The sequence below is a fragment of the Phyllostomus hastatus genome, unplaced genomic scaffold (assembly GCF_019186645.2).
Source record: "Phyllostomus hastatus isolate PE091 unplaced genomic scaffold, TTU_PhHast_1.1 phas_scaffold_501, whole genome shotgun sequence".
In the NCBI taxonomy this organism is placed as follows: Eukaryota; Metazoa; Chordata; class Mammalia; order Chiroptera; family Phyllostomidae; genus Phyllostomus; species Phyllostomus hastatus.
Genome location: NW_025334033.1, coordinates 27,049,092 through 27,120,272, shown reverse-complemented (window position 1 = coordinate 27,120,272; position 71,181 = coordinate 27,049,092). Strand labels below are relative to the sequence as shown.

The following is a 71,181-nucleotide window of genomic DNA, read 5'->3' as shown; positions in this document are numbered from 1 at the left end:
GCGCACCAGCGCTGATGGTCTGAACCCCAGCAATTTATGAGCAGTGAAAAGATAAGGGGAGGTGACTCTGGGGTAACACAGTGCCTGCTTCAGACAGACTTGGTCCTGCAAACCCAGGAAGAGAACATTTGCATTTGTCTAAACCTAAATAATTGTTTTAAGTAGAAATGCAAAAAAAAAAATTAAAGTATGATTTTATTCATATGATTTCTAGTTACGTATAACTATCCTATAGCAAGGGTCACTTTCTCACCAAAAGCAGAATGTATCTAGTGATTTTGTAAAACCACTAGAGCCAGGTGATGAGATGAGTAGGAGGAAAAAGAGCCTCCCTTTAGAGTAGGGGTCAAAAAACGTTCCTGCAAAAGGCCAGACAGTCAGTATCTTAGACTTTTGTCACAGCTTTTCAGCTCTGTCCTTGTGACACAAAAGCAGCCACGGACATCACATTAGTGAGTGGATATAGCTGTGTTCCAATAAAACTTTATTTATATACACTGAAATTTGAATTTCCCATCATTTTAACATATCATGGACTATTATTCTTCTTTTCAGTTTTTTTCCTGCAACCATTAAACAATTTAAAAACCATTCTTAGCTCTCAGGTTGTACAAAAACAGGTGGTGGGCTAATTTGGCCGATAGGCAATGCTTTCTTTGGTTTAGAAAATTTCCAAGGCATAAACACAATGAAGGCAAAGCTCTGTTCCTGGTTAATGTAATCCTTTCCCTACGGCTCTGGTACTTTAAAATAAGACAAGTGGGTAAGGAAAACGAAAGTCAAGGGAATGCATTATTAACACAGGAATTTCAAGAAGAATAAGGGAAAATATTTTGAAGAAGGTCCCCAATTGCCACCTTGTAAACAACTATTGACTTTACCTTCAGGGGGAATAAGTTCACCCCTATCCAATTCAGCAGACTTTTACTGACCTCTATACCTATATATTCTAGGAACACACCAAGTGCAAAGATGATGAAAATAGCCCCTGCCCTCTCTCGGTGAGGGGGGGGGGGTACTGCCATTAAATAATGAAGGATCCTTCCCATTTAGTAGTAGGAGTCAATCATTCGTTGACCAAACACTTTTGAGCACTTACTACAGGGTAGGTCCCGGGTTAGGTGCCAGATGTCCCTAGATAAATACATTCTGAAGAGTTAAGTGGTTTCCTTTCTCATTCTCACTTTGTCATCTCATCTTGAGGGGAAAACAGAGGCACAAAGGGTCAAGATGGAACATCAAAGAGGAAACCAACACCTTAGCAGGGCTGGGACTGGGGTGAGGTGAGTGAGGCCCCTAGGGTACAAAGGTTAAGCAGGCATTCAGATACAAGTACCTGCGTGACCTTGAGAATGAACACCTTAAATTTTGTAATTAGTGCTTTCCTTGCCTCCCCCTTGTTCTGGCTGGTGTCTTAGTTCCTCCTTAGTCCTGCTGTGGTCCTGGAGGGGCGGCTAGAGTGGGCATTTGTGGGTTTGGGGTACCTTCCTAAGTGTCCTTCTTAAGATGTCCTTACTTCCTGGTGAGGAATTACTTCTTTCTCACTGTCTAGTCTTATGAAACTCTCTGGGGCCTCATGCTCCCAGGAACTAGCCTGGTGTGGGCATCATATGCTCCCTCTCTGGACTGCGACTCCTGAACTGGATGAGCTGGTTTCTGCTTCTTCCCACCACCCACGTGACAGCCCCAGTCTCCCTGAGCGGTGCCAGCATCACACACCACATCAGCCCTCCACCCGGAGCCTTGCTGCTCCAAGTGAGGCGGGAGACCAGCAGGCCGGCAAGGATGGGAGCTGGGGAGAAACGCAGAACTGCACCCGGCCCCCGACCATGGTCAGAATTTGCATTTCAACAAGAATCCAGGTGCTTGCTGTGCTCACTTAAGTGTGGGAAGTTAAAATCTACACCCTTTACCTGCCGTCCCACCACTGTATCTCCATCACCACTGCCCTTGAGCTTCACAACCACAGGGTCCCGGGAGAGTGACCGTTCCTGGAAATTCGTGACTTGCTGAAACCCAAGGAAACTCAGGGCTGGCTCTGCCCTTCCCGGGTGGGCCTTGCTTCCTGGGGACACCTCAGCCCACGGCTCCTCAGGCACATTCCACCTGGTCACTAGCTGACGGCTGAAGCTAAAATAGAGGAAAAATTTAGGCACTGAATTTAGAAAACAATCACAGCACCACCCTTCGAAAAAGTCTCTGCAGAGAAGCCCCTCCTCTTTAAAAGTTTGGGGCCCTGGAAGCAGGAGACTTAGGAGTCTACTTACTCCAAAGGGTAAAGTTTCCCTACAAAGTCCCTCAAGCTATGATGAGATGGTGGTGGCTCTTTTTTTTTTTTTTTTTTTAAGAGAAGGGACCTGCTTTGTCTTCCTTTGAGAAAGAGCCAGGAGTGAAGAAAGGGTATTAACAACACTAATATACACTGACAGCCTGCCATATGCCAGGCCTTGGACATGTTTTACCTTTTACTCTTTAACACAACCATAAAGGACAGGCTTTTGCAGAGAAGGAACCTGAGATTCAGAGAGGCCACATAACTTGCCTCATATTCCCCAAATGTTAGCTAGGGAGCACTGGGGATTGAACCCAGGTTTTATCAGTACTGCAGACTCACAAAAACACATGAAACAGAACACATAGGATGTAACTGGTGGTGTGGATGCAGATGAATGTGTGTTGTTGAAAGCTGGGGTGAGGTCCTCAGGAGCATCTGGGGCACGGGGCGAGAGGCTTACAGAGGAGCCCAGCACATGGTGGTGGTGGGCCATGGCACTGATGGGACAGGCAGTCTACTCAAGACACACTTCACATGTTTGTAACGTCAAATAAAATTTAAAAATTCACCATAAAATAAGTGGAAGTAGACCAAGGATATTCAGATTTTTCCAATGATGACTTCCTCAATACTTTTTTGGGGAAATATAAAATATTAAATTCTACTATTTTTTTCTGATTCTTTTGGGGGTTCTGCTTTTGCTGGTGCACTCAGTACACAGCCCTGTAGGACCCGTCTTAGTGCCGGCCGTGAGGCTGAGGGACGCCCACCCGGCTGTGTGTGGGGGGATGCTGGGGCCCTCTTCCTGGAAGTCCAGTGGGGTGCAGCATGGCCAGGAGGTGGGGAGGCGGAAAACTCCAGTGAGTCACTGCTCCGAGGATTTCTGGAGTGCCTGCTATCCCCATTCCTGGGCTCTGAGTCAAGAATGTAACTGAAGCCTCAGGACAATAGAGTGTGAAAGGAAAGATGTTCCCTGGTGTCAGATACCCTGACCGCCAGACCCGAAAGCACACAGCAGGTGCTTGGCTTTTGTTCTTGGTGTTGGCTGGGTCCCTGTGCCTGGCCCCACACCCCAGACCTCTCCAGACAAAAGCCTCAGCTGCAAAGCTGGGCTCCTGCCTTATCCAGGCCCTGCTCTGGCTGACAGTGGCCTGCTTCCTCCTGCCGACCCCTTGCCCAAGGTTCCAAGGCAGGAGCACATCCCCAAAGAAGAAACCATGAAACAGGACCTCAGGTGCTAAGGATTTCACAGGAAGAAGACGAGGATATTGTTATTGTCTGAAGAAAACTTCAAGTGCCCCAGGTAACTTTCCTGTGTCTGGGAATAGGATCAACAACCAGGTGAGCTGGGTTTTCAGAATGTCATCGAGAAGTCCCCAGGAAACCAAACCCGGAGGTCAACCCCCATCATGCCCTGGTGGGGACACAGGACCTGAGCACTCTCAACCAGATGCCACGAGGAGGCAGCTCCCAGACAGCTGGTGATGGCAGGTCATTCCCTCTGTCATTCGGAGTCTGCTCAGGTCCCGCCCCACTGGCCTCCTGGTGGTTTCAGGAGGAAGATCCCACTGGGCTATCTGGCCCTGAACCATCCCGATGAAACGAACATCAGAGGCAGCTTTGAAGGAGCAAAGAGAGCACCCCGTGGCAGCCTCACAAGTGAGTATGGGAGTGACAAAGGGCAGCCTTTCCTTTGAAGCCTGGGGAGGAGTGGTCTAAGGGCCGATGTCAAGGACAGGGGACTCGGGTGTGTTCAAACCATAACACACCAGACGCAGCTGTCCACCACTGAGAGTTTGCTGTGTCCAGCGCTCTGCTGACAGCTTTACATGCAGCAGCATCATGCGCTGAATGCAGCTCCTGTTTTTCATCACCCCCATGTTGCTGACAGAGTAAGGAAGGTAAGTAGCTTACTCAAAGTCAGGCGGCCAGTGAGTGGCAGAGGTGTCTTTCAAATTCTGGTCTTATTGCAAAGCCTGGGATTCTAACCACTATCTTAGACTGCGAGCAGTTTAAGCTTCTTGTATCTTTACTTCCTTCTCTCACTGTTCATTTCCACTAATTAAGGGTCTTCCCAGAACTGAGGCAAGAAGGGCCCTGGGCAGTGCCTCTGAGCCCACACACCCATTATTCACTTTTACCTGCTCTGAGTCAAGACATGAGGTACAGGAGAGAGTGGGGCGGCCACTGTGAAAGTATCTCTTCAAGTTCAAGTCTGTGTGTTTTGTTGGTGGGAAGAAGGGGGGAGGCAGAGCAACAGAGATAACATATGCTAGATTTCTTAAAGGCCTCTATTCCAACTAGTTCGCGGGAAGTATTTTGTTCCTTTTTTTAAAGAACCCAAAGCCTGGAAATCAAATGGGCTGTCTGCGCAGGCTGTAGCAGGTATCACTACATACTCGAAGAGCTTAGCACTGTCCAGGGCAGGGCAGAAGTAGGTTTACAGTTGTGGGTAAGTGAAACACAGGGTTCATTTTTGCATTGTTATTTATTAATTATTATATTATTTTCCATACGAACAACTGTAAACTTACTTTTGCCTCACTCAGTATTGAGGGCATGCCTACACTTAAAAGGAAAAGCTACTTTTTTTGAAAGTGTATGTTTTCATTTCCTACAAGTCAGAACATATTCAAATTACAAAGAATTCACATCAGTTCTAGTTATGAAAGCAACAAACCAGAAATAATCTAAATGGTCAAAACTAGGAGGATAGATTGTGGCACAGTAACCAGATGGAGCATCATATAATGATATCGTGAGGACTAACTTAGCAACACGGGAAGGGGCTTATGCAAAAGTTTTCAAATAAAAAAACAAGTTTCAACAAAAAACTCTGCATGCAGGCAAAGTACATAGAAAATATTTTAAGTGGTGGTGAGATTATGAGTGACCTTTTACTTTGCAGATTTTTTCTATTGTGTTTGTAATGTTTTGTGACAAAACAATTCAAAATGCATACAATTATATGGTGGCTTGTACCTTATGTGTATATTTTGGCCTATTTACCTTGAAACTCTATACCAAATGTGGCAAAGAGCTTTTCATTTTAAACCACAAACTGCTGCATGAAATGTACATCTTCCTTTAAAATACAACACGTATCTATTGCTCTTATACAAATTGGAATTAATCCTTCAAGTCAGTCTTTTTCATCCAGATTTCACTATACCATGTTCATCAGTAATACTTTCCCTTTCTTGGGTGGGAACCAGAACTAGAAAAGCAGAACTTGCAACCCCCAGCAGTTCCTATCTCATGGCAGTGAAACCTAAATCTCTCTGGCACAGCACCTTACTTTCTGTCTTTCCTGGAAGGCTGGAAAACACAGGGCTCCGAGCTCACTGGGAAGGCTGAAGTCTGGCAAACCCAGCAGATTAGGCCGCTGTCTTCTCTAAGGACCACAAGAGCGAGCACTGGGAAGACTTCCCTGGAAGAAGGGTTGGTGGTAACTCTCATTCCTTCCAGACCTCCCCAATGGAGAAGGAAGCAGACTTTATAGTCTCTAAGGGTCTATGCAACTATTTCTTTATACTCTTTGTTCTGAAGGTTGAGAGATGCTCTAGGACAAAAGCAAAAGAAGACCAAAAATTAAAAAAAAAAATTAAATGGCATAAAACAAGGGGTGGATGGGGGGTAAGAAGGGAGAATTTTTAAGTTAACCCCATGAGAAGAAACCTACAATAAAGAACAAAAAGCCTGGTGACTAGGGTAAACAGAAAAACCAAATTAGCAGAGACCTTGTTTCTAAGGTTGGACAGGTAAGGGTGAGTTGTGAACTGCCCGTGGCTGGGGACATTTCCACTGATGCTGGGTGGTTAATAAATTTTCAGGAAGGAGGTGCAGCGTCTGTTTTCAGTGTGTTCCTGTTACTCTCCATTTGCCCTGCCATCGTATCCTGTTATTTGTTATATGTGTGCATTCTTCCTCTAGATCACAGACTCCTTAGGGGCACTACTGTATGCTTTCTCTATATTGTCCTATATCCACCTATGTCTTCATTTCCATATATTCCCCAGTGACTAGAAGACAATATGAAAGTCCCCCCCGTGTATAAGAGGAAGTGAGCAGAACAAGAGGTTAGAGAAGCAATTTTCAACCGGCATGCCACAAACATTGGTCTGCCGCAAAAATGTTTAAAAACATGCAATACCTGATTATTTAGTCAGGGGCACTGACCTCTTTTCCCTTAGACTGTCAAATAAAAAAATGACAACAGCCAACACAACAATACCCATCCGGTGTGGATGCCCTGTCTTGAACCATAAATGTATAGATCATATAATAGAGTTGCATCTTATTGGTCATGTGACATAATGAAGTTGCATTAGATTGGCTAATTACTTTTTTTAAAAAAAGATTTACTTTTAGAGAGAGGGGAAGGGAGAGAGGGGAAAAAACATAGATATGCAAGAGAAACATGGATTGGTTGCATGCCTCCAGCTGGGGACCTGGCCTGCAACCCAGGTCCGTAACGGGAACTGAACTGACTACCTTTTGGTTTGTAGGCCAGCGCTCAATCCACTGAGCCACACCAGCTGGGGCTGACTAGTTAATGCTTGATACCAGAAATCCTTATATACAAGTATAGGCACCTGAGTTTTTAAAAAGTCACTTTGGAGCAAAAAGTGTAGGTGATTACTATTATTGTTATTTTTGGTAAGTCAGTAAAAATATACCTTTTTTTTTTTTTTTTTTTTTGCTGTGCAGCAAAATTCTAGTAATTAGTTTACATGTGCCATGAGAGGAAAAAGGTTGAAAATTGCTGGGCTAGAGTAATAAAAAATACAGCCAGAAGGGAAGGAGAGAGCGTAAGACAGAAACAGTAGACATTCCAGATACGGACTTTCAAGTACAGGATTAGTGACTGAAGAGATGTGAGTTGTTTTTCTAGGATTTGAGAGTAGAAACACTTCACTGAGGCACATTTACATTATACTTGGTACATTTCTATTCCTGGGCAAACTATTCTACCTTGTTTCTTTTTAATTTCTTGGGCATGTGCTAAGGCGGACGATCCTGGAGTGTTCTAGAAAGGAGTACTCTCTGAGAATACAGCAGGAAGACAAATCATGGAATGGCAATCTTCAAGCTGAGCAATCCAGTAATTAATCATGAATCCAGTAATTAACCCAGCCAGGGCTGGGTTCTGAGACACAGATATGCCAGCCGTCCCTATGAAGCCACCTTAAAAACAAGGACAAAAAACCCCAGTGCCTGGGTGCCAGTTGACATTTCTAACAGGCTGGTCGCTGGGCTTTTGGTGACAATGCTGAACCGTTGGGGTCAGGTGATGGTGTTGAAGGGATTCAGAAGAGGCCTCCCCAGGATGTGCCAACTTGGCATGTAAATTACTTTGAACTGAAGGTAATCGAGACCCTGTGGGCTCATGAAAAGTTTGTACCTCTCCCTTAAAGAATTTAAACTTGGGCCTTGCCCATAATAAGAGTGATTTCCAGAAATCACTTTTTCTGACCTGTTTCCAGAGCAGGGCCAACATTTAGTTACTGAACATCCACTTTTCTTGCTGTCTGCAAACCACCCTTTTCTCTTCTGAAGCTCTGAAGCAGCTTACAGCATCCTCAGTCATACGTACTTCATTTTAACCTTCTATCCCTGAATCGCTCACGTATGCGAGGTTCCCCATATGAATGAACATATGCAATTACATTTGGTTATTTTCACTTGTTAATCTGTCTCATGCAGACCAGCTGAAAGAAACTTCAAGGGCAGGGGAAAATTTCTTCCTCCCCTAGAGTCCTTAGACCACAGCATGATTCAAGTAGTTACTTGGCAATTTGTTTTATTGTGACACATGGCTTTCACAGAAGTGGGCCTGGGGTGGGATGGGGGCTGGCGGGGGATGTGGTCAGTGTATCAGGCTCTCTTACTTCACTGCACGTACCTGGGAGTTTAATATCCGATTTATGAGTGTAGGCAGCGAGTTCCACTGGAAAGAGTTCCAAATCCTGAGTGTCTCCTGAATTGAAAACAGATCAGGATTCCCCACCCTTTCATCCCCATCCCCACGCGGAAGCAGCCCGGAGGAGCTGACTCTTCCACGACTCCGGCCCAGCCAGGCCCCTCAGGATACAGAATGAAGAATCGTCTATCCCTTGGTCTCTCTCTCTCTCTCTCTCTCTCTCTCTCTCTCTCTCTCTCTCACACACACACACACACACACACACACACACACACACACACACACACGGCTTTTTACCATCCATCACTAGCTTTCCTCTGGAGACAGCAGATTCAGAGGTGGTCCAGCCAGGTGGTTCCTTAAGAACCAGGGAGGGCTGCAGTGCCCTCATTTGCATCTACACAAGGCCAGTGAGCAGGATGCTGCATTCTGTCTCCTTTCACTCAGCAACACGTCCGAATGCAGTTCACGGATGGAGCAACAGAAACTAATTTTCAAGGGTCAGTGTTCTGCTTAAAAATGAAATTCGACTCTATTACTTTGAGACATTCTTCACCTCCTGTGTACAGGTGATTAATGACTCTGTTGTTACTACTTCAGCATGTGTCTGGGCCATTTGTCCTATGAACAAATGTATTTTGACTCTTTTATATGCGGGGTGCCCTTGCAATGCAATGAGTGGCATCTGGGGGAATGGTACTGGGGATTTTCATCTTAAAAGGTAAAGAGTTACTTTCAGTTTCCCCAGGGACCCAATGCAGGGGGGGAAAAGGCTCAGGGCTGAGCAGAGAGGGAATGGAGGAAGAGTAAGGGGGTGCACTCTGCACACCTCACCTTTGTTTCTTTCTCTGCCCTTCAAAGAAGCGCACAGGCATGTGAAGAGGCAAAACATCTGTCTCCTCTAAGGACAAAGAAATTGCTATTCAAACGGTAAAGTTAACCCGGGGACACACAGAGTGGTGGAGCAGGATTCAAAGCTGGCCCCTCTGCTTCCCAAGCCTTGCCCTGGCTGCCTGCCCCACAGGAGCTGAAGTCCATGGGGTTGATCCAGCTAGCTGAATGACCTTGAGCAAGCCACCAGACATCTCTAGGCCCTGATGAGTATGAGCCTTCTTCTCGCTCTGAATCAGCATTTCAGTTAGGGCATCGGCCCTGGCAGGCCCTGATAAGGCCTTGACTCGGCTCTTTGTTCTCCATGGCCTTGGTAACATGGAAAAAAACTCACAGGCAGCAGGGACCAGTTCCACCCTATGGGTCGATACCCATTTGTCAAAAATTTGGCCAAAGTTGCATTCATGTTAGTGAAAGCTCAGCACAGCTTCATTAACTGTCTGACACAGAAAATTTATGACATCTGTTGGAGATTCGTGGCCCTGAAAACCTTGAATGTCAGAAGGTGTGTATAATGCAAGGAGCACTTCTTGCACTGCCTGACAGTTCTTTCTAAACCCATCTCCAGTTCCGGAAATGATGGCTCCCTGAGCACCCCAGGATTTTTTTTTTAGTAGAGAATTCATATTTCTTTTTTGGACTGCAGATTGAAAAAAATCACATTTACAAATCATGTTGACAAGTAGAAAAAAATGGTTAACACACAAATATTTGTTTAAGGAAAAAAGACATTCCCTGCCCGCCCTGGAAAAGAAAAAAAGAAAAAAATCAGGCCTAGGTTGTTCAGACTCTGGAGGGTACACACTAGCACACACTACCGGTCTCTCTAGGAACAGCAAGTAGGGGAGCTGTTCCCTTCCATGTCAGCCTCGAAGAGCTCAGAATGTGTGCACAGAGCACTTGTCTTTCACCTTAGTGACGGAGTGTAGAACTCTCGTCACAAATGTACATGGAAAACACTTACATTCTTTTTCTTAGCCTTTCTCCACAGAGTCCCACCGTGCTTTATGATGAACAGAGCAACTTTTCCAGCTGTTCATTCTGCATTCTGGGTCTGCGGAGTTTCGGCAATGGAATTCAGAGTATGAATCTTGAATTCCTTCTCTGTACTTCACGGTTTCCTAACTGGCGATCTGATCGGCCTCCAGCCTCAGAGCCCTAATCTCTCTCCCCGGGCTCGCAGAACTTTGTGTCCCGTTATCACACAGGGTCAGACCCGAGGTGCGTGTCCTGTGGAGCTGGGGTGCTCTCCCTCTTCTATATATCAGGAAGATCAGGTAGTAATTCTTTGAAATGGCGTGATGTTTCCTTGGTTTCTCCTGATCCTGGGGACCCAAGGAGAAACATTAGGACCCAAGGAGGGACGTTAAGCCGCCCACTTGGGATCACTGTCAGCTACATCTTTCGTTTCCTCCTTTCCCAGCAACACCTACTGCGTCACCTGTTTCTACCTAGGTAGCAGTTGCTTTGCTTCTGCTAAAAAAACATCTGAAACGAGGAGAGCGAACATCCAAGCAGGGCTTTGCTGCCACACAGGGCTGAGCGGGGAACTCAGCCCACTATTTGCGAGCTATGGAGCTGAGAGCAGGCTCACTCTGCCTCCCTGAGCCCACTAGTGAAAACGGGACAGGCATGACACCGAACTAACACTGTCAGGTGCCTACCACGGGTTCTGGCATGTGGTATCTGAGCACGGCATTCATAACCATTCTCCACTGGGCCACAGTTGGTGTCGTCCCAGCTTCACCAAGAACACTGAACACCCTCTGGGGCGGTCTCTGGCGGACACCAGCAGTTCACGGCAGACCCTCGGGGCAGTGCTATGTGCTGTATTAGAGGTCGTATGTTCAAATTCCACAGCAATCACCCAAAAGCTAGGTACTAATCTCCCCCTCTCACAGATGAAGAATCTCAGGTTCAAGGATCTGACAGGCTAGGCAGCCAGGAAAGAGGAGGCCAGGCCTGACCCCCGAAGTGAAAGAGCCCTGGGTTTAGGGAAGGCCCCGGGACTAGGCAGGCAAAGAGCATCTGTCCGATGAGGACGGGCAGGGGTGAGACCGGGGCAGTGAAGACGTGGGAAGGCTGAGACCCAGGGCGTTTATTTGCCCCACATCCTTTCTGTGGGGAGAAACTACTTGATCCAAGGGCCTGGAAGAACAATTCCAGAGACATTTGATACTTTTCAGTGAAAATATTACCCATGCATCCAAATGGAGTTTTCCTTTATTTCTATTCTACCATGCTTGCCTTTCATAAGGATCTGTTTCCTCCCGCAAGCTCCACCCCCCCCCCACCCCCCGCAGCACAAATTTGGCCAACTGACACTGTTTGGAACCTTTTTCTGCTTGCTTCAAGTCCTCAAGAGCAGCCTATGATATTTTCAGTTTCCTAGTCTGAGAAAACGAGCATGTATTGGAATTCAGAACTCACTGTTAGAAAGCAGGAAATCACACAGCCCCCGTCAGCAGTACCTCCATGCAGACGCACACCGCTGGGGGACAGCTGCAGGTCTGGGGCCTTGGCCCACAATTTGCTGACGTGTGCGTGCCACTGCCCAAGACTCAGAAAACCACACAATTACTGCTGAAGGCTCCATGTCTGCCAGACATATGCCAGTAATGGGGAGAAAGGCTTTTGGGAAGCGTCTTTTCAGTGGGTGGTAACTTGCACAGATTAAAGGGGATGCTGCAGCCTTGGAGGCTTCTGGGGAGACAACACATGAGACCCAGTCTTCCCCTGAACTCGGAGATACTGTTTTAAGAAACCATTCACGAGGGAAGGTAGATTAATCACACGATCTAAAATTCACAAAGTAAAAACATACAAACGACAGAACCACTGACTTTAGAAAATGTCCTACAGTGTGCATTTTATTCCATACAATTATACAATGTTTATATATACAGGAGTTCCCCCCTTATCCGCGGTTTCACGGTCCTCGGTTTCAGTTAACTGCAGTCAACCATGGTTGGAAACATGAAAAATTTCAGAAATAAACAATTCCTAAGTTTTAAATTGCGCATCGTTCTGAGTAGCGTGACAAAATCTCGAGTTGTCCCATTCCATTCCGTCCTGCCCAGGACACGAATCATCCCTTTGTCTAGCCTCTCCACACTTAGTAGCCCTCTTGGTTATCAGACCCACTGTCTTAGTGCTTGTGTTCAAGTAACCCTTATTTTTACTTAACAATGGCCCCAAAGTGCAGGAGTCATGATGCTGGCAATTCCGATCTCCCCAGGAGAAGCTGGACAGCGCTCCCTTTGAGTGGAAAGGTGTGTATGTACAGGAGAAAACACATAGTGTCTAAGGTTCAGTATCATCTGTGGTTTCAGGCACAAACTGGGGGTCTTGTGATGTATCCCCTGTGGATAAAGGGCGCTACTGTAGCTATAACTCTTAAATGTTTTTTATAAATTTAGTGTAGTGACTAAATTTTCACTGTAACATGGAGACATGAAAGGAGTGGAAACCCACACTGAATGCTTTCCTGTGAGTTGAAATGAGCTCCAGGGGTGCCAACTGGAAGGAAGTAGAAGTCTTAAATGAGCAGTGTGGCTTACATACCCTTGGCTTTAGTGAATTCAGACACATAGAATCCATAGTCTCGTCTCATAGTAAAACTCAAGAGAAAGTAAGTTAGTGTTGGACAGATCTCTAAATTATACAATATTGAACAGAAGACCACAGTGGGACCTTTTGTTTCAAGTAGCACCAATCCACACCTGATTGTTTCCAACAGTAATCTTATCTTCCTGTTGAATATATTGTTGGCACTTTGAGTGGAAATCTTTCTGCTTTGGTGAGGATTCCTGGATTGACTAAGCGTACTGTGTTGCTAAACTTTCTACAAAGTGTGGCAATGTCACCCTGGGGAAATGGCACAAGTAAATCATCGTCGCTCTGACATGGGCTTGCGTGTGTGTGTGTTTGTGTGTGTGTGTGTGTGTTTCCCCCTCCCCAATGTCGAGGGCATTTTGCAGAGGTTTCTGTGACAGTGGTAAAGGTAAATAAAAATGCATTTAAGGGGTTTCATGGTAAGCATGGTGTTGAAAAACAAAATAAAACAAAAAACAACAAAAACATGAAAGAATGTGGTCGCAGCTAAGGAGGTTTTCACATGTTGTTTAACTCCAGTAAAGTCTGATCCAGCATCTGATGCATACTAAGGTTTTCTTCTTTGGCATGAGCCACTTTCTCTGTGGTGGGATTAGAAAATCAAGTCATGAATAGCTGCGCTTTGGACACAATGACGGTTTGTACATTTAGGCAGGCAACATCAATCACAAACACAGGATGAGACGATTAGGACTAGGCATGCTTGTGAGGCATTACTCATTTCCAGACAAGGACCTACAGAGAAGGAAGCCGTCTTGGGCCCGAAGGAACCACAGGCACAGCAGGTTCTCACAGGGCAGCAGGGTGAACCCTCACCAACACCCCACTCTGAGGATAAAAGGCAGGTGGGTTGGGTGAAGGTTCACTGGTCGTGCGCTGTGGGAACAGGGAGAGGCGCTGGCAGCGCTGGAGTTAATGACAGCAGACACTTCGGGGTTACAGGCAGTTAACGGCCTGGGAATTGTGCAGTAACACAATCTCACAGAAAACAGAGATGCCGTAAGTAGGTTTTCTGACAACTTTTGAAATAATTTATTTCTGTTGCTTATTAAAAAAATTATCAACATGTTTCATGCATACTTTAGTAGGACATTCTCTTACTATTCTTACAGCGGTCTATTCATTATCAGCATGACATTCTCACCAGACTCTTATAACACTGTCAGACTGGATAAAAGCATACCTTCCAGACAATCAGGGACTTCTGACATGAGTTCCTGTTTTCAAAAGCAGTTTTGCCCAAGCATAGGTACATTTAATCACTACATTTCAAACACTATACCAGATATTAAGAAGGTAGGAATAGGAATATATAATAGGAATATATATATTATATATTACACCCTATATATAACATATATATATATAAGTTATACACATACACACCCCTCTGCTTTGGCTTTCTAACTTAAAGTAGGACTCAATTCTCTGTAGGAAATAGAAAACATTTTTTTGAGGTCTTCTTTATGTACCAGTTCAAACAAGAGGACCTACTGTTGCAAAGAGGAGTGCTATATTGTTATAAATATTTATTCATATACATAATGATTATATTTTACCATAAAAGTTATTTGGAGATTAGAGAGAACTGAATTATTCCAGATAGAAAAGAAAAATGCAGACAAGGCCAGCCTTTCAGCTGAATCCTTTCATGTACATTTCTGCAGAAAGCGACCCTACAGCTGAAAGCATAACAGTCTTAGAGTTCCTGACCACGGGCTCCATTCCTAGAATTCAGCCCAAGTTCTTTCCCACTTAAATTTAATCCTCATTCAGGGCCAGCTTTAGTTGGTTAGTTAGGCGGCGATTTTGCTCAAGTTGCTGGTAGAGTTGATCTGTACAGGTCAGCAAGCAGGTTAGCAGGAAAGAGGCAGAAGAAGAGAAGTTAGCTAGACTTGGAGAGAGGAAGTTAACAGACAGAACACAGAGATACCTCTGACACTGGTTACTTGCTGAACAGGTTACCCATACCCCACGGTCATCTGTCCTGTGCCCGGGAAGGTCGATGGAAAAGGCCTGGCAGGCTTAGTAAGAGCCAAGACTTCTCTCTTGGTGGGAGGGGATAGGAAAGAAAGGGAGCAACAGGGTACGAAGAGGAGAGTGGGTGCTCCTCTTGCACCTCACAACCACCACTGCATGAACTGGGCCAAGTGCAGTTTCTGGCAACAGCCCGAGGAACCCAGGCAGGGCTGGAGGCAGGCCCAGCACGCCATCTACTCCTGGCTAGCGCTCAGTGGAGACTGACAGTGAAGCCTCAACCTGCCCATTTGTGATGGCCCCTTCCTGCAACCCTCTTCATCCCCACTCTGGGGACTGGCTTTCCCTTCAGGTGGTACAAAGAAGGGGTGGTTACCTCTGCTGCATTAATACGTTTTGAAATGCAGAACTAAGCTCCCCGTCCCTGTATCCCAATCACCAAGATACAGAGGGGAGATTCTGAATCCTCATCCACTTTTGATACAGGTATGTGTTATCCTACTCAGAACAGCAAGAGAACAGGCACATGTCTTCCCTGACTGAAAATTTACCTTTACTTCCTGAAGATGGCATGTATGTTTGGAGCCAGATGCACGCATATAAAATGAATAAAACCTTAAACCTCCACACGGAGACCAGAGTGACATAAATTTTACACATTGGCATGCAATCTATTCAAATGGCAAGGAAGCCAGCCACAAGAATCAGTCTGTACCTGATGGTACAGGGGACACCCAAACAATGAAAAGGCCTGGAACCTACCACAACAACCTGGAGGACTCAAGATTGTTCTGAATCATAGTGACACCCCGAATCCAGAAATTCTACTTAATGATCTTGAAAAGCTGATAGTCCTACTGCTGGGGAAAATGAAAATGTCTAGTCTCTAGCCCCAGGTCTCTTAGGAAATAGATCAATTCTTATTTCAACTTCTTCTAATAAATGGCGGGAGACGGGGAAGATGTTCTGTTCACTGTGCTTTCAGCTTGAGACATCTCCTGCCTTGTCTTCTTTGCTCATCCAAATTTTCTGAATATTTGAAACCCTGGCCAAATGTCACATCCTCCAGGGAGCTCCCAGTCAGAAATTTCTTCTCTTCCTCTCTGACTCTAAATACATAACGTTTATGAGACTCACTTCACTGCTCTATCTTTCCACCAGATGGCGAAGAACATTTCTGGTTCACCTCTACCATATCCTGACTACGTTCTACAGTATCTTGTGTATGGCATACGCTTGGGGGTTTCAAAATTGAAACCGTCCTAGCACATTCACACTCTCACAAGGGGAAGTACTGTCAAGGGCTGGCAGGCTGTCTCCGTTTGCTGAGCCAATGTTCGGCCAAGCTGGAATGGAAGAACTTTGGAGAAATCCTGGAGGATCCAGAAGATCGATGTGAATTCAGCTTAAATGATAGCTGTCCCTACCACACCCTCCTTGGGACCTGTTCCACTTCAGCTGCCATGGAGCTGGCAGGCCTGGGTGGCCTGAGGGCAGGGACCAGAATTGGTACACACGAGTACCTTCCCCTCCTGTGCCACCTCCCAGATGCCTGGGGCCTCTAGTGCCCAGACTCAGCAGTGCTTTTGCTTTGGTCCAACTGAGGCTCTTGGCAGCAGCTGAGCTATGGCCTGGTACTATGAACTAGAAGCCTAAGCTCTCAGTTTCTCAGTATAATCAACTTGCTATTTATCCTTTTGTGTACTCATACCTTCCTGGGCTGTTCCAGGTTTACCCTCCCAACCTATCAGTTTCTCAGTTCCCCTGTAGAACATACTTATAGGAAGTGCAAAGGTCTCTGGGAGGGTTTCAAAGCAACAGATGTGCCTTCACAATTCCCTGAGCACGTGCTCAGCAGAACTTTCAGACTTGTTGTTTTGTCTGCTGCAGGAAGCAGGCTCACTCAGAAGGGCCCACCTCTGTTACTCTGAATTTAAAAAAGAACAAGGCAGGAGTCACAGCCAAAAACCTTAGGAAAAGGAAAACATGAAATCACAGAAGTCTTGATACTCTCAAGGGAGAGACATTGTCCAGAATCCAAACTTTAAAAAGCCTACTGTACCATTACTAAAATACTTTACAGCCCTCTTAAATATGTATTCTCTGCACTGAAGTCTTTGTAGAGTAACTGGTATTATTTTCAGTTTGTCCAAATTTACCTGAGTATAAATTGAGTATAAATAGTGGTATATCAAACCTCATAGGCTAACAAAACTACATGCAAACAGATAAAGATCACCCGCATTTACAACAGAGGAGAAATACAGCCAGACCGTGGAGGATGGAGAAATGCTGGGAATTAGGAAACTGAAGTCCACATCATTATGAAGTTCTACAGTTTTTTTTTTTAAATGACTTGATTACTGTTTTTGAAGGGAATAGTGAAGCCCAAATAAAATGTAATTGTATTCTGAACAATTTCTACTAACTACTTTTACAGGAAGAAGAATCAATGTTAATGACTATACTTTAAAAGTGCCCACAAATGTAAAAACAGCTATTATTGCAAAGATTGTGTCTGTGCATGATGTGCTTGAGAGCACAAAAATTCCAACCTGAACATAATCAGATTTAGAAAACTTGAGATGTCATTTCATGATCCAAATGAAGGTGGCTAGGAATACACTTTTAAGCAGCGTTATCCTTTGTGCTGTAAAAGGAGGATCAACAATAACTTCAACTTACATAGTTTGATCTGGTTCTTTTTCACCTTCCCTAATATGGAAATTCCTGGCAATGTAGGATGGCTATGGAGACTTCATCACGAGCCTTTCATTGGTTAGCCACACCCTCTGAGGCAGGGCCACCTAACTATGAACTGAGAGGGCTCACCACATCCCCACCCAAACCTCTGGCAGAGGAAGACAAACCTCTGGCAGAGGAAGACACTGCCCAAGGTGGATCTTCTGACTCCCAACAGGGAGCGTGTCCTGAGCAGTGGTCCTAATGCGGCCGCATACCAGATCCATCACAGTCCCTAAAAACCCATGGATGCCCCGGGCCTCACTCTAACCTCTGGAAACCAAAACTCTTGAGAGGGGCCCAGGCATGAATATTTTCTTTTAGAAGTTCCACAAAGAACTACTGCCTTAGAAACTCTTGAGATTAATGTATAATGTTCAGAATGCAAAAGAAAAAATAAAAATATAAAAAGCACAGCCAAAAATGAACCCTCACATGCGTGAAGCATATTTGTGTTTATTCAGTGTTGAAACTAAAATGTGAAGTAAAAAGAATAGCAAACAGAAATAGCTTACACAGTGTTTATTTTACACTGAAATGAAGCGCTTCTCCACAACAGGAAGCGCCGTGCGCGCCTGGCCCTAGGGCAGGGAGCTAAAGGAAAGAACCAGGGTCAGCTGGAGGAGAGACAGACGGCAGAGCTCAGAGAGGTGGGACATCCAGCTTGACGAAGGGGTCTTGGGAGAAGTGAAGCAAAGAAACTTATCTGCATGAAGAGAAAAGGTGGGTGAAAAAGAGAAAAAAGTGGCACAATGGAAACAAGGGAAACCAGACAGAGAGGAGAGCAGCACTGGAAACGCAAGCGAGAAGCGGACATGCACACCTGCTGCCAGCTGCACCTGTGGGGGGTCAGCCCTCGCCCCGCCCCCTGGGGCTGGATCTGAGGCTCCACAGGGCCTCTGGGAGACGGGCCATTTTATGAAAACCAATGACCAGAATTTAAAAACAAATTCTGAGTTAAACCCATCTTTCAGAATAATCACTCATACTTGATGCTTCAAATTTTCCCTGCAGAAATCACCACGTTTGTGGTCTGATGGAAAAGACCTTGGAGACAGATGATCTGACCCACCCTCCAATTTACAAACGAGGGAATAGAGGATGAAATTCTCTCTAGTTTCCATGGTGACTGTCATGTCTCTAAGGGAGATTCTATAAGCTGTAAGGCAGCAGGCACATGCCACACTCTTCCAGCTACCATTTTTCTGCATGGGTGAAATTAAATTTCCAGAGTATCTGGAATTCAGTGCCAGAATAATGACATAGAGAACCCTCTGTGAAACATTCCAGGTTAGAACTTAAAGAGGCAGAATGAGTTTAGCGCTTAGGTTCGGTTAGTAATGTATAAATTAGTTGTGTGTGTTCAAGGTCCTCATGAGCAAAAGGCTATCTACTCCACTTACTACCTCACAGGAGTAAACGCTGGGCCACTCACTCCCAGAGCTCATATTGTAATTGTTATGTCCCATTTCTTTGACACAACTGTGGTGTGTTTTGGGGGGGTATTTTAGTTCCTTTGATAGAGCCAGAAAATTAATGGCTTGGTTACTCAGCAGAGGGTTCACGTCTCTCTGTAATTCTTAACAGTGAGGAAGAGGTGATATTTTACAGCTATACTGGATCGATTTCCTTTCCCTCAGAGCCTCAGTAGTCTGACACTTTAGGACTCCTAAATTTATATTTCTTTTTGGAAGACAATGAAATTTTATTTAATGAAATCTCAGGAAATTAATTTTTAGTAGTTCTTTGGGAAGTTCCTATACAACTTCATGGCCTTCTAATTTTACTTGAACCCAGTTCAATTTCCTGAAAGCATGGTGCTCAAGAGATTCATATACCAGTTCACTGCTTGGTGGGGATGGTCTAGCTCAGAGATGGAGCAATGAATGGACTCTGAAGGGAAAATGGTTTGTACAGACCTACTTAATCTACTTGGCTTTTCTATTATGCGAATGTGAAAAAGCCCCAATGACTACCCTAGGTTACGCAGAGAGAGGAAGCAGAGAGCTGTAAAGATGGAGATTCTGGAGGCACAGGAGGGAGCAGTGTTGAGCTTATCACATTAGCATGAGCGCACGGGTGTGAGCAGGCAGGGTGGATGCACATTTACATGGAAGTCATATCGTTGAGAGCGTGGTCCAGCTCCTCGCTGATGGCTTTGTACTTCAGTTTCTGAGCATACAGCTCGTCTATGACCAGGAAGTGGAAGGCAGAGGTGCAAGGACATGGAGAGTGATCAAGAGATGGAGGGTGAGTGAGGGTGGCACGGGCGCCATCCCGACACAGCAGCAAGAAAAGGGCAATGCAGGAAGGAAGTGGTGCCGCAGCAGGTGGCCAATGCAGGAGGCGTGCGTTTTGTTTTTAAATGAATTGAAACAAAAACAAAAAGAACAAAACCCATTAGAAATTAAAACAAGGAAGACGCAATATGAAAATCATAACAAATATGGTAGGTATATCAGTAACTATGGTAAGCCCTAAACAAAAACCACAGAAGGATGTCTCCTGGGTGGGTGACAGAATGTCTTTCTTTTCTAGAGCTGTATTTTAATTACACTGGAGTCGCCGGCCAACTGCAACTATAAACAGTGGAAAAAATATCCAAGGGCAGTGTTTTGGAAGAACGGTTCGTGACTACAGTCTGTAATCCTTATCTGGCCCCACCTTCCAACCACTGACTTCCTGAGCAGATGAGACCACTGGGACACGGACTCTCCGTGTGCTGCCCGTGGTCTTCCTACTCCGGCCGCCCTGCTGGTGGCCCAGAAGGCCTGACCGGTGAGAAAAGCCACACTTTGCCGGTGCTGTTGTGCCAAGCCTGCAATCTGGTGTTTGTGGTGATGGCTTCACACTGGGCTGCGGCAGGACAGACTGTTACGCAGCCTTTTGTTACTCTCTCCTCTCTACGAAGTCGGTTATCGTCTGCACCGACCTCCAGTCCCTTCTCCAGCTCCTTCTGCCTTGGACGTGTGCCTTTTGTGTATTTTGTTCACTCTTTCTTTTTTACTGCTGATCTTCACAAGACTCTGAGCTCAACATTCAGGATTTCTTTGAGACACAGTGGGTGTTACAATAAAACCTACATATCTTAGGGGACAAATGCTTAAATCTGGAAATGCAGTATCCTACCCCCACTCCTCCTTCAGTAAGTACACAGAGCACCTACCAAGATAACTGGTGATAAATCCCCAACCCCTTACACTGATTTCAAACTTGGAAGAAGATGGGTTGTGTCTAAGAAGAAATCTACACCATTCTGATAATTAAGAGGTATCCCTAATGAGAGAAAATATACTGGAGTCATTCTCACCTACAATCACCTCACCCACAGTGAAAAATAAACTTGCCACACACCTGCGAGTATGAGGCAACACTGGACAGCATGTGTCATTACAAAAAAAAGATGTGCCCGTCTGGTGGCTGAGAGTGAGCTGATGAGCAAAGGACTCAGGTCCGAGAGTTTAAGAGCCACAGAATGAAACCCCAAGGACAGACAGGAGGAATGTGCAAGAGCAAAGGAGGGTATCAAGGTGAATGAGTGCACTGGGATCAGAAAATCGTTTTGCCAGGTTGATACTCAAACGTAAGGATTAAACGAAAAACACAACTCAAGATCTTACCTTCTAAGTCATCAATGCTCTTCTCCAATTTTGTTACTGACCTCTCTGCAAACTCAGCCCGAGTCTCAGCCTGCAATAATTCAATTTGTTTTGGTCAACACTGGGGTGTTTCAGATTTCCACAGGGAAACCGAGAAACTGGAAATCAAAATGGGTTCGAAACTGCGTGTCAGTCAGTCACTACAGGGAGGGTGGTGGCTCGCACAGCGGGAACCCGGGGACCACCTCTGCATACTCCCAAGGTGGAGCGGCACAACTGTGAAATGACACAGCCCTGAGCTGCTCCATGAAAACAAATGCATTTACAATTCAGGTGCCTCTGCCCAAAACGTTCACAACATTACCTCCTTCAGCTTGTCAGAAAGGACCTTGATCTCTTCCTCATACTTGTCTTCCTTCTGAGAATACTGTAATTAGAAAGAACATTCCAGATGTCAGACCACAGCTCACTTTATATTCATGTCTTCCAATACAGAGGAAGCGCCAGCCCAGCAAACAGATGTTGGGGATCTCTCAGGAGGTAACGGAGCCTCCGAGATCAAATGGCATACGACAATGCAGTGTCTGTTTCCCTGCCTATTGTTTTACATGGGATGAGAACAAGATAACATCCACTTGGCACTTGGTTTAAATTAAATTGTTACAGATGACTCATATACTCAACATAAAATATATTCTCTACTAAGAAAAAAATGAACCTGTTATTCAATAACCATCATGAAATCACCTCAACACGATGCCATTTACCAAAATGCCTAACGGACTTATTGCTTTGAGCAGGAGGGCCTCAGAAGGGAAAAAGCGGGTGACTTTGGAGCAGCTCTGGAAACATGCCTTCTCCCCCACACCATGCTCCTGGCCTACCTTCTCAGCCTGAGCCTCCAGTGACTTCAAGTTGTTCGTCACAGTTTTCAATTCTTCTTCAAGCTCGGCACATTTGCTAATGTTTTCGATCAGAGGCAGAAAGGGTGGGAGACAAGCCAAAGGAAGGAGGAGAGAAAAAGGAGAGGGATGGGAAAACATGAAAACCAAGTCCTAGAGAACAAAGGGCTGCCTCAAAGTAGCCAAATCATCAGGCAGTGAAGCACTCACTCTTGCCGTGGACAATGCCCTCCAACCTTATAAAAGCAGAAAGGCAGGGTGACAAACTCCAACTACTCTGAAGTGTGATAATTTGGCTCCTTTTTTGGCTGCACCAAAGAGCATTTACGAAGGAAAAACAAAGGAGTATAAAGAACCCAAAGAAAGCACTTAAAGCAAGATATAAGACAGCAGAGGGCGCAGTGAAGGTGCGGTCGTTACACCAAACGAACCAGTAGGTAGTGGAAGCTGAAAGACGTCTGGGCTGGAGTTAAACCTAAAAACCACACATGAGCCATCAGTACCTTATCCTCTGCAGCCATTAATGCTTTCAAGGTCTGATCCATTATTCTTAATTGTTCTTCCAGCTGTCGAACTTGGCTGTTAGTGGACACAGGAAATGCACAAGGCCATTCTCAAAATCAGTGTGCAGGTAAGGCATGCAGTGATACACGCATTCACACACAAACACCCCACACAAGTCCTCCGTGTTCTAGACTCGTGGCTCATCCATGTCAAATGAGCACATAAGGAGCCCAGAGCTGAAACAGGTCAATGTGCAGCTGCCAGAGGGTCATGCTGTTTAGTTACTGTTCTGCAGCACCCCACACATAGCATCCTGGCGCCGGGCCCGCTTACCCTTCTGAGAGCTCGGCCCGCTCCTCTGCACGTTCCAGGTCACTCTCAATGATGACCAGCTTACGGGCCACCTGCAGCAGGACAAACACAATACATACAAACACCATGGGCTTGCCAGCTTTGAGTAAGGGGGTGCTGGGGTGGGGACTGCATCCACCAATCTCTAGAAGATCTTGTCTACAAAGAAGATGATCCTCTTTCTTGTGGACTTGAGAGAAGCTACTCTCCATCAGGAGTGCCAATGGAGAGGAGACCAAAGACCCAGAATGGCTAGTTACAAATGGGCAGCCTCATTTTAAGTGACCCATGGGAAGTCTGTATAATTACATAGCAGCCAAACCAAAGTGTAGAAGGGAGAAATATGAAATTCACAACCTCAAAAATAGCAGTATGATGAGACATGATGCATTTTATGCCAAAAGGTAGAGGCTGCCAAGAATACACTGTATATACTTCAATCTCCTTTTTGTGGAGAAGGTTAAAAATGCCAACAGAATAGCAAGAGAAACAAACAGGAGACGAGCTGGTGAGGTAACCAAGGAAGTCAGCTCTGTATTCAGTGAAAGAACTAACTTGAGAGAAGGGATCCTCTGATCCCTTTCGAAATTAGCAGGCATAATGCGATCTGGAAATGATGGTGATAACCATAACAAAAAGGAGAGTCATGCTGTTTCAAAACAGCCATGGTACAAGGAGGGCAAAACTTAAACCTTAACAGCTACGTTGCTCTGTTGTCACAGGAAGTTGTTTCCATGGAGACGTGATTGATCAGAGGCTGATTTAACCGTGTACTTATGTTGATAATAGAATTTGACCACCTTGGAAAGAGAGGAGGGCAAACTGAAAATGTCCTCCGTGAATCAATCACCCACACAAGTGCGTGGTCCAGTAACTACGCTGCTTGAGCTGGACCACGGTAGGTGAATCACTCTGAGAACTCCGGTGACAGCATGACAGGCTCCTTCCACAGACACAGGGGCCCAACTCTTCCTTCCCTGGGCCGAAGACCCTTTGTCCTGGTCTTTTGGGGGTTGGGGAGGGGACAGGAGAAGCAGCTTTGGTCTTTCCCAGTGTTACTGATTGGCTTCAGGAGGAAGCTTGGGATCCCTCAGCCAGACCAAAAAGAACCATTTTCCATAGACAAAGGAACTCTGCTTCTCCAAACCACCCATTTCTGCCAAAGAAGCTGATCATTTCACTTAAGAATGCAAGGTGGTATACCCTGCTCCTGCCACCCACCCGTCCTGGCCACTGCTGGGGGTCCGTGAGGCTTTAGGCCCTAGGATCTGACCTCTTCATACTTGCGGTCAGCATCTTCAGCAATGTGCTTGGCCTCTTTCAGTTGGATCTCCTGGATCTCCATTTTCTCCTCATCCTTTTGGGCTCGACTTTCAATGACTTTCATGCCTCTGAAAAGGAAGACAAGCAACAAGACCCAAGATGCAGAGCTGACCTCTACAAACCCACACAATGCACTACCAGGGTTTGTGAGGCTTAGTGCAACTGGCAGATCAGAACAGAGCACAGAGCTACTTTTATTTTCCAAGCCATGAATCGAGAGTTTCCAATGCTGAAGGCAGAAAGATATACACTTCTGTTTCTTGCAAATGAAACCTCACACTTCCATACTGGTGAAACTGTCCAGAATCTCATGTTAAATAAAAGGCACCGTGTCAGAATCCTGTTTGAAAGTGGGTGGCAGGGAAACAGGAGAGCCAGCATGCTTTACTTGCTACATAAATAGTGGGATTTCTTTTCCTGGTGGGCAGCTTCAGCTTGAAAATGGACCAAAGTTAGAACAAAAGCATATTTATCTTTGTATACTTCCTGCCACAAAGAAGGTAGTTGTTCTTACCTCATCAGCCACAAACGTAAATACCAGATTGAACCATATGAAACTGCTGATATTTGATCATGCCAGATCCATAAAAACAGCAGTTTCATATGGGTCAACCTAACACTTTAGATAAGAAGCTGTGAGTTCTGCCTTTAATGGAACTCTTTAATAAGAGAGGGGTTTAAAGGGCTGATACCATCTTCTGTGCCAATATGTATGTTTGGATCCTATCGCATGGTGTTAAGTTTTGGACAATGTTAGTTGATTTATAATATATTTCAGACTGATGGTATAACAACTCATGTTAAAATGGGATTCATGACCAAAATCTAAGTAGGCAGTAACATAAATAAGCCACTATTTTTTGATGAAGCACTGCAATGTTTTAGGAGACTTCAGTTCCAGCCTGGGCCCAGCCAAAAGCTGGCTGGGAGACCCTGGGCAGGCCACACCAGTCTCTGGGCCCCAGTGTTCTCATTGTAAAATCAGGGGACTGGAGTAAACGATCTTGCAATTCCTTTTTACTCCAAAGTCTACCATTGCCAAATTCAGATTGCCTTTTGGGTTCATTACCAAGTGTATTTCACGAAGAAGTCAGCCGCAAAACCACTGGTATGTGTACACTGTTAGAGATGATGAGTCATCTTCAAGTAATTCCAAAACTCTTGGTTAGAGAAGAAAAAATAAGCAGCAATGAATTATGAGCTGACAACATCAGCTAGAAAGCTTCTTTAATCCTCAAGTCTGAAATCATTCTTTATCCTTGGTGGCAGGGGGCAAAAAGCCACTCGAAGATGGAGAAATGGACAAAATCACGGATGGCATTCACCTGCCCAGCTCACAGCGCAGGTCTAAATGTCCCATGTCCTAAGCCACCACACATGCTACTCTGCTACCCCTCATGCAGCTGACCTCCCTCTAGCATCATGGAGTCTTCCCATGCGATGTGAAAACATTAACATCAACAGCTGGGCATGAGAGAAAATGCTTTCTAGAGTACGCAAAGTTGTGCTGGTCTACACGGCCACGGTCTGCCCTTTACTGCTACAGAGCTCCACCTCGGCACAGTTCAGTCAGGGAGAGCCAGGCTACGGTGGAAATGGGCTCAGCAGACACCAGGGTCTGGCTGTATTTATGTGTATGTATGTCTTGTTAGCATTACTAAGTCCAAAACAATTTACTCTTGCAGATCGCATTTGTTTTAGCTGTGTTTTCTCTTACACCTGTTTGTTGGGCTATTTGACAATGACAGCCCATTTTTATCTAAGTCTAAGCCTCCTTGGTATGCTTTAAAACAGTTATCTTTTTAAAAATGCATAATTGCTCCAGGGTCAGCAGGATGGAGGAACCGTTATGCATCCCTAGAATTTCTTGTCTGTCTCCCTGGTCAGATGGTGAGCTCTGTGAGGGCAGGAATAGCATCTTCTTCTTGGTAGCCTTGGGGTTTAAAGCCCTTATGTGCTTTGTCTAAAAGCACCCATGTTAAACTACCAAAACCAATAAATTAACCACTAATGTTAAATGAACAAAACCAATGGTTACACCTGGGATCAAAGGAGGAAATGATCCCACGAAGGAACTGCAAAATTCTGAAAACCCAAGATCAGTGAAGCCCTCCTGCTCCACCAAGAGAAAGGCCTACGCTAAGAAGTAGGCTGAGCGAAGAAGCGCCCTCACCTCTCGCTCTCATCTGCTGCCTTCTCAGCCTCCTCCAGCTTCTGCAAAGCTGTTGCCAGACGCTCCTGGGCTCGATCCAACTCTTCCTCAACCAGCTGGATGCGTCTGTTCAGAGAAGCTACATCGGCTTCAGCCTAGGCAGAGAGAGTGAAAGGCATTTCAGAGTTGGGGGAAGTGAGAGTACCTCTTTAGGGAAGTGGCTGAGACGCAAACACTGATTTCAAATAGGAAGCCTGGACCTTGTGGTGAGCTACCCTTAAAGGCATCACAAGCCCTGGTCAACTCTGGAGTTCTCCAGTCCGTTCACACATTTATTTATATACAGAATGTCCACATTTGTATATATATACAAATCTATAAATACCATTCTCATTGGAAAGATGAACCATTACCAAATGCTGTCTTAGTTCTTTTCTCCCATAGGTTTCAGCACACTGGCTTTACCTCACTACAGCCACCTGACTTACTGGGGGCCTGAGGTGTGGACAGAGACAACTCGGCTCATTCAGGCTGAGCCACAGAAGGCAAGGGCAGTCCAGCCAGAAATCAGACTCTGGAGTCTCAAGTCTCCTTTCTCCAGACCATTTTCTCAAGGGGCTTTATAAAGGAACTAAAATATTTCAGAACTCAGGGGTTCTAACATACAGACCATACAGACACAACTAAGTCCAGTACCCCTCGCCCTGCCCCATTCTGGTAACTCCTTTAGAGTTACTAGTCACTCTGGAACGCGGTGATACAAATTTCCCAAGTGTTTCTGAGAAAGTCTACTGGAATTTCTTAAAAGTCAAGGTTACCACAAGAAAAGTTTCAGACTCTTTAGGAGAAAGGCAGTACAGACACTTTTTAATTGTATCTACCTCTGAAATAAGATGTTTCTTCCTTAGGGATGTCATGATTACCTGTTGTTGTAAGCACTGTTACTATGGGCCTCAGAACACTGGGAAGACTGATGGTCTATTAGATACACTTGCCCTGGTAGCTGTTTAAATATTATGCCTTAAGGTAAGATAAGGAGTTTATCAATCCGGTTCTGTTTCTTCATCCCCATCCACTTTGAACATCTAGTTATCTGGGGTGATGCGGTTTTCATGACATATGGAGAGTTTTCTAAAAATTACAGTACATACATAGGGACCTATGCTAGTTCTCTACCTACATTCCTTTCTTCTTTACTCAACTGTAAGCTTCTTATGTGCAGGGAATCTTGTTCTTTGCACTTCGTATGAGCTCAGTAAATTTCTACTGAATAAAAGGAGTAAAACCAAGCTAATTTAAATAAAAGGAACTTTCTTAGCTCATGGACCACGCATGACACATCCAGTCTGAAATGCACATACAGTTTAGAGGGAGGCTGCGAGGATGACCTTGAGTCAGAGGAATTACAAGTACCTTCAGCTCTTTGCTCATCTGTGCCAAGTTTTATCCGGGAAAGGGAAGTGATTAGGGCATTGGGTGAAGGATGCTTTATAACAAATATTCAAACACACTTTTATCTTGTCAAAGTGAACTATGTAGTAAAAACTGGTTGACGCAGGCAGGGAGTGGGGGGAAACAGAATCCTAGGAGCATGGTTTACAGCTGCGCCGGCCCCCGAAGGAAACCGTTATCGATGCACAGTGAGTAACGGGCCCCACTGAGTCTGACCGCAGGTGACTGGTGGTTTTTTTGGAGGAGGAGTGACCGTAACAGGAATAACATATTTCTTAATTTTAGGGAACTGTCTTTTTAAAGTCTTTAGCCCTATTTTTTAAAAACTGGAAGGAATATACATTAAGTATACTTTTGGGCCAAGTCAGCTTTCTTCACTTTTCTGTTTTTCCCATGTCCAGTATAATTCTATTCTTTTATGAATAGGGGAAACACATAAGCAACCGTGAAAGTTAAAAATGAAGAGCAAAAACCAACCCACCAACTCTCGGTAGAGTGTCTAGATCATACATGCAAAAGTATCCCCCTTTCTGTCATTATTATTATTAATGTAAAGGCAAGTATCCTGTTACAGGTGGTGTGGCCAGAGAAATGTCAACATGATTTTTAAAACTATTTTTTTCTTGTAGCCACCACATTGTTATGTCCCTGCTCTGCTTTCAATCTGGGTCTCAGCCTCCAGGACTTTGTACCCACAGAAAGGAGAGGGCCTGTGATCTGGGAACAGAAACTTCTGGGTGACAGGCCAGGCTAGGTCAGCTTCCCACACAGCCGGGGCACCTGAGTGTGAGGAGACAGAATCCCACGTTCAGTTCCGCCTCTGCACACAAAATCCCCCCAACCCGAGACGCCGCCTATCAATCTGTATCTTCCTTCTTATTCTAGCCCCCGCCTCCAATTCTTTCCTTTACCTCTGGACACTGTTTTATAAATGTCACTAACTCTTTTTTCCCAGGAGCATTTTATAGAATCTTATACTTCCTGACATTATGGGTTGTAACCTATGGAGTACCAGCTAATGCAGCCTCATAAAGGGCACAGAAGCAATGACTGGGAATGGGGATCTGCTGTCGGGGCCAGCACTGGCACACGCAGAGACCTCCAGGTGGTCTGCAAAACAGAGGCTTCAACTGTTTAGCTGGAATGACCAGCTAAACATCTAGCTAGGCATCTTCCAGCAGTTCCCACAACTGGCTGAGCATCAGAACCCACTAAGAGATACACATTAAAAAATACAAACTTCCAGCCCCCATCCCTAGAGACTCTGATTCAGGTCAGAGGGGAGGGTAAGAATCTTCACTGTAAATAAGCAACCTGATCCATTTCATTCCTCCACCATCCCTGCCCACCACCTAAAAGCTGGCAAATCCTGTGGGAACAAGAACCATTCTCCTAGCTCTTCCTTCAAAAGAAAACAGAAGGAGGGCGGGATCTTTGACCCAGCATGCTGAAGTATACCCAGGTCAACAGCTGCCAGTGGGAGACAAGACTAAAATCCAGGTGGTCCGGCTCCTTGGGTGCTGGCTCTGTCTCTTCCCCTCACAGCCTTCTGGAACCTCACAGAAGACCTGGAACTGGTGGTTCTCTCCCTTGGAGGCTTTGCTCTTTCTAAGTCAGAGTGGGGTATTCTCTACAGCCATCCCCACCCCTTTAGTGGCAGAGACTAACCGGGACTAGGAGAACAGTCACTATATTAAATAGCATCCACCAAACAAGTCCTCTCAATCCTTTTTGAAATAAGCTGTGGTATAAAATTGGAAACCGTCAAGTAACACTCCTAACAGCTCACACAGGGACACAGCGCTCTTGCTCTCAATCCCAGAAGCCAGTGCCCGCTGCCCCAGACGTTTCAGACCAGGACAAAGGTGCCTGGAGGTCACCTCTGTCCGGGGTACATCTAACTCTGTAAGGGTCCCCTGGGAAAAACCTGGGCTCTCACTGGCTTCTCAGGCCCCCAACACACTGGTCTGATTGCAATTTTGTTTGGTTCCCTAGAATTCATCTTTCTTTCTCTTACTCCCATCGCCCCCCCCCCCTTTTTTTGGATGGGGGGTAGAATTATGTTCTGTGTTCAAAAGGCCCACATATCTTACCTTCACCAGCTTTTATTGCCACTATGTGTTTTCTAAGTTCTGAGTTAGACACTTTCTAAGGTTCCTTTCATCACGGCACCTGGGCAGTCTACTTAAGACTTCACCTGCTGTTGCCTCTGCCAGTACAAGCCCGCAGCCACTTGACCATCTGTTATTTAAAAAGCAGATATAAATAACAAGGCCTTTGGGAAGGGTCAAGACCCCAGATGCAAATTATTTCCAGGCATGGAAATCACCCTTAGTGTGTTGGGTTAGCTGCTTCTAACAACAGCCAGTGTGCTAATGCTGCTGGGAAGTCTTTCAGTTTGGGATGCTACTTTCTTTTATTTCAAAAGTGCTACTGTATCTCAACATGTAATGAGCTACTCAGAAACGAGACTGCTATATTAGCAGAGGCTACCAATTGTCCTCCTGCAGTTTTGTTGTCAAACAACCACCAGGAACCCTGCACTTGCGAAGTACCTTAGAGTTAGTTGCATGGTCAGCCCTATCCCTTCCTCTGTGATGCCCCCCCCCCCCCAAAGCTGCCCGCCAAGATATTAGCTACCTGTACAGAAAATAAGGGCAGGAATACCACTGCCCTCCTCTAGCCACCCCAACAAGATACCACACAGCAATCAAGGGCATGCCTGATCCAACATAGCAAAATATTACTCCAAAATCAGATTTGAAAGAAAACTACAAGACCTAGATTTTCAAGGCATCCAGATGTTTTAGCCAACACAACAACAAAAAAGTTAAAAATAGCAGTAAATAAATAACTGTAGGAGAATATTATTACATCCTAAAAATCTGGAATATATTTTCAAAGTTCTGCCTGAACCCGAGTGGAGCAAGGGATGATCAAAGGTCAGGTCTTTTTATTTCAGGCGAACTGCAGTTACACAGAGGTTTCACCCTGCTTGCTGTGTCAGACCCAGTGACTATAGCCAAGTTAAACTTCTGCCCTTATATGGTAAGGAAAGGGGGGAAAACACTGATGACATTAAGGGGCACTCCCATGGATAACAGATAAACACAACCTCCTCTATCGGTGCCAAGGCCTGTAATTTACGAGGCATGTTTGTATAATGAGGGAGAATGGACGTGAACGGGGCATTGTCGTGTCCCTGCCTTGCCTACATATGAGAGCAGAAACCGAGAGTACACATTCCAGTCACTGCCCACCCCAGGGGTGCCAGTGTGTACACAAAATGCACCCTCAGTTTCCTGGTCTCGGAAATGTTTGCCAGCTCTGAAGAAGGAAAGGGCTGGGAATTTTGTAAATTGGTTATTTCCATGATTCAATATAGTTACCAATGAAGAACCTTCAGGTGGCAATTTTAAAGTCTCCTTGTTTGCTGGGTACTATCCGGAAAGGAGGAAGGACTGACTCCCCCTGGCTACTTTTTCCTTTGATAATGACATAAACAAGCAAACAAAACCCTCTTGAGTCACAAGAGGTAGCAGCAACCATTAAGCCAAGCAGCCTCATTCCGACAATCTGAAGGGCCCATACACCTTGGAAAAACAAACCAGCAGGAAATAAGGAATGGCTTATTTTTCCAAGGTAAGTGCTGGTATAATAGTGCCAACTAATTACAGCCTCTCTAAACTTTGAGAATTTGAATTTAGGGCCAACTCTCCACTCAGATTTTTTTTCTTCTTTTTTTTTTTTTTGCAGTGGTTAAGGCTTTGTCCCTAAACCTCCACTTTCACTGCTGAGAGAAACTGTGACTACCAGTTTAACTCAGTCATATCTTACCAAGAAACCACACTGCATCAGCTATCTTTAAGTTCCAGTTTCAGAAGTGAGGAATCACTCTCAATCAGAAATGCAATGGCTCGATCCAGTCCTCAAGTTGCTATCTTAAAAGCTTGTGTTTAATGACCCAGTTTAAAAAAATTACTTAAAAAATTGAAGCTATTTAAACTACTTTTACTATAAAGCATTGAAAAGAATGAAGGCATCACTGTTAGCCAATTGGCATGGGAAGATCACTTATAAAAAACACACAAAAAGGAAGGTGAGTATAAAAGTAACAATGTGCCCTTCATACGATTTATCTTGTGTCTAACATTAATCACTAGGCCAGGAGTCAATAAAAGGCTCTCTTGTACAGGACCACACATTCCCTTTCCTAGCAGGGTGCGGGGAGTTCTACTGACTTCTACCACCAACCACAGCAGCCCACCCAACATTCCTTTCAGGCTGCCCACGTCCTCTCTCCAAGTTAAAAAAAAATTATTAAAAGCATGTAAGTGTATTGTTTTAAGATATAATGCAATGAGCAGGCTCTTTCCAAGACCCTTTGATAGGTGGGGAATTGAAGTTGGAAGAGCAACGAGCTATGATATGTGCAGTGTCGTTTAAACACCAGCTGACACACAGCACCCACCCTCTTGTGCCTAGCAGCACTCTAATTCCTCTACACGCACTAACTCCCTGCACCCTCACAACAGGTAGGTGCCGTGATTACCTACATTTACAATGAGGGAACTGAGAGACTGGGAAGGTAATTAGCCCAAGGTCTCACAGGTAATAAGCAGTGGAAGATTCAAATCCTGGCCATCTGGGCCCCGAGCTCTTTTTCTTACCCATCACGTTCCATCAGTTCTAATGGTTCGAGGACAGCTGCTAGCCAGTCAGAGAGGCAGCTGGAACCAATTCACAGCCCAGTTAAATTCAGAGACATCCACGGGGCCATTTCTGACGTGTCCTCTAGAGAAAACTTTTTTTGCTTACTGATTTTGATTCCTGTCTGTATTTTACCTGAAATTTCCTCTAGTTAGGTTTTCCTCTTAGGAAGGAGCTGTTTGCTTTTATGTATTTTATGCAAAACAATTCTTGTAATTTTTGCAGCCAGCTGTACACTTAACCAATAACGATTTACTCAACTGAGAATAGGCCGGTATTAAGCACAGCTGGATACCGTATTACCGCGTGTCATAAAATTCCCAAGGTGTTAGGAGTATCCTAACAAAACACACACACACACTCTCACTCACACACACACTCTCTCTCTCACAAATCAATAAACAGCAAATACCTAAACTACCTCTGAAATCCTGTTCCTGTTTGCTGGATAGATTTGCCTTAGGAGAAAGAAAGGAAGCCAGGTGTTACACTCAACATGGGGGAGGGGGAAGCCAGCAAGAGAATACACCCAAATAATCATTGACATTTAGCCAACTTTTTCCAAGATTTAGTAACAAAGGAATATCTGTCTGTATAAGAAAATGTGGGTGGTTAGAGAAAGGGAAAGGTGAAAGGGCCACCAACTACAGCAGTCAGAACCGGGCGTTGTTAATGCCTCAAGCATCACAGAGAAACAGGCTTCCAGAAAACCAAGGGTCAACGGGAATGGTGGAGGTTAGCATCCCCGGGTCCCAAAGTCCGGCAGGGCCTCACACTTGACCTGCCGGCGCCCGTTCGCAAAAGAAGGGATTTCCCTCTTCCCTTCCCACCCTCGAGTAAATAATGCCAGCAGCGCAAAGTGCACATCCCGGAGCACCCGAGACACTCGGGCCAAACGCAAACACCCCAGAAACGGAGTCCTTTCTGGGAAAATGCTACTTCCAGAACCTTCTCAACACCACTCCTGCTTCCTCTCCGGGCTTTTAGATTAGATCCGAGAGTTGGAATGGAAAGACAGAGAAAAATAGGGAGGACCCCTACGCAGAGCCCGACACCAGCAGCCCAGGTACGTTCCCGGGTGTGGGGGCAGGGACAGGTGGGTTCCAGAGGGCTCTGCAGCGCGCGCGGTGGGGCCGACTGGGGAGGAGGCGCTTCTGGGTGGGGGGCTGGAGTGGGTGATGGGTGGATCCCTTACGGTCTCCCTCAGCTTCCTCTCGTAGTCCAGCTCGCGCTGCAAGCTGCCCGCGCGCTCCTCCGCGGCGTCCGCCTGCTCTTGCAGGCTCCGGATCTTCCTCCGCACCGCCTCCAGCGAGCTGCTCCCCGCCATGGTGCGGGGTGGCGGCGGGCGGGCTACGGTGGGAGAGGCCGGCTGCTGAGCCTCTCGAACGCCCGGCCGCCCCGCCCAGACCTCGCCGCACGACAGCGGCGCCCCCTGCGGCCCAGGACCAGCCCGGAAGTCGCGGTCTCCTGGGCAGCGCAGAACCTCCAGCGAGTGCGCGAGCGCCGGGGGCGGGCACAGCGGGCGAAGCTAGGCGCGCGCCGCAGACCCCGGGAATTTGCAAACCGCGGGAGGCTCTGCGCATGCTCGCTGAAAAGGGGATGGTAGGCGTTGGAGGCGCACTACGAGGCTCTAGGCGGACTGGGTGTGCCCTGCAGGAAAGGAGGCCACCGCTCGAGGGATTTTACTTCGATTCCCACCGCCCCTCCCCGGCTTCGAGACGTCCGCGGTCACGGGCCTGGTTGCTAAGGGGTATAGTGCCGCCTACTGGAGGCGGGCGCTCCTCTCCGGATCCCGTATTCCCAGGCCCAGAAGGGAGACCTGAGCTAAGGGTTTGGGGCCATAATGTGTCCCAAAGTGTCTTGCTGTTCCTCGTTGCAAAGAACCCCAAAACACAGGATTCTAACAACAATAATAGCTGTCCCCCTCCAAAACTCACGAAGTGAAAACCACTAACATATTACAGAGTGATTAAATCTATTCTAAATGCAGTCTTCTTAGATTAGAACCTGGCTCCTAGTTCTTTCCTGGCTGTGTGACTCTGGACAAATAGCTTGATTTCTCTGGGCTTCTGTGAAAGTGGCGTTAATGGCAGTACTTTCTCACTGAGCTTATGTGAGGGTTTTGAAATACTTAATATAAATCACTTAGCACAAAACCTTGTACATACATTCGTTAAGAACTCAAATGATAGCTTTAGTTAAAATATAGGCAGGTACTATTTTAAGAGTCAGGTTGGGGCCCATAATCAGCTGTTTATCCCAGCCTCTCTGGGGCTCAGTTTCCAGTCCATAAAAACAACCATTTTAAGGGTCCCTTCTGGTCACAACCTTCTCCGATTTTAGATTAGCCTCTGAGACCTTTTGTAATCTGACCAATTCTGGGACGGACTGGCCTGCTTTTAAAAGGCACACCAAAGAAGGCTACAGAACCTTATGAGAGCATCTGGGTACAGCTGGATGAAAACCCATGTGGACACAATTTCTGAGAACTGTCCTCTGCAAATTTGCCCCTTGGGCTGTGTTTTTAAATGCCTGCTGAGTCTCCCAGCTTTCAATTCTCACCTTTCTTGAAAGAGGCCCTTCAAGTCCATTCCTGATGGGAATAAGTGTGGGAATAATGAAGAAAAAGAAAACAGACTTGACATCCCTTTCCTTCTCCAGAGCCCTAACGACGAACCTCCTTAGCTTTCCTAACTCATTTTCTATGGACTTTTTCACAGCCTCTGCTGAGATCTCCCAAACCCCGGCATAGGCCTTCATATCCTGTAGGTGGAGCCTGTGTCTTTGTTTCCACACTGTTCATCTGGTCTGTTGGGAGGTTACAAAGCCTCCCCTAAAGGAGTACAGAACATGGGCCTCCAACTTTGATGAGAGGGGGGGATGTCTTATAGCCTCCAGGAGAAGCCTGGGAAACTGCTGGACTTGCAAGTCCTTTAAGCAGACAACTAATGTTCTGCCTTTTCAAACACCTTGGAAACTCCATTTCATGTGAATTAATTTTCATGCTGATGTCATTATACAAGCAAGTAGGACAGTTCTCAGTCTTGGCTGCACATTGGAATCACCTGGGTATTTAAAAAATACTAATACCTGAGTTCCACTCCCAGAGATTCTGATTTAATTGGCCTGGGGTACAGCCTGGATTTTGGGTTTTTAAATCTCCCTAGGTGATTCTGCTTAGATAAGGTTGAGAATCATTGATTTAGAAAGCAAAGATCTACAGGGAATAAATATCAGATACATACAGTTATTGGGGCAGAGGTTGGGGGCCAAAGCCTTCTATCCCTTTTGGCCTCACTGAGGTGGAATGACAACAAAATATTCAAAACAAAACCATTGGCGATGCTACCTTATGAATTACCCCCTTTTAAGCTAGGAAGAGCCCACTTCTGGAATAGGATGTGTAAAGCATAGGTAAATTAGGAAAATGTTTTTAGTCGTAGTAATAGTAGAAAACTATCAGACTGTTTTATAAGTCTTAGCTATGGATGGACAAAGTAATTACAGGGAAATGTCTTAATCACAGATGTCATATAACACTGTCTCAGGAAGCTGACCTCTCTCCCACCTCCCCTTCTCTAGCGACATCTAGTCACTAGTTCAGAATCCCTCTAGAACATTTCTTCATAACCTTTTTCAGCATCCCTAGAGGTTCCAAACAACGTAAAATGTCTTAAATAAATAAATAAAAAGAATCAAAACAGGGTTGCAAAAAATCACCCTCCCCTGCTGGCCCCGCCCCTCCCCTCCCCCCCAGCTGGCTTTAAATATCCTCTTTCCCACTTCTGCCACACCTCATTCCTAGGCTCTCTTAAACAGCTTTTCAATGAAGGCCTGGAGCACTACATAGTCCCCAAAATTATCATCTATTTTTCCTTAAAAATTGTAGTATCTTTTTCCCCCTTCTCTTGCCTTCAGCCTTACTGAGCTATTTTCAAATTCTCTGCATTCTTTACCTTATAAGGAATATCTCTCCTTGATCTATCAGCGGCTCTTTTGAAAAAGCTAAATAAACGTCCTGCTGGAGAATTTTGGGGAGACAGACATCCTCCATTTAGCCTTCTATGCAGCAGACATCTGATCTGCATTATACAGAGCAGGCAGAGTTATGTGTTCTCTGGCTCTTTTCTAAAGCCAGGTAGTTTGTAACTTAAATATTTTAGTTAAGTCATCGCTTCCCTGAACTCCCTTTCTAGAAATCTTGATTTTCACTGAAAAAAATTTTGTCAGCTTCTAAATGTTCCAAGTCTGGATTTTTCACTTGCAAAGCACACTTGGAGATGACATGACAAGCCTTTTTCATACCACAAAAAGCCTTTTCCTCATTTCAAGACCCAAGACTCTCCAGCAATTTGCATTTTACTTTCAGACAAAATAGTCTACCAGTTCAACTTCTGGGCACGGCTTTTCCCTGGTGCTCACACATTCTTGGAATTGTTCCCAAGGAATTCTTCCTAATTGGGCCTCCAGGCTTAATTAGCTTCTAGAATGGAATCCAACGGTGTGAAAAGAAGTCCTTTGGAAATCTAATGCATAGTTTGACTTATGCAGCAGAAGAGGCAAGCTCCTCAGCTGAAAAGATTCCTCCAAAGGGCAGTGAACAGAGTTCCGATTGAGCTTTTACGTGTGTGTGCACCGCCCCTGAAACTACGTGGTGGTTGTCAGAAGGCTGACAGGTGGGGGTGGGGAGAGCAGGAGGGGCCCGGGGCAGCTAGCTCACTATACCATATAAAGCACTGAGCTATATATAGCCCCCAGCTTACTTTTTGGACCTAGTGCCCTCAGAATCCAGACCCAAGCAAGTATCATCTTCCCAGGCAGATCTTAAGGGCTGAATTAAGGCTTCCCGGGTGAGAAAGGCAGCCTCGAGTGTCTGTGTGCCACACCACCCAGCTCAGCCTTCTAAGTAAAAGAAGCCCCAAACTGTTCCTTCAGCCTAGAGGCCAGGCCCCCTGACTAGACCAACCACTGAAAACCAGGCCTTTCCACCCACCAGAGTTGGCAAAAGGGAAGAAAGTGAAGAAACTAGGCATTCTGCCTCCAGAAACCTTGGTTGGGACACTTCAGAGGGTTTCTGCCACAAGGGAGGCAAGGTTCACCCCCAGCATCCAATTTCAGCTGCTCTGTCCTCCCAGCTTCTCACCCCCCACCCCCCAGGGGTGGGGGCAGAGAAGGAGAAAAAGAGAGAGGAGTGGATGAAATATGAATGAATGTGTGCTGTAGCAGTCTGGGGCAGCATCCAGTGCTCTGGGCCAGGGCAGGGCTATGTGCAGGTGTCCAGCCGGAGGAAGGACCCTCCTCCGCTGCTCTCTGGCCCCTGTGGTGACTCCAGAGTGGCGATGCGACGCGGCAGGAGGTGAGGGAGGCAATGTGTGCATGCACTTACGTCAGTGGCCTTTTTCTCTGCCAGCTCCAGCTTCTCCTGGGCATCTTTAAGAGCCTCGGAGTATTTGTCCAGTTCATCTTCGGTGCCCTTGAGTTTCTTTTGCAGCGACACCAGCTCATCTTCCAGCTGGGAGTTGGCCGTGGGGGGTGGGGAGTGGGGGGTGCAGCAGGCAGCGTGATCCCGCAGGGGAGGGGTGTGGGTGCACAGAACCAAAAGGACAGGGACAGCGGGACAGACAGAGGGAAAGACAGGGAGGGAGAGAGAGAGAGAGAAAGAGAGAAAGACAGAGTTAGCCATTCGTGAGCTGAGCCGCGCGATCCCCGGTACCTTGGCGGCGGTCTCATTGGCGGCCAGGAGGCTGTCCTCCGCCTTGTGCAGCTCCTCCAGCACCCGGTCCCGCTCGTCCTCCGACGCCCGCAGCAGTTTCTCCTTTGCCGCGATGTCCTCCTCCAGCTGGGGGGGCAGAGGCGGGCGGGCGCGGGCAGCCGGCACGGACCGGGTGTGAGACACACACACAACACACGGCGCCGGGTTGGCTGGGGCCCCTCCGGCACGGGGCGTCGCCGAGTTGGGGTTCAAGGGTCCCCAGGTAACCTCCTCTCGCTGGAGCTGGAGGCGCACCGTGGCCCACCCTGTACCCCGACCTCCCCCAGGACGAGACTCCTGCCGGGGTCTCAGAGGGCTCAAGTCCACAGCCTGCTGTAGAAAACCGCCCCTCTCTTCCTGGCCTTCGGGCCCTACTCTCTCTATTCCAGCCCATCTTTGTCCTTAGGGGGAAGCTCCATGACCCTCGCCCCCACTCCCCAGCCTCCGTCCCAGTGGAAGGGTTTATTATCCCAGGCAAATGAGGCCAGAAGAACTTAGGACACTTTCTGGACTTGAATCCCTTCAAACCACCCCCCCCCCCTCCTCACCCCGACGGATCCAGAGAATCAAGTGCCTCTAGGGCTTGAATTGACTCCGCGGGCTCTGGAAACCAGAGAAGGTTACTGCGTCCTCAGACACGACCGAAAAGTTAGAATAAGCCTGAGTCTTGCTCTTTCCCTCCACCAGCCCCTCAGACGCGGGTCCCTGGCTGTACTGGGAAGGGGGTGGCTCCCCCAGTCCCCGGGGTAAGGGGCCGGGAAGGGGTGTCAGCCCAGGTTCCAAGGCTCGGGGACACCCAGGTGGGCGGGCGGAGCGCCGGCGCCCAGTGGGCGCAGGGCGGGAGGTGCAGACCTGCTTGCTCCTGTCCTCCGCCGCCTTCTTATCGGCCTCTGCCTGCTCGGCTCGATCCAAGGCGTTCTCCTTGTCGAGCTTCAGCATCTGCATCTTCTTCTTGATGGCGTCCATGGTGGCGGTGGCGAGGGGCCCGAGGGCTGCGGCGAGAGCAGCGAAGCGCGAGCGCGGTGGGGCGGCCGAGCCGGAGTGCGAGCGCGAAGCCGCCTGCTGCTCCCAGATATGTACTTTCCCAAGGGGACGACCGCATTCCTCGAGACAGCCAATACTTTTTTGGAAAAGCTTTTTTCCCCTGCCCCCTTTCCCCTCTCCTCCCTCCGCCCCCTGCGCCCTCCCCGCTCCTCCCGCGGGGGCTGCTCGCCCATTCGCTGCCGCCTGCCGGCCTCCCAGTTGACGGTGGATTTGACTATATATGGGGACCGGAGCCGCCGAGGCGGCAGTCGGTGCGGCCGCCCAGTTTCCAGACCTGCACGCCAGCGAGAGGGCGTCGGGACTTCGCTGGGGCCGAGCTGGGGGCCAGGAACTAACCTCTGCCCTGTGCACTCCCTCCTCTGGGAGCCAACGCCCCGCCATTAGGGTCTCCAGCAGAGCCCGCCTGAGCCACAGGAGTCCGCGGGAGCGGGGCAGGTAGTGGGTGCTCGTGGCCCCTGTGAGCCGCGGGACCCCAGACCGCCCAGCATCAGGTCCCGTGGTCCCCAGCAGCCGCCGCACCAGGCGCCCAGCGCTTCCCAAGCAGCATTCAGCTTGCCAGGTGTCATCCCAGGTGCTCACTTTCCGGAAACTAAACTGGAGCTGGGAAAGGGAGAGCTGAGAGCAAGATCTGGGGGCCACTGCTGAGACTTTCTCCGCTGGTGCCAGCCAGAATGTCGGGAGTCTATCTGCTGCGTGCCCCTCCCCTCGGGAAAGGCTAGTTAGATACTTTAGGGACACAGGACCCAGTTGGCTTAGTTCCGTATGTGCCTGTGCAGTGCTTCGGTAAAGAGTAGGGTAGGTGGGTGGGTGGAGTTGAAGATGAAAGAACATTGAGTGTAGACTCAGGCACCTTGGTCTTTGGTCTTTGTCCCTGGCAGCTGTTGACTGGAGGAGTTAGCCTCTGAGGGGCAGTTTCCTCCTCTTTAAATCCAGGGGGTAGGTGATCCCCAACGTGCCTCCAGATCTAACTTTTTATAGCTTTTCTTGCACTGATTTTAGGGATTTGGCCTCTTGCCGTGTTAGACACTCAGGTACCAGGTTGCCAAAACGTGGGATAAATATTAACCCAGCTAAGTCATTGTATCCACAGTCTTAACTCTGAGGAGGGAGCAGGCCCAGCTCTGTATCCTGATCTCAGCTTGGAGGCGGCAGGATTTCCCTTACATCTCTTGCTCCTCCCAGCCCCCATGGGGCAGAGTCTGCTCTTTTCAGAGCTTTGGTGGGAGGGAAAGAAAGGGGGCTGCCCAAGACCCTGCCTCAGACTGGTTGATGCAGTGTTGGTGAGGGTCTTGTTAATAATCTCCACAGAATAATTCACAACCTGTACTACATGGATACTGAATATTCCCTGGACGGTATCTGAGCAGATTAGGCAGGCCAAACAACTTGTAAGTCCTTCAGAGAAAGATCAAGTTCCTCTCCCGGATTTTATCAGGTTTCTTCCACTAACCCAACTGCCCAGGAGGGAAAATATACCCTGACCTAATGGTCAGAACAGTAGATCTGTGTGCACAGGGGCTGCGTGGCACTGAAACTCACCAGAACCCTTTAATCACCATGTGACAACCCAGCCACTGGACCATTGACAAAGCTCAAGGCCTATGAGCAATATACAGATGTGTGGACCTCAGGGAGCTGATTCCCCAGGCTGGAGATCAGCACAGGGAGCAAGAGTAGGAACTCAGGAGTTAGACTCTGGGATCCAAACCTGGCCCAGCCTCTTCCTTGCAATGTGTCCTTAGCCATGTTACAACCTCTTTTGTAAAGTGGGTATAAAAATTCATCCCTCTTAAGGTTGTTACAAGGATGAAAATTAAATAAAGAATGGAAAGCATTTTGTCTAGCACACGGCAAAGTGCTCGGTAAATTCTGGCCTGCTTGGGTGGCAGAGGGTCATTTCTCTTCTCTGGGTTTCAGTTTTCTCGTCTATGAAACAAGACAACTGAACTAGAGAAACTCTTGGAGGGACTGCACATTACTGCCTTTTCTCCACTGTGCCTAATGTAGCAGAGGGACCCGTTCAAGTCTCCTAAAGTGAATAGGCTCTACAGACAAGTCCTCAAACACACGATTGGTGAGCACTTGCTATAGGAGTCATATATTCCAGTTCCTCAGCTGATGGACCATGACTCAAGGACAGATCCACAGGCTAAACAGGGACCTAGTGCTGTGGCCTGTCACGCAGAGATGGACTGGGACGCTCTCTCACTGCAGTTTGAACTAAAGGATGTGCAAAGTATGGATCATTAGCTGAGGCTGCTGAAACAAAAAGGGTTTGCAGTCTTGGGCTAGAGATACCTGTAGAGGAATGCTTAAGGCTATTCACAAATAGTTAGATTTCCTCCCCAGTCAGGGTTTGGGTAGGATTGCACATCGCCACCCACCCTTCCCCAGTGAAGTTTGGTGTGGTCATTTGATTTACTTTGGCCAAGGACATGTGAGCAGAGTTGATTTATGGACACTTGAAGAGTTAGCACATGCCTCACCATGTTTATTTTTAAGATTATTGTTGCTGCTCTGTCATTCTGGGTTCCCAAGTGGCTATGGTCAGCAGAACACCCCTTTCTCCCCTCAACTAACCCTCAGTGGACATGCGGCAAGAGAGCTATAAACCTTTGCTATTTTAGGTCACTGAAATCTGGGGGTTGCTTGTTACTGAAGCATTAACTAGCTTTTCCTGACTAATGTACCACAATAGGCCATGCATCAACTAAGCTATGGGGAAGCAGAGAAGTCTGGTTATGGAAGAAGGAGAACGGAGCAGACACAGTAAGATAAACAGAAGCACCATTGAGAGAAAAACTGGCAGACTATGGCTAAATTTCAGTTCTAGGAGTTCTTATAATAACCCCTTTCCTTCCTGAGGTGACATGAGAGAGTCTGTGTTCCATGGGAGCCCGTACAACATCCTTGGCCCTGAGGTTCTGTGTGCATACGAAGGATGTTCGTGGAATTTCCAGGAGATCGTTCCCAGTGCTTGGCATTTAGTCTGTTCTCAATAAATGTTTGTTGAGTGATTGTTTGTTGGCTATCAGCCATACAGATAAGTAGGAGAAACAGTGTCTGGGAAGGGAAGATTTAAAAACTAGGCTCAAAAGACTTATTTCAATTCAAAATACAGGGTCTGTGTTTTATTTTCTGAAGAATGAACACAAGTACTGTGATAGGGTAGGACGAATGTCCCATAAATGTGTATTGGGTGCCTTTTGTGCACAAGGCGTTGCACTGGACTTCAGGGGACCCAGGAAGGCAGATAAGAGACATGACTTTTTTCCTCTAGGAAAAGTATTTGTCTATCTATGTTGTGGGGTAAAACTCTCTCTCTGGGAGTCATTTAATGTATATTTCCAACCATGTCACCATTGTCCCAAATGCTGCCTGCGCTCCCCTGTAGCTGTGAGGATTCCTAATTCCAGAGCTCAGGTGTCCTAGCAGAACTTTAACAGTCAATGTACTACCCTCCCCCATGTATGAGCACCCAGGCTTGCCGTACTCCATTTCCCCATATTTATTTAGAAAAGAGAGTCAGGACTCACTTGAGTATATACATCAAGGTTGTTGGTTAAATTTTAAAAAAAGCAGAACATAACAAAAAGGTCCTTATGTGATAGTCACACTTTGTTTAACAGCAAGAGCTCTACCTGGGCTGCGTGACTCCCCCAGGGTCCATAGGATTGACTCAGGCAACTCGGGGAAAGTGAAGAATATATAATTAAGCCAGAGACAATCGTTTCTCCACTGGATTCTGGAATGCAGTATGTTATGCTCAGGGCTCTTTGGCCCACCGAACAAGACGCAGCATGTTCTCTTCCTATACAATACGAGAGAGCTTTCTGTCTCAGGGGTTTGCGACACTACCATCAGAACCCCAGGAAAATGTGCTCTGCTTCCAGGGAGGGCTTGGCACTCTGGGAAAGGCCTTCAGGCCACTGTGGAAGCCTTTCGCCATTGCCTAGTGACGCCCAGCTTGCTTTTACTCAGCGGCAAGGCCCTGAGTACACTTGCTACCTGGAGGGTTTGCACAGGCAAATGGTTCTCCCAGTTCCAATGAGGAGGTGAGTTTTCCTGCCTGACATCTCATAATTTTTTAGAAGAGATTTTATTTATTTTTTATTTTTAGAGAGAGGGGAAAGGAGGGAGAATAGAAATATTGGGGTATGAGGGATGCACTGGTGGGTAGCCTCTCCCAAACGTCCAACCGGATGTCCGCAGTCTCGGCCATGGCCCACAACCCAGACGTGTACTCTGTCTGACCAGGAATCAAACCGGCAACCTTTCACTTTGCAGGTGAGGCTCAACCAAATGAGCTGTGTCGGTCAGGGCTGACATCTCATCTTCTGTCTTTCAACCAGAGCAACTATGGGGAGATTCAATCGAGCCGATGTGTAGCCTCAAGAATGGCAATCTTGCCTATGTATGTAAAGTTTCAAAAGCACTTTCAAGTTCATTATCACCTTACAACCTCTTATGGCAGCGCCAGGATGGTGCTGGGAGGTGGCAGTGCAGGGACAAGAGCGGGGATGTCCCAGGTCCCAGCCATAGTGCTCTTTTCATTAAGCATTCCCCAGCCTGTTTTTACATTAGTGTTTGATTTCATATTTAAAAGGACACATTATAAAGTGAAGAGGGGAGACCAGGGGCCGCCAGAGGTCTTTTCTACATATCAACGTGATCAAAAGATGAGTGCAATGAGGCTGGGAAGGATAGGGGGTCTGATCCCGCATGGGCCAACCTAGTGCTGCATCCCAGGCGCCTGAGCCCCCCCACACTCGGCTAATGGGAGAACCCGGTGAGAAAGTGTGGCTGGGCCAAGGAAACCTTTCCTGCTCTTGTGTTTTCGGCTCAACATGGGACAAAAGGGACATCTTCACAAAGACAGAAAGGCAGGTGTGCTCATTTTGTTCCTAGTGGCTTCAAGGGAGAGTTCGAGGTAATCATTAGAAGCCTGCCCTGCTTCTCTCAAAACCCTTGGGTTGGCAAAGGAATGAGCACCACTGACGAATGCCAGCAGCATGTTTGGGGGGAAGTGAAGATAAACGATGCAGTCGGGATAGCGTGCAGCACCTCCTCCAGACACAGCCCGTGGCAGAAATAAAAGCATCCCCAGGCTTCCCAGGGCAGACACCTGAGCCAGGCTCGGGGGCGACATCCAAACTTTGGAATGGTTTTCCCCATTGTTTCCTGGCAAATCCCACATTCTTTCTGTATTGGAGGCCACCTGTTCATTTTTATGTTTTTATACTTGGTTCTCAAGTTTCCAGTGATGTTCTTAACAGGAACATATGTAAACATGACCTCCGCAGACTCCTGAGTGGCGAGCAGAGCTCCACACTCTTGCTGTGTGGACCATGAAACCTGATGCAAAAACGCCCGTGGAGGCGGGCAAGCCCGGTGCCTGCTGACGCCCACCCACTGCTCCTCTGGGCTCTAGGGGGCCGCTGCGTGAGGAAAATTCAATATGGTGATTTCTGGTACTTTGGTCCTGCGCCCATACCATCCCTGCTGCCAAAAGCTTAATTTTCAGCTGCTGCTATTTGGTTTGGAGGACTGTGGGTGGGCCCAGGTTACTGAAAATAGGCAGTGGGCTCCCTTGGTTTTTGTCAAGACCCTCTGTCGGCTGACCAGCAAAACCCTTCTTCCCAAGCACTTTCTACTGGGACCCAGGCTTCGCCCTAAGAGAGCCTGTTTTTTTTTTTTTTCTTAATTGTTAAATGTATTGGGTGCAATAGCATTGGTTGATAACATTATATAATTTTCATGTGTATGACATCTTAATTTGATATCTGTGTACGCTACTGTGCGCACATCACCCAGAGTCCAGTCTCCTCTGTGACCGTGTGTTTGTGCCCACTCTACCCACTTTGATCTCCTCCCTTCCCTGCTGGTGACCACCGTTGTCTGCATCTACTGTTTCTTGATTGAGTAGAAATGGCTGGTTCTCAATATAAAGGCTTCTTTGAGTGTGTTTTCTCCAGAAGACTCTTTCTCCCTCAGTAGCTTCAGTAGAGAAGGGAGTGAGACCTTTCTTACTGCGTGAGGCAGAGGAGACTCTCTGTTCTTTTCCTGAGGTCCTGCTGCTCAAGGAGGGAGCTCCAGGCCGCCGGCAGAGTTCCAGAAGAGGCTGGGTATTTTTAGCGTGGCCTTCTTTCCTTACCAGCACCTGCCATGGCCTGTAACCCAAGGGGCTACTTAAATACCAGTGAGATGACTGAGGACAAGGCAGCCTGAGCTAACATCCCAAAATACCACCCAAGGGAGTCTTTTCTTGAGGGAGTCATCTCATTACTAAGCTCTATTCCTTTCCTTATTCTTATTTCCCCCTGAACCGTGGAGCTGTCACAGATCCTGGCTGAGAGGCATGGCATCTGCTGTGGGAAGAGGTTGGAGAAAACCTCTTGGTCTGTGTCCCTCCATGCCAGGTAGTTTTGTTGTGTGGATTCTGCTCTTGGCTCCCCAGTTCAGTGTTCCCCTCTGCTGTCCATGCCAGATGGAGGCAACAAGAGAATGTCTACACAGCTTTCCCCGCAGCAACACCTTTTGATATTCATAAAAATATACACGGAGGAGAAACAAAGCCCAGCGAACGGTCTAGCTCAGACGACGGCAGTGGGGATGCAGACGTCTTTCTCCCGGTGGATATAACTCATTGAGCTCACTGTCCTCTGACAACAGGATGAGCTGGAAATAGAAATGTGTTCTTGAGAAGCCCCACACATTTGCAGAGGACAGAGGCACCATGGGTCATGAAGGATAACGAGAGCGTCTTAGGAAGTCTCTAATCCTGGAGCTTGACATCAGCCCCTCTCACCCGTCGCATTCCTTGGTGCTGCGGTCAAATGTGCCGCAGTGCTGGGCTGAGGCATTCTAGGGCCCGCCCGCCGTGGGGATTTTTATGTGCCTCTGGTAATTTTCTCTGGCTACTCTAAATTCTCACAAACGCCCTGAAAGCTTTGGTAATGAAGTTAGCAGCTTATTTCAAAAGGGAATGAAGCACAACTTAAATATTTAAATGGGTTTTGTGTCCTTTAATGTGGTTAGTTCTCATTTAGTGGAGTGGAAAATGCAAGCAGTAAGTTATACAGTGATACAATGTAGTAAAAATTGTATGTATGATATAGAATACATATTATATCCATGTATGATGTATATGTATGCACATATAAACAAAAAATTTGAAAAGTTACCCATCAATCTGACTACTCAGTTCACGTCCTCTGAGGATGTAGGAAGGGAAATAGGATTGAATGTGGTGGCGAAAGGAAAGTATGGCCATATCTTTAAGGCTTACTTTGTATAAGTAGAATATTTGTATGAATTATGTAATGAAAGAATAAGCAATGTCTTATTTTTATTTGCTACAATTTAAAAATATACTCCTGAGTATCTTACAGAAAGTTCTGGAGAGCTTGTAATTGTCTAAAGTTCACTTTGGTGTGTACACTACTTTAATTGCCACATAGCAATTAAAGACCAGTTAAAAAATAAAGTGGTTGATTTCCTCCAGGGCACCTAACTGTTTTTTTTAAGTACCTATTATTTGTCAGGCATAACTTTGGGCACCAGACATTTAACGAGCACCCCAGCATTCTGGCCGTCCATGAGATCCTGTATTTCTAAGTCATCGCCTGTGGCAAACGCAAAACGTTAAGCTACTCACTGGAACTGCCTTACTGCTATTTTACAGCCACCCAATAAAATTAGTTTCATTGCTTTACCATCCTGTGTTTGCACCAAAAGCAGCATGTGCCTAGATCAATCCCTCTATCAAATTTGCTGTGCCTGCTTCCTGACGACGAATGGATGTTTCCCAAGTGCCAGCCTACCTTCAAAGGACTTGACTCGCGAGGCAAAGTTAGAAAAAATGTGCTCGAGTCTAAGGGAATGGAGGCTGCAAGTGTGGAGCTCAAAAATACTTTTGGAAATACTAAATATAAGAACATACAGCCAAACATCAATTATAGTTTTCTTAGATGATAGAATTATGAGACGTTTCTGAAAAACTTTTTGTAGTTTCCAAAGTTTCAAAAATGAACATGTTTTGCTATTATAATAATAAATTAATAAACGTTCAAAAACTCCTTTAACCATCCGCAACCACGTATACGAGGCCTCCCAAAGAGACAGTTTTGAAAGAGGGAGGCATATGGCTCTAAATTACCCGTCAGGTCATATATTCTGCATGTTTCCTATTTCACAATCATGGGCCATTTGTGTGCATGTCTTAATGCCTCTCCTAGCAGGAACACTCCTTGAGTATGGCCCCCCTCCCCGCCAGAGCCCACCTTGGGACTTCCACATTACTTACACCACAAATAATAACAGCAGTGGACTATCACTAAACCAGGCCTGAACAAGGCCATGAGTTGACCCCGATTTAGATAGGCTCACCTCCTTGACCACTAGACTGTATTGGTTCCCCCGGTGCTTGGTGGGAATAGACTTACATCATGTGTTTATCGAGTAAACAGGTATTCCACATGTACTTTCAAAATCAGTTGTACAGAAGGCAGATTTCTAAAATGTTGTTTGAAATAGCATCAAACCCCTGTAAATTTGTAGGAAGAAAGCTAATAAAATATGTGAAAGACCTCTTTATTCAAAACCGTAACATATTATTCAATAAAATTAAAAGGGACCCAAATACAGAGTGACCATGTTCCTACATTGGAAGCCTCAATATTGTGAAGATGTCATTTCTCCCTAAGTTAAATCCATATTCAATTAATCTCAAAAAAAGTTACAGTTGTAATATCTTATAATTGCCTATCATTAATAGCAATAGGAAAGCCAGCAGCCAGAGAAGAGAGAAAGCAAAAGTCACTCTAGCCTGTTTTCATCTCTCTCATCCTCCGCCTTGAAGTCTGAGCAAGGACAGTGAGCTCCTGCTGCGAATGATGTGCTTTCCCGAGGTGTGAGGTCAGTGCGGCAGCTGTTACTCACATCCTTCTCTCCCCTGGGGGAGCCGTGTGGTTTGTGACTTCTCAGGCATCCATAAATCCAGGGTGGGTTTGCCTCTCATCATCATAACTTCTTCTTGGTGCTTACCAAGCTGGTGAACCTGGGCGCCTGAGTATTTCCAGAGACTAAGAGAAGCCCTGAGAAGTAACAGCATGGTCACTGAGCACACCTGGTCCAGTGCAAGGCCAGGTCACATTCCAGCCCTCCCGCCCAACCCAATAGCCAAGTGGATCCCGTTTCAGAAGTCAACATCAGGATGTGGATTGCTGTGTTTGAGGGTAAACGTGCCTTCTTAAGCTTTGGAGTTATCCAGGCTAGAGCCTGAGTAGGAATGAAGGCCCTTAATCTCTCCCAGCCTCTGTTTCTCCTTCTGTAAACTAAAGACAATAATACTCACCTCAGAATTGCTAGGAGGATTAAGTGTGATACTAGAACCACTGTGTCTGCCACTTTTCTAATAACATTTGGGAGAATGATCTGCAAATTAATTATCTCCTATTTACCACTTGAAACGAAAAAGCTCACTTGTCTTGCTACCACATACAAGGTCTGTCTGGAAAAAGTCCAGTTATTGTTAATATAATGAGATCAGTTTGCATGACATGGATGTAACCTGGCAGCCAAGGAGAGTGGACTGGAATGTGCATGTGTGAACAAAGGCAACTTCACTGTACTAGTCAGTGGGGGCAGTAGATGCCATTGAGTGAGCATGTGTACTGTGTGGCTATCACATACAAAATGACTGAGCAAGCAATGGAATGACTCTGCATCAGATTTTGCATTAAGCTTGAACATGCTTCCATGCAAAGTATTTGGATAATTCAGAAGGCTGCAACTATAGGCAATTAGTGACTGACAGCTTCATCTCAACAATGTGCCCACTCATGCATCACGTATCGTGCAGAATTATTTTGCAAGACATCACATCACCTCGGTGACTCAGCCCCCTTACAGCCCACACTTGGCACCCTGCAACTTCTGGCTTTTCCCTCAAACTAAAATCACCTTTGAAAGGGAAGAGATTTCAGACCATCAGTGAGATTCAGGAAAATATGTCAGGGGAGCTGATGGTGATGGGGAGAACTATGTGAGGTCCCAAGGTGCCTACTTTGAAAGGGACTTAGGCGGCATTGTCCTGTGTACAATGTTTCTTGTGTCTTATATCTTTTTCAATAAATGTCTCTTTTTCATATTACATGGCTGGATACCTTCTGGACAGACCTTGTATGTCCTCAGTATAATCCATTGATGAATGAAACCAGACATTTCTTGTCTTACATTTCACACAGAAGAATCAAGGATACACACTTCTGTTTGTACATTTTTGGGGAGTTGGAAAGTGCTATTTTAAAAGTATAGGCTTTGAAATTAGACCAGCCCAATTTGCCATTTATTAGCTGTATGGCATTAGCCAAATCACTAAACCTCTCTGTGCTCAGTTTCCTCATCTGAAAAATGAGAATAAATAATAGTACCCATTTCATCAGGTTGCTGAAATAATTGAGCTATTTAATGAGTGTAAACCACAATGCCTTCCATGTAGAAAGGTTCAATAAATATTACTTTTATAATTATTATGACTTTATCAAAAGGTCCAAAACATGCAAACATGTGCACACATGTGTGTGTTTGTGGGTCTGTGTATAAAACATTAGTCCAAACCATTATCATCACACCATTTGGGGTTGTCTTCTGGGCAATGAGCTCTTTTCGACCCCAAACTCTCTTCCCAGAGCATGGCTGCTCTTCTGTGAGTCAGTCCCCTGGTCCCTATTCTCCTCTAGGCCACATTAAATTTTTATTTTGCCCAGATATCTCTTGTGTGAAAATTCTAGGGAGGTGAGACCTTGAAGCTCTGCCAGGACTGTATCAGGTGGGCTCTGGGGTCAAGTTAAGACCTGACTCTTGTTTTATTTTTAAACTTTTTGTTGACAGGCACCATGTGTATGGCGATGCACACACACGTATCACACACATGTGGCTCACGGAGCTTTCCTAAACACAACAGACCCATGTAACCAGGATCCAGAGCAAGAATCAGAACATTCCAGAGGCCTCCTATGCCCCCATTGACATACCATCTCCCTGAGAGGAACCATTACCCTGTTTCCTATGTTTGAACTTGATGCAAATCTGGTCCCTGATTTTGAGCAGCTCATCGCATATTTGTTTCTTCCCTCAATCTACACTGTGACTAGGTCTCCATCTGTTTTTGGTTATTAATGCAAGTGTCAACAAACTTTTTCCAGCAGCAGCCACGTGCAAGGCACTGTGTTAATTAACTAAAGCAATGAGATAAAAGAATTTCAGTGCCTTGGGTGAGTGTGTTTTGAAGCCTTTTTCATGTGGAGTCGCCTCCTTGAGCTGCTTCTCTCTGGAATGAGGTCCAAGTTTCCCATATTCTCCCTCTTGTCAGGCTTCCACTCTGTGGCTCGCGTGTGAGAGTGAGTCTTCCTGGGTAAAGACCCCAGTAGAAACCTACCAGTGTATTTGATTTCCAATTCTCTATTCCCAGGAGGGAGTATATGGATTGGCCTGGCTTGGTTCACTCTTGGTCATGTGAACTGTGGCTGGAAGGATAGGGACACATGAGGCCAGAAGGCTTCGTGCCTCCAAACCCCGCCCCCAATGAGGAGTGCTTCTGAGGAAGGGGTGGGGCATGGCTTGAGGCTGTCAGCGAGGACTGTGGTCCACACTGGCCCCTTGCAGCTCTGTAATTTCCTTTTCTTTTCAAGGTTAATCCTTGACATAAAGTCTAAACCGACTTAGCCACCCTCCGCACCAAACTTGAACTGAAGTAATTAGGTAATAAATATGGCTCCTGGAGGACTAGGGACAGTGCTCCCCAAACTGCCATTGGGGGGTGTTTCCGACTCACACGCAACGGCCAGCCTCTCGGGATGGTGGTTCTTTCACCTCGCTCTGAGAATCAGCTGTGCTTTTATAGACGCACATGCTCTGCAGTTTCTCCCTCTGAGGGAGGGGCGTGTTGCACCACAGCACAGACCTGGCCCCTGAAAACTAATTTCCTGGCCTCAGGGACCACCAACTGTTTATGATGATGATGATGATGACGATGATTGCAGAGCGTTGAAATTCCTGCCTGGATTCCCAAGGTCACCCTGAATCCTGCACAGCCTTGTCGTCTGAGTGAAGAGCTGATCCCGGGTCTACAGTCCCAGCTCTGTGTATACTGTGTGGGGCAGAGACAGAGGCAGGGGCCTGAGCTCGGTTTGCTTCACATCTGTGAGCCCATTTAACTCTTACTGCAAATCCAAGAAGGGGACACTATTGCTTCTCCTCATTTTTATGAATGTACAATTTGAGTCACAGGGTGGTTAAGTGTAACACAAGCAAAGCCCTTGATCATTGATGAAGTGCTTTCCTCCTTGTTATTACATTCACAGCACGAGAAACCCCATTTTATGGACGAGGTTCCCGATTTTGCACAGGTCATCAGTGGCAGAGGTTGGACACAAGCTCGAAACTCTGACTCTAATCCCCTAAGGCAAACCCACAATAACTGTAATAAGAAGCAGATGGTGAAGAATGCCTTTAGATTGTCCAGGTGAAATTCTGTGGTATTTCAGAGACTGGTGAGCTCATCCACAGATGGAAATGGAGAAAAGGCTGAAGGAGGTGATTTTTAGAGCCATTTCTTGTAGATGGGCAGTATTGGACAAGCATAACCAGAGGGAAGGGCATTGTAGGAGGGTTCGATGATGCCTCCCAAAGCCTGGGAGGCAGAGGATTTGGGAAATAGTAGGAGTCTTTGATGTACTGGGGAGACTGGTGGGCAGATTGGGAGATGAGACTGCAAAGCCCGGGTGCCTCTCACCGGGGCCATGGTCATTGTCTCCTCGATAGGTTGGGGTAGATGGGACGGTGGGATGACAACCCACAGGAGGAGGCCTGTGACCTCAGAATCCCCCGACCAACTTTCCTCAACTTCACTGGGTACCTACAGGAAGGGACAGAGTGGGGGCGAAGGTGGGCACCATATTATTTACAAGTGCTGGGAGAACTTAGACGTTCTTCTCTACAAGAAGGAACAATCAAACTTTCATAGACTCTTACGGAGTCAGCTGCCCTGTAAGGTGGAGTGTGTGTGTGTTGGGAACTTCACAGGTCAGAGCAGGAAGGGAGCAAGCCAGCCGGGGGCAACAGCTGGGCATGGCCTCCTCTGGCCCCGTGTTAGTTTCCACCTCTGGAGGGGTGGCTTATGGGGGGACTGCAGCTCTCTGAGCCTCAGTTTCCTCAGCTGCAGAATGGGAGATTATAATATCTGCCACTTGTGATAGCAGCAGGAGTCCAATAAGATGTGCCAGTGTGTCTGCTGACTTTACTTTCATTGCTATTTATACTGTTATTTTTAAAAAAGATTTTATTTATTTATTTTTAGAGGGAGGAGAAGGAAGGGAGAAAGACAGGGAGAGGAACATCGATGTGTGAGAGATACATGGATTGGTTGCTTCTCACACACTGCCAGCTGGGGACCTGGCCCACAACCCAGGCATGTGCCCTGACTGGGAATCGAACCAGTGACCCTTTGCTTCATAGGCTGGCACTCAGTCCACTGAGACACACCAGCCAGGGCTGGTTTGTACTATTATTAAACTTAAACTTTCTTGTGGGTGCATACCTTCCCAACTAGAAAATAAGTCTTTAGGATAGAGGCCATGTCATCGATTTCTTTACATCTTTAGCAGTGCTAAATTAAAATATGCAACAAATTGTTTCAACAAGCAGAAGAGATGAATTCTTAGTAAGGTATATTTGCTCATGGTACCAGCCGGTACCTGGGTGAAGTTCTTTTGGAGCCTCGCTTTCGTTCCTGAAACTGTAATGAGCCAGATCTCAGTGAGCGGAAAGCAGCAAGGTGAGTGTCACACGGCCCCCATATTCAACAGCAAAGCTGCAGGGATCCCCTGTTGTGCACTGGCCAGGAGTGAGTTCTGCTACATTGGTCCTTCTGCTTTAAAGAAGTAGATTGTTTTAGAATCAAGAACATGAAATATGTTTAGGTGATCATATACTGATGATGTTAATTTTTAATAACAACCAAGTTATTAAAAAAAACAAGGGTCTTGTCCTTTCTGCTGCAGCAGCATGGAGTTAACGCTCCCTTGAGCCTCCCTGGAGAGGGCAACCAGCTCTCCTGTTCCTGAGTCCTGCATGCTTGCTCTGGGGGGTGGGGTGGAGAGCTGGTGATGAACAGCTTTTGTGTGTGTGTGATTCCAGGAGTGAGAGGAATAGCTCCTGGGATTTTCTGGGAAGGTCCAGACCCAGCTGGAAGGAAGGCTTGATTGCCCTAGAGGAGAAAGGATCAGAATCTTGGAGCCTGGGGGAAGGAGAGGATGGGAGACCTTCATCAGTCCTGAGGGTGGCAGGACCCAGGGCGGGATGGCTGCCTGGATCCTTAAGGACCATGGCACACCTAGGGAGCTCTGGATTGGTCCCATGGCTGAGCCTGGCATAGTGGTCATGGATGTGTTTGTGAAGCAATCCATCTTTGAATGGACTCCACAGGTATGGACCAGGGACTCCAACAGTGACCGTGGTGGACCACAACTAGAGGACCTGCCTCTGTTTCTCATGGGTCATGAAAGCCCCAGAGAGAGGGCAAGAGAGCAGCAAGAAATAACCAACATGGGACTTCATACTGAAATTGTTTTGCGAGGCACAGGAGCCCAATTTGATTCAATTCAAAAACATTTCCAATAGCAACAATTCTTACAGCTCAAGTGAGGCACAAAGATCCACGCCAATCTGGCCAACAGGGAGGAGAAAAGTGCTGTGCAGAGAAATCGCTACAGAGAAACTCTCCCGGGACCTGAGCGTGGGGTGTTGAGGGTGGTGGGAGAGGGCCGAGGCTGATGTGGAAGAGCTTGGTGCCAGTCCGCCTAATCTTTGGGTGATACATATTTTGGAGAATTTACTTTTGGGATGAATGCCTGGAAGGTTTGTCTTTGGTACATTTGAAAAACTAGAAGTGCCACAGGTAGTCTCTAGAGAGTGTTAGGAGGGAATTTGGATTTGAGTTTGTCATTTTATGTTGTTTTATGTTTGTGGTTATGGTATCAGCTTTAGGAGAGGCAAGGATATTTTGGGCAGTGATGGCTTTATTTGGGAAGTGACGGTCTTATTTTGGTCACTTTATATTTTGTTTCCATTTGCTTATCTCCAGAGCTCCTGTGCTAAGCCCTCTTTTTCAATGCAGTTTCCTGCCTGGACTCCCTGTTGGAAATTTCACAATGCGGTGTCATCAGTAGATTTTCATTGCCACCTGTTTTGGCGACATTGTTTCTATCCCCAGTAGCCCAGACACCACAAAAGAGAAAACTGTAAAGGTATAGTTTAGGAGAGAGAGCTTCTCCTAAGATTCTGATGTAGAAGGATGGTGACACAGCACCTTCATCCCAAATCAACATCAGTTCAGATTTAGGGGTAAGAAATCTTGGGGGTAAGTCTGGTGGGAACTTATCAGTGGGAGGGGTGCCTAGCCAAGTGCTGGGTGAGGGGCAAGGGTGTTCCTTGGGGCAGCAGCTCAAGGATGCTTTGGCATGAAAAATCACACTGGGGAGGGGGTCAAAGCTGAAACCAGGGGGTCAAAGCTGAAACTAAGGGGCCCATAGCAGGTGTCAGATCCAAAAGGCTAAGGCAGAAGAGTGGGAGCAGAAAAGTAAGAGCGGAGTTGGAGAAAGAGGTTGGGCTGCAGAATCAGGACCAGGTGTGTGAAGGGACTCAAGTACTAGGGCACCCTTGTAACCCAGTGACTGGGTCACTCTGCAGAGGAAAGTGCTGGTCCTTAGGGGCTAGCCGGGATGAACACTCAAGAATCTATGGACTCACCTTCCTGTCTGTCTTCTTCTCTGAACTATCTTGCTGTCTAGACTTGACTATGACTGGCTGCATCCACCTATCTACCCGAGACTCCATCTCAAAGTGGCCAGAGAGAAGGATGCACAGAGAAAATATAAGCGTCCTCTTGGCCACCAATCACTAACAAAAAACAAAACAAAACAATGTTGACAGAGGATCAGAGGTTGAAACCAGCAAGCATTTCAACTCATGGTTTCATTTATGCCTCCTTGCCTCTCTCCATTCTGGTGAAACATCTAACAGTTCACACCAGCCAGAGCCCTCTTCCAAGTTGCAGATGGGTCTGATTTTTGCCACTCCTCCCTCCACTGCACTGGATGGGGCCTCTTCAGCTGTCTCCTCTGCACATTGTGCTGTGCTCTGGGCTCCTGGTCAAGCTAGATCTTAGACAGAAGCAATGGAAGAGGCCTGGAGCTGTAGTTCTCCTGGCCTTCACTGTGTCAGCCTAGCAGCGGTCCTTGCTGGATCCCTCAGCTCCACGTGGGCCTGAGCTCCAGTTGGGGGCTTCTGGCTTGTTTACCATTTCTACCTTGATTCTCTAAGCCTCCGAGACTGGGGTCCTCTATCTTGTCCCACCATGCTCCCACCCAGCAGTCATCTCTCTGTCCGAAGTCTTGCCCTTGAGTACCTGTCCTTTGCCCTTCCCTCAAATTATGCTTGACCAATACTTTCCTCCCTTCAGTCCAGACTCTCCAGCCCAGATCTGCCTGAATGTCATGCTCCGAAGAGCCACTGGGGTGTCCACTGGTTAGCCCCAGTCCTTCCTTCAGCCAGCCTGTCACTGAGACCATCCTTGACTGCCTGCCCTGCCTTGGCGGGTCTCTCTGTGTCTTGGCCGACCTTGTGTAACCTCTCCCCTGCCCTTTAAGCCTTAGCTGTGCTCAGAGGTTCTAAACTCGTTAATCTAACAGCCAACTAGTAATTCTTTCTGGAGCACTGACTGTATGGCTGGTGCTATGGGAGCAAGGTTCCTCAAGTATTGAGAGGCAGCAAATATCAGTTTGTAGCTATCTGAGACCAAATGTGGAATTATCTGGATTTATCCTTTTGGAAGAATTATTTGACCAAATGGATTAGTTATCAAACACTGTATAACAAATTACCTTAAAGCAAAAAGTTATTATCTCACCTTTTCTATGGGTCAGGTTTTTAGCTTGGCAGCTGTGGCTTGGGGTTTCTCATGAGGCTATAGTCAAGATGTCAGCTGGACGGTGATCTGAAGTTCGCTTGTGCCCGAGGACTTACTTCCAAAGTGAAGCACATCTGGCAATTTGCTGCTGGGCACTGAGAGAACACCACATTGCTCCCTACAAGGCTTTACTTAGCTACAGAAGTGTCCCTGTGACATTGTAGCTGCCTTGCTCTTAGAGCAAGTAATCCAACAGACAAAGGATGAAGCAACAATGTCTTTTATGACCTAACCTTGGAAGTCACAGACTGTCATTTCTGCCACATTCTGTTGGTCACAGCGGTCAAATTCAGTGTGGCAGGGACAACATAAGGGCACAGATTATAGGAGGTGAGGATCGTTAGGCACCATCTTGGAGACTGATCACCACACAAAGAACCACTCAACTTAAAGACCAGGAAGAAAATCAGTTCTATGCATTAAAAAGATAGTATTTGTTTAATGCTTTATCTCCAATATTGGAACACTGCCTAACACTTAGAAGGTACTCAGTAAGCACTGAATGCATGATAAAAGTGAATGCATGATTGAGCGAACAATATAGATTCCTTTCAGGGAATGCTATGAAATTGATAAAGTACTTATCCAGATCTTATACAATTTGACCCTCACCTCTGTGAGGTAGATAGGGAGAGTGTTGTTAATACTACTATAGAAGTATCAGTAGTATTATTGATACTACTTTATTTCAAACATGTAAAGCATTGCACAGAGTCACTCAGCCCTAAACCTGATGCTCCTTCCCCCACGGTCCACTCATATCCCACGGCCATGGTGTGACCGCAGCTCGAGAGGTTTTGTCCATGCCTGCAGGCTGTGAGGGGTTGACTTAGAGGGGGGCTGAAATGACCTTGGGAGCCCCTTTGATGGTGTACAGGGCAGATTTACTGTGAACCGAGTGATACATGAAGCCTCTCACTTGCAGGGGCCTTCTAGAGCAATTGCAAACTTTTGGCAAGTGAGAACCATTTATCTGTAATGTCATTCAGCAAACCGAAACCAATTCTAAAAGAAGGTAACCAGCTGTTCAACAACATTTACAGTCACTCATGACAATGCAGCTGCAAGTGTCCGTAGCAGCATCAGCTGGTTCTCAGAGTAGGTGCCACGTGCAGCTGGTTCCCCAAACGCCCCCGGAAACCTCTGTTCCCAGGAACCTCTGTTCCCAGAAACCTCTGTTCCGTGATAACTGAAGTTGTTGACAGTTTCAGTGTTTTCCAATGGTTACATTGTCTCTTTTTAGGTCTGTGTCGTAGGTGGATTAATTTAAATATAGATACTATTTTGGATTTTTCCCTAAGGAAGCTAATTTTTCTTCAGCTAAGTAACAGAAAATTCAGATAAAAGTTAGTAGATTATGAAATTGATGAAATGGACATAAATTATTCTGATATCAAGAAACAAACTATAACAAGAAATTTCAGTGCCAAAAGCAGTAATTCATTTATATAATAAATTCATTAAAGATAATAAATAGGTTCTTGGGCTGTTGATAATCTCATCTCTAGGGAGGGGGCTTATCTGGGGAAGGGGAGGCTTCCTGCAGAAGTTATTCCTCCTCAGCCCGGGGCCTGTGGGGTGCAGCTCCTCACAGCCATGGCCAGGCAGGGGCCCCAGTGAGCTGGGGCTTCCGCAGGCTCATGACCACCCAGCTCCTCCTATGACCCAGGCGACCCAGTCTCACTAATGTGCCAGTTGGGAATTCTTAGGCATGAGCAAATAAAGGAACCCAAGAAAAAAAATTCTGTATTTATTTAAAATAAATATTTGTTCCCCCTGAGTCCTCTGTCCTTTTTCACTTTCAGAAGAATCTTTGTCTCTGGATTAGTCCAGCTGAGGTTATTTTTCTTACCATCTGTAAGGGGGATTTTCCATTTTTCCGACAAGAAAATAACCCTTGGGCCAAAGGAACTGTGAAAATGTTTAGTCTCCAGAAAGGCATGCAGACTCTCGCCGCAGCTCCACTTTGGAGAGTGCCATTGTGTCATCTGACCTCCCTTGCCTTTCCTCTGCATGCCCAGCATCACGCCTCTGGCCCCCACAATTTACGATAACTGTTCTTTGGGATGTCATGGAGAGATTTATGGGGATGGAGAGGGGGATGCTGCTAGAGTGCCATACAATTGTCCAAACAGGTGGTGTGGATGGTGAACAGACACCAGGCCTGGAGCTTGGAGAGCTAGCTCTTGTTTCAGTTTCTTTTTTTTTTTTTTTTTTTGCTAGGTGACCATGGGCTAGTTATTTCCTCGCCTCATGCCTCAGTTTCCCTAGTTATAAAGAGTGTGATGAACTAGATGACCTCCTTTCCAGGTTTAATGATTTATATGAGTTACCCTGGAAGGGGGCAAGGTGAGGCCAGGCTCAGGAGGACAAGGACCAGGCTCAGGAGGACAGTGGCTGGAGCTATAAGTCGAGGCAGACCAGGAAACCGGGTGAATAGTTAGGTACCTGGAGGCAGTCGAGAGCCAAGGTCAAAGCGAGACAGAGCGAGGCCCTGAGCAGTATACGTAGCCGCAGCTGGAACAGCTTGTCACTGAGGCCCCTCCTGTCCCAGCCAGGGTGCCTTTCGTGTGCCTCCTGCTGAGCCAGGTACCCCTGCGGAGGCTCCACACCTGGCCAACCCCCTGTTTGCTCAGGAAGGGTCACAGTAGGCGTGCGTGAGTGTGGCTGGAGTGAGGAGTGCACCCACCCAACGTGTCCACGTGACTGCACACTTACATGGTCAGATATGCAGACAACCCATGGAAATGAAATGACAAAACAGAAAGTACAATGAATTCCGATCAACTCTAGACATCAACATGACTTAGATAAAAATTATTTAATTCTTTGAAAATGTAATTAAATCTTTAAAAATATTTTTATAGAAACAAAACTAGGCACCATTCTGGCTTTCGGTGTCCTCCTGTGGTTGACATAAAGAATTAGCATTGTGCTTCCCCTGTGGTATGGAAATGCCTGAAAATACAATTTAAAAGTATGATGGTTTGTTTGCTATTGTAAAATATTCCCTAGCCACAACACGCAGCGGTCATGAATGCTGAATTAATGTTTGAGCATCTCCAGAACCACACGTCGGAACCACGCAGAAGCGAGAAACAGGCATTCAGCATGACTGGGAAAGGACAGTTCATTTTGCACAGCTGCTGTATTCATCTCTGAGAGGAGGAATGCATGTTCACTATTTTGTTTTTGTTCTTCTCTAAGTTGTCTGCTGCCCTAATCCTGTCCACCCTCTGAAGGAAGGAGACCATTTCCAATATGGGCGGCAGCACGACCCACAAAACTTCACGACATTTGGATACGGTTTCCCATTGGTCCATAGACACGGGGCAAGGCATGTGGAGCAGCACTCCCCGGGGGCCTACGTGGTGTTGCTCATGAGAGCAGGTGGTTAGGGCTATGGGCTGCGCTCTGGATTCTGAGCGACAGAAGCACTCTCATGGTCTTCAATACTGCGACTTACTTTGCACTATTGATATGTGATCCCTAGTAAAACAAGGGCTCCAAGAAGGGCTTCCTTTGCCTGGATCTTGCCCAGGTGATGGCTGGCTCAATCCGTAGTCACCAGGGTGGGTATAGGATGGCTTAAGGTTTCAGAGTAGAGATTAAGTTGAACCATAAAGTTCTTTTAAAAAAAGATTTTATTTACTTTTAGAGAGAGGGGAAGGGAGGGAATTGTTGATGTGTGAGAGAAACATCAATTAGCTACCTCTCACATGCCCCCATCTGGGGACCAGGGCCACAGCCTAGGTGTGTGCCCCCACTGGGAATTGAACCAGTGACCTTTTGGTCTGCAGGACAACTCCCAACCAACTGAGCCACACCAGCCAGGGCTAAAGTTCTATTGTTGAATGTTCCTTGGTGCAGCCTTTATTAACCTCTTTTCCTCCCTTATAGACAGAAATAATTATCCTTTGAACCACTCCTATATACATATTTTTACTACAAATGTCACATTGTAATATATAATTTAAAAGCTGTGTTAATATTTGCTTCTCTGATGAGGAGAAAAACTTGAGTCAAATTGGCAGTGCTTTGGAACCAGACACTCCTGAGTCTGAATCCTGGTCTCACCACTTCCCAGGTGGGTGACTTTGGAAGTTTCTTAAAATGCCTAACCCTCAGTTACTTATCTGAAAATGGGGGTAGACATACTCCCCTCTCAGATGGTTATTCTGAGGCTTACTTAGGATAGTATGTGTAAAACGATTAGCACAGTGTTAGCTGTTGTAATTATTCTGTTGCTAATCACTCATCAAATATGCAAACCAAACCGTCTCTGTGTCCTGCCTCATAGCGCTGACATGCAGGTCCTCCAGGCAGTGCACGTGAGGGCACTTGCAAGGGTGTTGCAAGGAGACATCACCATTAAGTCAGTTTCTGACTTAAAAGGGACACTAAGCGTGTGGAGGGCCCGCACATCTTTGAACCAACTGGGAGGGAGGGAGGGTTAAGGAATCCATCTGAAGTGAAAGATTCCGGCAACAAATGCGATGTTGATCTGCAGTTGTCATTCTCTTGGAGTGTGACGCTCTCTAGCAAATATTTCCTGTACTAATGGGGTGGTGGTGATGGCTCTGTGTGGAAGCAGCTCTCATCAAAAGCTCAGGAGCCGGAGATGGGGTGTAACCTGAGACCTCGTTCCAGCAGGCTTGAAATCTCAGCTGAGACAGCACCAGCTTTCTGAGCAGCAGACTTGCTGGGGCTCCGCTCTGCTTTTGAGATGCCTTGTCTCTGCAACCTGAATAAACGCAAGGGCTCTCATGGGCTGGTGTGTTCCTGCCAGCAGGCTTGCTTAATCATCCCAGCCCGGAGAGGTGCCTCTGCTTTCCATTGCCCACTGACCACAACGTTTGCTACTTTGGGTCCTGGGAGGCAGGGTCTGCAGCCTGTGTTCTATGTTGTCAATGTGACAGCTAGTTGACAGACATCTGTAAGCTCTGATTTCTCTCTAGGCAATCAGCCAGGTGTGCAGGGGCAGGAAAAGTGTAAGAAGGCTCTTCACTCTGGCAGCTTACACTCTAATTGGGAAAAATGTGGATGGTACCTGATCAGCTGTTAATGTACTAAATGCATTCCTAAGTGTCAAATTAATACTTTGGAGGGTAACGGAGGGCCCCAAAGAGTTGACTGAAATGTTCAAGAAGGGATTCTCAGAACAAGTGAGGTTTCTTGCCATTTTAGGATGACTCTCTGACCCTGCAGTTCCCATTTATCTGCAGTGCTCGAGCAACCAGCAGAGGTGCCCTCACCCAATTGCCAGGATTTGGTGCCGGGGTGGGGGAGGGGTGTCAGACTCTTGTGCACACTGGGATGAGAGTGTAGATTCTTAGAGCAGCCTGGGATGAGGTTTGCAAACCACTTCTCACAAATACCCCAGGCTCAGGGCCAACTGGTAGAGAAGGGGAAACACCACGGCACAGCTTCCCCAGCTCGAAGAAGGGCTAGGAGAAAACAGACCTTCTGGGCTGGGGCTGAAGCCAGCTGTCAGCACCAGCAGTGGCTCGGCAGCCATGGGAGTGGGCTACCTCGGAACCACATCTTCCAGCCCCAGTCAAACCTTTAGGTAACTGCAGCCCTAGCCGATGTCTTGACCTTATGAAAGACGCCAAGCCAACCTAAGCCACTCGTAGATTCCTGACCCACAGGACCTGTGAGAGAAAATAACTGCATATTGCTTTAAGGCACCAAGTTTTGGGGGGCAATTTGTCACACAGCAACAGATAACTAATGCAGGAGGGGAGATAGCTATTGACTCATGTGTCAGGTGGGTGAGATCCCCCTTGACATTTCTACTCCCTGTTCTGTTGGAAAGTCCTCATCTTCAGAAACAGCAAAGAGGAGCCACAGTGTCCCTCTGTCCTCTGTTGCACTGGGAACAGAGAATGGACCACTGATGCTGCCCCTTTGGCTCTCAGCAGCGCTAGCCGACAATGCCATCACCATTTCTGCAAGGAATCGGCACACTTTTCCTTAGAAGGCCAGATAGTAAGTATTCACAAATCCGGGTGAGTGCTTCATGGGCCTAGTGCGCTAATCCCTGGGTTATACAAATGGGGGAATGCAATACAGGGAGGTCAGTGGCCAGAGAGGCTCAGAGGGCCAGAAGGAAGGGGAGGCTTCTACAGAGGGACACTGTCCTGAACTGCCTTATGCTGGGCCCACCACTGTTTCACCTTTGCCCCGGGAGGCCCAGATACTTAGCATCTCTTGCTAGTGCCACTGTACATGAGGAATAGACAAGGGAGCTGGGAGCTCCATGTTTGCTGACAGTTGGGGCACCTGTCAGGGATGTTACACAGGAAATGGCGCACCTGCTGGAAGGTACCTTTCAGTCCTGAGAAAAACTGTGTGCCAGGTGTTGTTCCAGTGGTTACTGCTTTCATACATACTACCTCCTTTTTTCCCCTCACCTCAAGTTATTGTGTGGGAAATGGGTCCAAAATGGCTCACTCACATGGCTGGCAAGTTGGTTCCTGCCCACAGGCATCTCTCCATGAGGCTGCTTGAGTGTTCTCACAACATGGCAACCAGCTCCCCTGACAGCTGTTTACCCTGGAGACAGAGGAAGGAGCGGCAGTGCCTCTACCGCCTGGCTCTGGAAGTCACGTGTCATCCTACCCCCTGTATCCTACTGTTCACGTAGGTCAGCCCCGAATCAGTGAGCAAGAATGCGAGGAGGCAAGGACAACTGGGTAGCATGTGGATCCTGAGGCTAGTGTCACACTGGGAACAGCCACTGTGAAAGCCCACCCACTGAAGTTTGGCTATTGTGTGAGGAGGAGTAAATGCAAGAGACTCCATCACCTGCTTGCTTGAATCTGTATAGGTGCTTGTTTTTCCGGGCCCTCAGTTTTGAGGGGATTAAGGCTTAAGTACCAATAGCTGTGGTTTTTAGCTACATTGGATCACAACTTTGCATTATTGGGGTTCCAATCCCACCATCCTTGTCGCTCTGCCATTCCTAGGAGTCTGGAGTAAACATTCACTGCTCTGTTTTGGCTCCCCGGTATCCCAGTATCTTCCCAGAGGGATTTCCCACTGTGTAAGTCTTGGTGGGGACAAGTTCCTTCCTGGCTCTTCAGTCTTTCTGTCGGTGTTTGATTTCCCCTCTAGCTCTCCAATAAGCCCCTTTGCTGTTTAAATTCACTATTCAATTCTGTGGCTTGCAGCCAGGATCCCCTGCTGGCCCCGCATCTCCCCAGGAGTTAAACTCAGAGGAAGCTTATTTGGTGGCAAAGCCATCACATCTCTGCTGCTGCTGCCACTGCCACCACCGAAGGAGAACACAGACTTCAGAATCAAAGAGACCTGGGTTTGAAACCCAGCCCTTCCAGTTTTATGCAACAAGTTAACTCTCAACAAGTTATTTAACATCTCTGAACTAGAGTAACTTCACCTGTAAAAGGAGGAAACTAACATCTAGCTTGAAGGATTGCTATGAGGAGTAGCACATAGCACTGTCCTTGACACAGAGTAGGTGCTTTATGACTGCTCTTACATAATACATAATAATGGTGATATCAATGATGGACACATACTGTAGTTCCTCCTTATGTGAACCCCTTTCAGAGTTTCTTGAAGAGGCAAAGTTACTCCCATTTGATGGCAAGTCTTTTAAGCTACCTTGAATGGCCTGGACTCTCACTATTAATTACTCTTTAGAATTCTCAAAGTTGGCCTTCCTTGTGGCATTGAATAGAATCTTCCAGTAAAGAACTTGCTGTAAGTCTCCCAGGGACCAATCCAGGGCATGAATAGGAGACACCCCCACTCCCATCTGCAGTGTTTTGCAACTGGAACTCTCTGTGGCCTGCCCTGAAGTCCTAGAGCATCCAGGATGGACGTGCTACCTCGAGCCCCATTGCTGTCCTTGCAGCCTGGTCCCAGGCCAGCCAGACCTTTGGCCTTGCCCCACCCCCACCTCCCCTCCCCCCACCTGATACAGCCTCAGTGCTGCTGGACACGTGTACAGGTTGGAAAGCCACTCTGAGATGCTCTGCTCCAGCGGGAGCTTTCCCCTCATCCTTTCTTTGAGTTGGATCACCTTTTCTAACGTGGCTACCAAGCCAGTGATGACTGTTGACAGGTGGCTTCAGTCCTACCCCAGGTGGCCCCTCCACAGGTCGCTTGAGTGTCACTACAGCATGGCAGCTTACTATGGAGTAAGCTTCCCTGAGAGAAAGCACACCGTCATTCTTGTAACAACCTATTGGCTATGCAGTGGGCGGGGAGGGACTCCACGCAGGGTGAATGCCTAGAGGCAAGAATTATTGCAGGCCCTCTTAGAGGCTGGAGGCTACACATGTCACCCCAAATTAGGCTTCCTGTGAATGTTAGGAAGTGTCCTTTGCATGGAGAAACAGAAGGGTTGTCTCACTGGTCTCTGCATGATGGGGTGGAGAAAGCTGTAGGTTGAACTTCAGCACACCTGCGTGTCAGTCCTGGCTCTGCCCCTGGCCTCCTGAGTGTCCTTGAACAAGTCATGTCCTTGGCTGGAGCTGCAGTTTTCTTAACCACAAAATAGAAAGGCTTTTGAACTTGTGTCCATGTAGGAATAGGGGTCTAGCCCTTACCACTTAGACAGTTCCTTCATCTCTGTGGACTTGGATGTGCTCAGTTGTGAAAGTGAAGATCAGGATACCACCTCCCTCTGAAGGTTGGTGTGAGGAACAAATGAGCGAGGCATATAATATGCCCCACACATAGAAGGGGCTCAAAGGTTAGTTGCCATTGTTAGCAGCAGAAATAGTAACATCACCTCCAGCTTTAAGATCTCGGCTTCCACAATCTGCTCTGAGCCCTGAGAACAAGGGGCTTCTGCCTCCTCCAACTGTTCAGATTCCTCCTGATCCCCTCTGGCTGGCTTTGGGTGGCTGTGCTCAGGCCTCTGGGGCAGGCCAGCGGTGTCTGTTTTCTTCCTCAGCATCTGGTGGGCAAGGCACTTGCACACCTGCTAGAGCTGGCTGACCTTAGAAACTAAGCTTAGAGTTGGGGTCAGCACTTGGGACAACTGTGACGTATGTGATCACAAGGCGGCAGAGATGGAATGAACCTCAGACCTCATCTAGTTCCTGACCTGTCCACCCCTCCAGCCTGCGGGGCCACCCTTGCTCCCCGTGGGCTCTGCTAGAGCAGTTGTCTAAAGACCCACCAGCCACCACATGAGATCCACGGAAGCAGTCGTTAAAGGACGGCCAGCCGAGGCCAGTCTGCCTGTCCAGCCCACCCTATAGCCAAGCCACAGGGTGAAGCCTTCAGCTCCCAGTCCTCTCCCACTGCTAGGGGCCATGAGGTTGCAGTCCATCCTCTCCATCTGCATTCTCCTCAGTGTCAGCCAGGAGCCCAGGCCTCTTCCTGGACCCAGGGCTCCCAGACCTTGTCGCCGTTGCCATTCCCGCCTCTTCATCTTGTGAAGGCCCCTTCCCCTTTAGACTCACATTGGTCAGCCCCCTCTGCATCCCTTATGCTCTCTCTGGCCTCTTGGGCAAGCCTCTCACTCACTGACCACCTTGGCTCCTGGGCTCCCGGAAATCCTTTCCACCCCAACTCCCTTATCATCCCTGGGCCCCTCGTCATTCACGTGGGTAACTTTTCCAGGGTCCCCTTGACTTCACTGCAGAGCACACTTTCGAACTTCAGCTACCCACTCCCTTCCCATCACCCAGAGACCATAACCTCCCAAGTCCCAAACCCCAGCATCTCACCCTCTGGCCATCGTCACCGGTCCTCCCAGCTTACTTCCTCAAGGTTCCCTACCACAAAAATTCCTTGACCTCATCATGGGCCAGGACCTATGGGGCTCAGTTCTGCCTCACTATCCGTCAGAGGACTGCGAGCTTCACGTCCCTTTCTTTCTGTCTTAGATTCCATGGCCCCTCATTGGGGTCATCCCCTTGCACACACCTCCAACTCCCTGGCCTCTAGGCCTGCTCTGCCCTTTGCCCTCCCTGCAATAATGTTCGGCCTTAGTACAGAGCTCTTGTGTTAGTGGAGCTTCCGAAGATACACGATTTCGATTGAACATTTTGGTGGTCACATAAGATGTAGGGCAGGCAGCAGGTCTGGGATTCACACTTCTGTCTTACTGATGAGGTGCTAAGGCTCAAGCAGGTTAAGTGGCTTTTTCTAAGTGGTTTGTCCGAAGCTGGGCCTCAAACCCATGTCTAGCGGCCCCAAGTCCACCGCTCCTCTCAAAGGCAGCCCTTCTGGAGTGGGCTGGGATGTGGATACTGCGGGATGGGGGTGTGACTGGGGGCAGGACACCCAGCAGAGGGGAGAGTGTTTCCTAGCAATGGCTGGGACAGGAAAGGAGGGGGGTCCAGAAGGAGTGGGACTGTGGTATTCTTCCCAGGCCCCGTAGAGGCTGAGAAATCCCCTCAGAGGCCTTTTAGCAGAGGCACCCTGGCTGCGAAATACAAAACCAGATGCCGCTGGTAAAGTACACTGTCTGAAACAGAATTCCTCCGGAGTCCCAGCCTTCTGCAAATCTCATTTCTTCCCTTGCTGGGGCTTGGGGGGCTGTGGGCCCTGCATCACTCTGCACATCAAAGATGCCCCAGGTTTCCCAGCATAGCTCTCAGAGGCTTTTAACCAGCCTCTGACGATAAAATCGCTTTAAAATAAAAACCAAGACTCAATATTCGGCAGAAAAGGGATTAACGGGATCAGTCGGGGGATGACATCATGCTATTTTTCTTGGCACTTTCCCAGCTCAAGTGTCTGGGTGTGGAGGGAGGATATATATCTTTTTTTTTCTTTTCAACTGCCTCAGCCTCTCTGAGTTTAGGTTTAGAAAACCCAAGGATCTGGAGGGCGCTGGCACGGCCGGGGCTGATGCTCCAGCGAGGCCAGGGCAGCTGCTGGCTGGGGGGGTGAGCACACTGGGTTTGCCAGGGCACAGCAGGGACTGACTGAGATGGGCTTTTTGCCGAGTCATTCTCCTGGGGACACAGGCAACAGGAAAAGAGAGGCCCCGTTTGGTGATCAGGCCCTGAGCTTAGAGAAAGTTGCCTCCGAAGTGGGCGAACACCCTGGTACAACCCGCGGTGGAGACAGATTGACCTAAAGAGCGAGTGCCTGGCCCATTCACGCACAGACCTCAGGGCCACGGCCACCAGGCAATGCCCAGGATGACGGAGCAGCGAGGGCCTTGGAGGCCATCTGCTCCAGCCGTTCCCAGACTTGTTATTTTTTAGTTAAGGAACTGTTGCTTCAAATAAGATACTAAAGGTACCCCACTGCATACAGGAGACTGGAGGAGGAGGAGCTCCAAGGTTTGGAACCTCCTGGCTGGGCCTGCCCGGCTCCCAAGGCTGCCTGGGAATGTAACACCAAACGCACACACTGAAAATCTCTGATCACTCGTTGGGCGAACACGTTTTGAGTGCCTGCTGCCTGTCTGACACTGCTCCAGCTGCAGGGCTGCGTCAGTGAGCAAAACCAGGCCCAGTCGCCCCTCCTCCTCAGGGCTTACGTTCTGGTGTGGGAGATAGACATTAAATCAGTGACGACACAAATACATGTTAACTCTCTCCTCCCAACATGTAAGAAGAAACCCATGTGTGAAAGGACTGGATTCTTAGCTGGGTACTCCAGGCGCTGAACTACTAAGGCTTTCCGTCTCTGTCCCACATGACTCACCCATCTAATGCTCAGCACCATTCAGAGTCTTGATGCTTTTTACCAGGGATAACTTGTCTTTCACCCTGGGCTGCCTCATTTTCCCTTTCCCCCTTTCACCTCACCAGTCAGCTCTGCCGCCCCTGGAAAGCCCCGTGACAACCTCGTGTGTCTGAAGTCTCCCCAGTTGGAGGTGATCCTGCCAGCTCCCTGTCAACACTTCTGCCAGCTCCAGGGAGGAAAGGAGCAGCCGACATTGGTGAAGGAGCAAGGAACCTGGGCAGCATCCTCAGTCCGGCTTCAGAGACCTGAGATGACTCACCCAACCTCACAGAGGAGCCCATGGACTCGCCTTGGACTGGCTTAATCTCCTCAGGTGTCCACAGTTCCTTACCTCAGGAAGCTCTCTGAAGGCCAGAGTTGAGTCTTCCCGACTCTGTCTTTCCCCAGTATCCAGTTCAGTGCCTCAAGCTCATTAAGAGCCAAACACACCATTCACTCGTCACCAGCACATTTTGTTGGGCGCTCCTGGCCCGGGGTCTCCCACTTGCTCCTCGACAGATCAGGGCCGTGTCCAGGCCACAGCTCTGAGCTTTCTTCTCATGGGAAGACTGAAGGCACTCCTTCTTGGATTTCATTCATACCCCCAGACATCTCTTGAGCACCTACTGTATACCAGGTCCTGTGATAGGATAGAACATCATCTCTTCCCTTCAAAGCATGTAGGATCTAGAGGAGGAAGCTGACAAGTAAAGCAACAATGACATTATTGTGTGCTAGGTAGAGTCAGGGATGCCACCCAGATGTGGGGTCCCCTCCCTTCTCCTTTCAGAGAAATGTCCTCTAATCTGCAGGAGTGAGAAGGTCAGGCTATCCACTGTCCTCTCAGGGCCTCCCCTAGATCGGGGCTCTGTCTCCTAGAACCCTGGAGCCAGACACTTGAGAGGCTCCCGGTCCCTCCTCTCTGAGGCAGTGAGTGGGTGAGTGCTCCTCTGCTACCCCCTCTTGTTGGGCCTCCTAAAGCAGCCACGCCAGGCTGGACAGGCGTAAGCTAAGTTCTGTACTGAAGAGGTTATAGCTACTTTGGAATTATGACATAGGAGAATAAAAGTCAACTTTCTTTCGAATTTGGGTTTTCTCCTGAATCTTAAAGGAAAAGCATGTAAAATACAGTCTATCATCAACAGACATTCTCTTACACCTGGCCTGGTTCACCAAACCCTGAACTTCTCCCACACTTTAGCAAAGGCCCAGGCCTTCCTGTCTCCACTGTCTTCTCCTCCCCTGTCCCTCTCACGGCCACTCAGATCCCAGCAGGAACCAAGGAGGGAGAAATTTCAAGTCCTGCAGCCCATGGTCAATGATGGATAGGAATCCTTCTCTTTGAATTTCTTCTCGATGGTCCCATCCATGGGAGCTGGTGTGTGTGCGTCCTAGGATCTAACAGCACTGCTAGATTTTGACTGTGCTCTTCTCCTCCAAACAGTAGTTGATCTGGGGAGACGGTACTGTTAAAGCCACGCAGGAGAAAGCCAGCTGTTCAGCGGTGTGCCGAAGCCAGCCCGTACTGGCTTGTAACAGCCGACTGATAAATTTTCAGGAACTCCACAAGCCAGTTGTTAAACATAATCATTATTAAATAGTAAGTTATATAAACTTAAAATTAACCACACAGTATTAAAACACATTTAATAAATACTAAAAATCATTACTTTCTAATTGTTTTACCACACTTACTATTATTTCTGTTTTTGGAACTTACATTTATTATGTCGATATATGGTAGAGTAACACGTGTGCTACTGCACATCGTGCTGCCCAGCTCTGCGTTCAGTGACTTCACATTGGTGCTTGAAGTCGGCCGCGGTGCAAGTGTTTGCACTGCAGAAGCTGGCAGACACTGCCAGGCGGGGCTCCCTTCCCCACACCCAGAGCAGCGGGTAAACCCTCACCAGCCCTGCACTGGGGAAAGGCCCTGTCTCCTCAGCTGGCTCTGCACTCCGCCACCTTCCTCATCTCGTTTTGCAGGGTAGCACTTAGTCTCTTGCCTGCTCTGCTTGGGGTCTGCCAGAGCTAACAGTCTTCAGTGGCAGGTGCTGTAATTACTCCAGGAAAGGCCGAGTCCTGTCTTAGGGGACAGGACAGCTGGAAGAGGTGGATGTTGAACATTCGGTGAACACAGGCTCTAACCCTGCCTGGAGGGGTGAAGTTAGGGAAGGTTTTCCTGAGGAAGCAGTGCTTGAGCTGAGGCAGACTTCACACTCCTGGGGAATGAGGGGCTTGTGCAATGGGGTGGGTGAACCAGCGAGTGAACCTGGTGCCTCTCTCTAGAGCATCAGTGTACTTAATGGTAGTTAAAAACATTATTTAAAAAATAAAACATACATGAAAATATGTAGAATACAACATTTGGATGAATTTTTAAATTAAAACAAGCAACTGCAAATAAATTTGTCCTACATGGCAGGATCCTCCAGCCTGGGGTCCCAGGGCCCAGGAGGACCTATCCATTCTTCTTTGGCATTAAAAGTCCTTTGGCAGAAAAATTCGAGCAGCCCCGGGCTAAAGGTCTTTGAGGTATCCATAGAAATGAATTGAACAGAGGCTGGAGAGGACGTGGCTGGGACGTTTGGGAGAGCAGAATTCAGTAGAAAAGAGCGAAGACTTGGGTCAGCCTCCTTGGGTTTGAATTCCTGTTCTGCCACTGACTGACCTCCGGTAGATTACTTAACCACTCTGTGCCGGCTTCCCACAGCTATAAAGTGAGGGTAGTAGTAGTACCTATTTAACAGGTTGTTTCAAAGATGAGCTTAGTTGTGTGTTTGGCACCTGGAGCAGTGTTAGTACTTGTTCTTTCCAATTATTTCAAACAGAAGGAACAGTAAGAGCAAAGCCCAGAGCCTGGACAGCTATATTCAAGAGGGCAGGCTTGTCCTGACTTGCGTGGCTCAGTGGGTTGGGCATTGTTTGGCAAATCAAAGCATTGCTGGTTCAATTCCCAGTCCGAGCACATGCCTGGGTTGCAGGCCAGGTCCTTGGTTGGGGACATGTGAGAGGCAACCACACATTGATGTTTCTCTCTCACACTGATGTGTCTCTCCCTCTTTCCCTCCCTTGTCTTCTCTCTAGAAATAAATAAATAAAATCTTAAAAATAAAAAAAAAGGAAAGAAAGTGCAGGCTGTTCTACATTGTGAGGGCATGATATGCACCCCAGGAGAGATGGAAGAGGAGTTGGGGAGCTTTCCTCTTGCATCTGCAAGGAGACCTACCACGCACCGACCCTGAAGGCCCCCCGCCATTGGTCTCGGTTCTT

General features: G+C 47.2%; 1 protein-coding gene across 14 annotated transcripts; it reads right to left on the bottom strand.

Annotated features, from left to right (window-relative positions):
• Positions 1–11,932: 11,932 nt before the first annotated feature.
• On the bottom strand, positions 11,933–39,261 carry TPM1 (tropomyosin 1). 14 transcript variants are annotated; one of them, XM_045823275.1, is made up of 10 exons: positions 39,021–39,250; positions 38,130–38,255; positions 37,803–37,928; positions 26,276–26,409; positions 24,053–24,170; positions 22,762–22,832; positions 21,907–21,982; positions 21,387–21,449; positions 21,044–21,113; positions 11,933–13,285 (listed from the first exon to the last, which is right to left on the bottom strand). In XM_045823275.1, exons 1-10 carry the CDS (start codon positions 39,132–39,134, stop codon positions 13,203–13,205), a joined length of 981 nt encoding a protein of 326 aa, XP_045679231.1. In that variant the 5' UTR covers positions 39,135–39,250; the 3' UTR covers positions 11,933–13,202. The 14 variants fall into 14 exon arrangements, with proteins under 14 accessions (XP_045679231.1, XP_045679223.1, XP_045679221.1 ...); XM_045823262.1 differs by lacking the exons at positions 11,933–13,285; positions 38,130–38,255 and adding exons at positions 17,860–18,129; positions 19,534–19,612 and having other exon boundaries at positions 39,021–39,238; XM_045823267.1 differs by lacking the exons at positions 21,907–21,982; positions 37,803–37,928 and adding an exon at positions 22,428–22,503 and having other exon boundaries at positions 39,021–39,261.
• Between the last annotated feature and the right edge of the window lie 31,920 nt (positions 39,262–71,181).

What these genes read in the sequence shown, in the direction of transcription:
- TPM1 (XM_045823275.1), bottom strand. Translation starts at nt 39,134, where the DNA reads ATGGACGCCATCAAGAAGAAGATGCAGATGCTGAAGCTCGACAAGGAG. An exon ending in CCAATGAGACCGCCGCCAAG is followed by an intron (nt 37,929 to 38,129) that starts GTACCGGGGATC and finishes GCCAACTCCCAG; the next exon opens with CTGGAAGATGAGCTGGTGTC. An exon ending in CTGACCGCAAGTATGAAGAG is followed by an intron (nt 22,833 to 24,052) that starts GTCAGATCCTAG and finishes GTCCTGCTGCAG; the next exon opens with GTGGCCCGTAAGCTGGTCAT.